Here is a 71,216-nt window from a genome sequence, read left to right as displayed (position 1 = left end):
TTAAGGCAGCTGGAAGAAGTTCAGTCTGCAAGGGAGCGTTGTACAAGGTCTTCAGAAGGATGAGAGGGCCAGTGTAGGATGTGCTTAGAGAGTTCAGGATGTCCTCAGGCACGGGAGCTGAGGACAAGACAGACTTTGGTCAGACTTGCTTCAGCACTCTTACTGGGGCTACTGTGTGCAGATACAGGGGGATGTGAAGGAAGACACTTGCCAACTTGTTGGAGGAGTTAGACAGTATTGTGGGAAGCAGGGTCACACAGTGAGGAATAATAAACAGGGTGGCTTCTAGTGCCTTCTTCAGACTCCCCAAAGCACAGTAGAGCTTTCCACTGTATTTTGTTCACTGATGTGTCCTAAATCTCTGAGTATTGCCTGGCACATATACAAGACCAATAGACACGAATTAGATAGATACCCACTTGTTTTTAGGTATCCATCTTAGGGAATGGATAGATGAGAGAGCAAGAGAGAGAGAGAGAGATGTCAGGAGCCATTTCCTCCTAGAATTATTGCAGGAACCATCGCCCTGGGGAGTCTGCAGAGAACTCCACACCCCTAATTGTGTTAGGAATTGTTCTATTGACAGAGTCTACCCCACACCCAAATTGGCTGTTAATGGAGAGCTATCTGTTAGCGGAACCTGCCCCACATTCCAAACTATCTAGAGAACTAGGTGTGTCAACTCCTAGTTGTGACTTCCTGGCCTACGTGAACTGACCGAACATAACCTCCTGGACCACGTGACCAACGTGAACCAGGCCCCTGTGCCCACCCCCCAACTCCTTACCCTATATAAGCTGTACCCCATCTCTAATAAACGGAGGCTCTGACAAACTTAGCATGGCCTCCTTCCTCTCTCTTAGCTCATATCTTACAGATAGTGCCTCTCTGGGACCCTGGAATAACTGACTGCAGGGTGGGATACAACCCCTAGACTGAGTAGACCCCCCAAAGGCGATCAACAGACAGAGACAGAGAGACAGAGAGAAACAGAGAGGGGGGGCTTATTGTGGTAGAGTATTATATAGTCCAGGCTGCTCTCCATCTCACTTTATAGCTGAAGATGGCCTTGAACTCTTGGCCTTCCTGCCTCCACCACCACTCCTGATTTAGAAACACATTTCCCCCAAATGTTTTTAACTCATGACTTATTGAATCTGCAGATGTGGGACTCAGGGTATGTGCTGTACACACTAGCCAGATTTAAGCTCAGGAAACTCAGATGCTTATGCTGCTGTTTCCTGAGATAGGGAACAAGAGGGAGCAAGGCCCTAACTGCTATATTTCACGTACTTCATTGCTCAAGGGAAATGTAAAGTCATTGGCCAGGACGCCTCATCAGCAATTTCTGGTTTAGGGTTCTGTGCAGATTTAGCATAATTTTCACATGACCCATATAATGTTCAGTGTGATCATGATCATGGTCGGGACTACATAAGGCCAGCAGCATGTCAATGGAAGGGGCTGGGATATAGCTGCAGAACCTAAAGTGTCCCCCATCCCGTGTGTGTGTGTGTGTGTGTGTGTGTGACTCAAAAATGACTATATGTCACTTAGTCTGACCTCATATTCATAACCCTTGGACCTCCACCTCCGAAGGGCTACACATGTATGCCATCACGTCTGGCATTGTCAATATTTTTTAGAATTAACTTGATTTAACTGAAACAACATTATATTCTATGTTTAAAATATGGCTATTCTGTTACTCTTGACCTTAAGACAGATTTTAAGCAGGATTTTGTGTGACCCCACAAGTGTGTTTTAGTAGGATTTCTAGTACTGTGCTGAGGCATCGTGACAAAAAAAGCAAGCGGGGATGGGGGAAAAGGTTTATTTGGCTTCTACATTGTTGTTCATCTCTGAAGGAAGCAGGACAGGAACTCAAGCAGGACAGGATACTGGAGGTAGAAACTGAAGCAGAGGCCATGGAGGGGTGCTGCTTACTGACTTGCTCCCCATGACTTGCTCAGCCTTCCTTCTTATAGAACCCAGGACCATCAGCTCAGGGATGGGACCACCCACAATGATCTGGGCCTTCCCCATCAGTCACTGATTAAGAAAATGCCTTACAGTCGGATTTTACAGAGGCATTTTACTAACTGGAGTTCCCTCCTTTCAGGTAACTCCAGTTTGTATGTCAAGTTGACCTAAGACTAGCCAGCACAGTGTGTTTAATTGTATAGAAATAGACATATACCTGTATTTGGGGCCATAGGATGATTGTGGGTGTCATTCTTCAGGCATGGTCTACCTTGTTTTACAGACAAGGTCTCTCGTTGAACTGGTTTTCCAAGTACACTATGCTGGCTGCCCAGCAAGCCACAGGGATCTGTCTCCACACTCCCAGTGCCAGGATTACAAGCATATGCCAGCACACCCAAGTATTTAGTGTGAGTTCTTAGGATTTGATCAGGTCCTCACGCTTGCCAACAGAACTTTACCAACTGAGTCATCTCCCTCCCCTAAGTCTCATTTTCATGGGAAATTTAAAAAATAGAACAATGAGAAAATAATAATGAAGTGACCAACGAGCCAGATGATTCTCTATCTCTCTCTCTCTCTCTCTCTCTCTCTCTCCCTCTCTGTAGTAAGTTTGAATTGTGGGGATGGAGATATCACCATGATTGGGGGTGGTGGTGTGTACTTATTTAAATGTTATTTAGCACTGCAGTTAACAAGTTTCCCTCCTCTCTCATGCTAACCGAGTAGAGCTGACAGAAAGTGTGGCGATGCTTTGTCTTGCTCTCTTTACTGCCTCTCACAAAACTAAGAGAGAAGAAATAATCTTGATTTTCCAGAACAATTAGACTTAATAAAAGCATAAACTCTTAGAATTAAAAAAAAATTTAACTTTGGTCTTCAGAGCCGAGTACTCCTGACACCTCAGAGCCTGGTAATTGAGCCTTCTTTCCTCACCTTTGCTCACGTGTCCCTATGATAGAACTACTGCCTCTAATTTACATACCCACTCCCATGTTGATCATGTGATTTCAAGCAAAGGAAATTCACTCCTTTCTTAGACACCTCTCATAAGGTTAGGAGATTCAGCATTCTGGAACATTTTCCCTAAGTCTCCGTTTACATCGGTGTGCTCTTCCGATATGGACAAGATACAACCAAGTGTCTTCCAAGTATTTTAAGACATCCAGTCCGTAGGCTTCAAGTATCAAGGTTCTTGACTTGTGTTCCCAGATGGAAGGAAATTAAGACTCAAACCTCCTTCGTAGCGTTTGGTTTCTCCACCACTCTGCTCCCTGTCTTGAAGTGAAGCGCTGAGTTAAACAGATCCCCTGACAGAAGTTGAATAAACATTGTAGCACAGCGTGCTGCTTAGGAAAGTTGGGTTAATGTTCCGGAGGACAGTTGTTCAAGCCTGGGTGCCGTCAGACCGACAGTGCTGTTGAATGAGCACTGCTCAAGCAGCGATGCAGTCAGACTTGTGATGATGTCGAACAGTACTCAAGCAGCGATGCAATTAGAGCCTACTGAAAAGAGCCAGAAGCTTTAAACCATGGGGGGGGGGGGGGGAACTTCTGTCTCTTTTGCATTAAGTATGTCAATTTAAAAAATAAGATCATAATTTTTCATTTTGTTTTCGATAGGAAGTCTCTTTTTTAATCTGCATAAAGATAGAAAATGAAGCATTTATTGTAAGAAGAAAGTCGTGTTGTTCAACTTGATCTTAAAATCCTTATTAGACTGGAACAGACGAGCACACCCTGGCACTCATGGCCTTGGGCCTCCCTGGGCAGAAGACCCATGGAGGCCGAGGTCAGCACACTGGCAAGAGGAGTCCAAGAAGCCAGTTAGGTCAGGAGCCACTGGAGCACAGTAGGATGAAGCTGCCCAAGCTTCCCTCCGGGCCAAATGGACATGAGAATTGCCCCAGCGTTGTCCTTGGCTAATAGAGCACTGGCTTCTATGATGGGCTCCTTTTTATGCTACCGTGGTGCTGAAAAGAGAGGAAATGCTATGCTCCCCAGAAAGGGGGGAAGGAGAACCCTAAGCCACAAAGTTACAGGAGGGCGCAAGCTCCCCTCACAACCCGGGAGGAGCACAAGCAGAGGGAGTCTTGGATATACCTAAGACGCCACAGAGACTGGAGTCAAGAGTTCTGCCAAGTCACCCTGTGGTAACTTGAGGGTCTGTGTGGTTGGCCATTCTGGGAGGGTGACAACAGATTGGAAATTAACTCCACTGTAAGACACCCCCCCACACACACACACACAAGCTTTTGTTTGCAAGCTCCATTCTGAGCTGGGCCTGCCTTCTCTATCTCCCCTGGAGTTAACCTGTGCCGTGAGCCTGCTCAGAATGAAGTCAGCAATGGCCTTGGTGGTCACGTGGCCAAGGTACTTGAAGCAGGTATTACAAAAGTACCCCAAATGGCAGAGCCTGGATAGCAGGAGGACATGTTTCTGCTGTCCTAACAATTTTATTGACCCCAAACCTGCAACATTCACTCAACAAAATACCTATTAACTTGAGAAGACTCTTCTACCTTAGAAGGCAAGTGAGCAACTATATCTTGTTTCTTAACCATTCTGTTTTGGATTCTTACCCACAAATATGGTCCTTTGCAATCTCTCTCTCTCTCTCTCTCTCTCTCTCTCTCTCTCTCTCTCTCGATAGGATTGTTTCTCTGTATTGCTTTGGAGCCTGTCCTGGAACTAGCTCTTGTAGACCAGGCTGGCCTCAAACTCACAGAGATCCACCTGCCTCTGCCTCCCAAGTACTGGGATTAAATTCATGTGCCACCACCACTCAGCTGATCTTTTTTAATTTTAAAACATACTTTATTTTATATATAGCAATACAATTTACATAACCAATAATACCATGATAGAGTGATTTGATTTAGTATTAGATGGAAGGAAAGTGGGTGTTTTTCAGATACAAACTCCTTTCACCAAGAAGAAAGTGTAAGAACATTTTTTTCTAAGTGGGTCGCTATGATACATATATTCAGTGACTAGCCACATCTGATTTCTATTATGCTAATGATCAGCAGAATTAAAAGGCAAGCCTCAGGAATAGCACGGGTTAGATTCTTTGGAAATGCAAAGATTTTTGCTACTGCAATACACAGAAAGTTTAATTCATATGTCAACCATAGGGGGAAAAATACTGAAAAACTGAAACTAGAAAAAAGTTAACCTTATTAAATATCTCTTTGAACACTTAGCAATTCTTCCCTAGAAAGGCAGTTTACTGGTATGTTTGATGTTTCGTGCCCCTGGAGAAGGTTTCCTGACCAAGGAAATTTGTTTTCCTTATGCATGTAGGCCCCACATCCCTTCCTTGACCGAGATAACATGGTGTCTGGATGAACAGAGACCAAGGGAACATGATGAGATGGAATTTTACCTCCCACGAAGCTTCTCTCCTGCAGCCAGGAACCTTGATTTCTCTAACTCCCGTGGGTGTGGGTTGAAGGACCCTTGACAAGCCTTTTCTGAGCTGGGGGAGAAGTCCTCCCTGCTAACAGAGATTGTCCTCCTGCAGACTGTATTGTGCCCGCCGCCCTGTTGCTAGAAGTTCTAGACATGCAGAATGCAACTTTTACTGTTTCCTAGACTGGTAAAAGAGAGGGGACTCCAGAAGGCCTCCCCACGAGGAAGCCTCTCATCTCTAAATGGCCCAACAATAACTGAAAAGCAAAAAGGAATCCTGCAGAGTTCAAACCATTCTCTGTTGGGATGCCCAGCACAGACATCACTACGGGGGAAAATGATACACTCGTTCAGGGTTTCCTCCCTCCACCCTCATTTCCGGCCATGTCATTTTGAGAAAGAAGAATTGTGGAAGCTATTTTCCCAGCAAAATTGCTGCTCACCATATCCTCAGCTGTGTTTATATGTGGCTGAAACAACAGTCTGCTAGCACGGTTAAATAAAGTGTTGGAGTGTGCCCCGCTGCCTTGTCCCTTGGCAGTTCTCTGTCTCTCCTGTGCCTTACTGAGATTTTAGGAGACAGGGTTGTGGAAGACCCACCCCATGTCTACATCCACAAGAAGATGCTGGCGCATAGCCCCACCTTAGGAATTCTAAGAAAACAAACGAAGGCCTCCACCCTTACATCCTACCTGATGTATTCGGTTATCTTCATCCCAGATCTGGGTTGCCCCTCTGTCAGCCAAGGAAAACACATCTGTGTGGGGGCAGTCTTCTTCAGCCAGAGTTATTCAAGTCCAACCATCCCTGCCTCCCACTTCCCCTCTCTTCCTGGTTCCTCCAGAGCTGCTCAGGGGGCCCTGTCCCAGGTTTCAAAGTTGTTATCTCCCTTAGCCTCAACAATGGAACAAAAGAATGATTAGCTTTGTCTCACAGAAACAGGGACTTACATTAGGTCAGTTTCCACAAGAGCACCCAGCTGGGAGAGGGGTCTGGGTGCACAGCAGGACACTGTGACTTCCAAGTCCTTGTTCTCTGCAACCGTAACCTCCAGGGTATCTCCATGACCTAATGGAGCCAAGTTCTTTTGGAGTGTCACTGGGCCAAGATGGCCACACTTCCCACCACAAGGGGCTGCTCGCCCTACCTCATATTAGGGCTCTGTGTCTTTTCTAAGAGTTCTTTATTATCTTTCTCCAGACTCTGCAAACCATGAATGAAGTCAGCAAAAATCTGACAGATCCACCACTCTCCCCACCCCGCATCCCGCACCCCCTGGCAGTCCCAATCTGTTCTCATCATTCGGCTTTGGCAAATCAGAATTGTTCTGAATTCTTGAGCCCTAAAGTAGAGCGATTATTTCATTTCCTTAGAAAATGAGAAACAGTGGGCACTGTCTGAGGAGGAGCTCACAGCTGGGAAAGGGACCCGTGTTCCACAGGAGCAGAGGCCTAGGTTTGGATAAAACTGCTGACAAAAACAGGAGATTGAAGAAGCTAAGCTTTCACCTTCCCTCTGCTGTGCTTACAGGAGATGAGATTCTAGAGTGTGCTGCTATTTAAAATGCTGATTTAACCGCGAGGCTCTGACTAGAAACTAAGCTGGTTGTCAGGCAGCAGGTTGTCATAAAGTTCACCCTGTCTCTTACAGTGTCAGAGCAGTGAGGTGGATGGAGGGCCAACTTTAAGCCTGCAGGCACAGGAGCTGGCACCCACAGGAGGAGCTGTCCCAGCTCAGCCATGTTCTGGAGAAAGCAGGAGACTGGGCAATTCTTTGTGGTGCCTAGCTCCTGCAGAGGGCATGTAAAGTGGCTGGTTACATTGGACTGAAGGTCAGTAAGCAGAGGGCTTGGGCTAAGGCCTGAATCTATGCTGTCTGTCTGTCAGAATGGCCTCCTCACACAGGAGCCCGTGCGGACACCACACTGACACCGTCACAGCCGCCGAGCGCCTTTGGCTACAAACTCCCTTCGCGTCGTTGCTGAAAGAGAAGATTAAAGCGGTGTTGCCTTCCGTCTGACTCCCAGCAGAGCAAGGCTCGGGGAACAGAGCCGGCTCTTCGGCTTCCTGGACAAGCAGGTCTAGACTTCCGGCTCACTCAGAGGGCTGCTTTCACTTCCGCTTGTGTTTACTTGAGGGATCTGGTGTTTAGAGACTGTATCCCTGGCTGGCTAAGAATTCTCTGAACTCTCTTTGTAGCCAAGGATGAGCTTGAACTCCTGATCCTCCTGCCTCCACCTTCCACCACTTGTGGTGGTACTTATTTCAATGAGTTCTGAAAATTAAATGGGTTCTTTTAACCTTGGATTTGAAAACAAATCACAGCCCAGAAAGATACTCTGTATAAATGTGATCTTTAATTTCCCGTTACAAACTGTCTTCTGAGAGCATATCTTATTTTTTGAGGAATGAAGAGACTTAGTTTCAAAGAGGAAAAGCCTTGCAGCCAGAAATGAGCAAGGCTAAACTTGACACCAAACTTTGTTCTTCCAAATGCTAGTTGTTTTTCTAGGCTCCAGCCCTTGCAAATATCATCAAATGCCTGAGGTCTCTTCAAGTCACTGCTTTGTGTGCAGCCAAACAGCAAGCCCAAGGCAGACAGGGTAACTTGCTCTGGGCTTTCTAGAAGGACCCCAACTTGAAAATTTACTTCCTGTTCTCTCCCAACAATTCCCAACTCTGTCATAATGTATTTTCAAAAATCTGCTTACTGCTATGATTTTGGAAAAAAATCATCTACGTGATGCTAACATTTGCCCAGTTTTGAATTGTTTGGATGGAGTCAAGGACTCCTGTGTCTCCCAGGCTGGCCATCAACCAGCGATCCTTATTTCTGTCTCCCAGGGAGTCTCTGCTAGGATTGCAGGTGTGTGTCATCACACTTAATCTAATGTGGTCTGGTTTGGTTTGGCTTTTTTGAGACAGAATCTCAAGTAGTAATGTTGTGTAGCTTTGATTTGCATCCATGTGTGTTCTAGACCATTAACCACGTTAGTATTCACACACTTCTCTGAGAAGTTGTAGAGGATAAGGCTGATAGGTCCACCGAGGTGGAGCTGGAAGTAGGAGTGGTCGCCACATTTTGGTTTTAGTTTTTGGTCCCTTTAAAGTTACTTTTTAAATGATGTCAAATCAGAATCACAGTCCTGGATGTTGCAACTGAGGGCTGATATCAGAGATGCTCATGTGTGAGGAGACCATTCTGACAGACATACAGCCACAGATTCAGGGACCCAAGCCCTCTGCTTACTGACTGTCAGTCCAATGTAACCAACCCTCTGCACATGCCCTCTGCAGGAGCTACGCACCACAAACCACGCACACAAGAGTGCCTTTTCCTCCAGGACAGGATGTAGCCTCTAAGCCATGGGGCAGAATAAATCTCTCTTTCCTTAAGTCATTTCTGTCAGCTATTCTGTCTCAGTGATAAAAATAGCCATAGGTGCTGTGTTGGGCAGTTTTCTGGCAATTTCACACAAACTTAAGTCTTCTGAGAGGCGGGAACCTCAATAAAGAAACCACCTCCACAATCCCTGGGGCTCCTGCCTTACAGGGCTGCAGAACACACTTCAGTCTCACTTGCCTCTCTGTCCTTGTCTGGGGGGCAGGGGAATCATAAACCATTCCCTCCTGGCCTCCTCCCACTACTCATGGCTCTGCCTAGCAACCAACTCAGGCAGACACCTGCACAACCATAGCCCTCACCAGGTCACCTGCTCGCCGACCTTCTCCACTTTTTGCCCCCCTAGAACCAATTCTTCCATCTCCTCCCTGTGCCATAGCAGATCACCACCTTTGGCTTTCACCCCTACTCCTGCCCCACGCCTTGGTCTCTGTGGATCCCACTGACCATCTGCTCCGGACCTTCTCCTACTCTATCTGCCCCCCAGTCTCGCACGTCAGCAGGCATCCTCTGGGAACACACCAGTGCAACAGGCAACACACAGTCATCACACTCTGAAGTCCCCAAAGGAAACAAAACATCCATCCAACAAAATCAACTCAGAAACCAGCACCTAGACACTTAACCGTCCCCAACAACAGCCTAAGAACACAATCAACAACAACCAGGACAATGTGTCTCTGCTAGAGCCCAGCTAGCCTCCCACACCAGACCCCGAGCATTCCAACAGAGCTGAAGCACAGGAAAAAGACCTTCAAACCAACCATGTGAAGATGATAAAGGTCCTTAAAGAGGAAAGGAATAAACCCCTTAAAGAAATCCGGGAAAACACAGACAATTGGAGGAAATGGATCAATCCCTTAAAGAAAGCCAATAAAAACAGACAATTGACGAGCAAAGAGGTCAAGATCATGATGGGGATACTCACAGAACCAGCTGACCTGAGCTAGTGGGAGCTCACTGACTCTGGACTGACAGTAGGGGAACCTGCATAGGCCCAAACTAGGCCCTTTCTATGTGGGTGACAGTTGTATGACTGGGGAAGTCTGGGGGGTCAATGGCAGAGGGACCAGGATTTATCCCTAGTGCACGAACTGACTGTTTGGAGCTTATTCTTTTTGGAGGAATACCTTGCTCAGCTTAGATATAGAGAGGGCCTTGGTCCTGCCTCAAAGTGATGTGCTAGACTTCTTTGACTCCCCATGGGAAGCCTTATCCTCTGTGAGGAGTGGGTGGGTGGGTGGAAGGTAGGGAGAGCAGGAGGAAGAGAGGGAGATTTGTATGTAAAATGAGTGAAGATTGTTTTAAAAAATGAATTAGAAAACCAACCAAACAACAACAAAAACCCAGACATTTGAAGGAAACAAATAAAACTGTTCAGAACCTGAAAATAGAAACAATAAAGAAAACACAAATGAAATAATTCTGGAAATGAAAAATTTAGGAATTTGAACAGGAACTACAGAGGCAACATTCACCAACATAATACAAGAGATGAAGAAAGAATTTCAGGCATTGAAGATACAGTTGAAGAAATGGATATATCAAAGAAAATGTCAAATCTCAAAAATTCCTAACACAAAACATCCAGAAAATCTGGAACACTATAAAAAAAAACTTAAGAATTATAAGAAGATGAGAAAATATTTTCAACAAAAATCACAAAAGAAAATTTCCCTAGCCTAAAAAAGGTGATGCTATAAAGGTACAAGAAGCAAAGAGACTATCAAATATATTGGATCAGAAAAGAAAGTTCCCTAGGCACATAAATAACCAAAATACTAAACATACAGAACAAAGAAGGAATATTAAAAGCTTCAAGGGAAAAAGACCAAGTAACACATAAAGGCAGAGCTACCAGAATTATACCTGATTTCTCAGTGGAGACTCTAAAAGCCAGAAGGTCTTGGACAGATGTGCTGGAGACTCTCAGAGACCACAAATGCCAGTCCAGATTATGATACCCAACAAAATTTCCAATGACCATAGATGGGGAAAATAAAATGTTTCATGACAAAGTCAAATTTAAACAATGTCATCTGAGAAACTAGCCATACAGAAAGTCTGAGAAAGAAACCTCCAACCCAAGGAATTAGCTACACCCATGAAAACAAAGGAAATAAGAATGTTACACCAGCAAAAACAAGAAAAGGGAGACACAGATGCATGTATGTGCACACACACACATACACACCACTACCAACATTACTACCAACAACAACAATAACAAAAAAAGAAAACCAGAAATTAACAATCATTGGTCATTGTCATGTCTCATGATCAATTGTCTCAATTCCACCCCGCCCCCAAAAAAAGAACACAGCCTAACAGAATGGATGCGAAAACAGGATCCATCTTGCTGCTGCATCTAAGAAATACACCTCAACATCAGGGATTGGCATTACTTCAAGGTAAAGGTTGAATAAAAAGGTGTTCTAAGCAAACGAACCTACAAAGCAAGCTGGTTTAGCCATTTTAATATCTAGTGAACTAGACTTCAAATCAAAACTAATCAAAAGAAATGGTGACTTCATACTCTTTGCACTGATGCACCAAACACAAGGGAATTCACTTTTATAAAAGAAAGACTATTGCAGCTTAGTCACACATTGAGGCTCACACACTGATAGTAGGAGACTTCAACACCCCTGGCACCAATGGACAGTCATCCAGAAAAAACTAAACAAGAAATACTGAAGCTAACAGACATAAATTAAATGAACCTACAATGAATGCTACAATCTATAGACCTAGAGAGGCTAAGAAACAAGGAGGCCCCAAGAGGGGAGTCATGGATCACCCTGGGAAGCGGAAAGAGAAAAGATTCTGTAGGTGGGCCGGGGTCACATGGGGATGTGAGAGAGAAATTGTTGGGGAGGGGAGTCTCGAATTGGGGGGCACTTGGAGGATTGTGTGGAAGTGTAGTGAAATGATAATTCTTGGAATCTGTGAGGGTGACCCTACTGAGAACTTCTAGTAGCGGGGTGTATAAAGTATCAACTGGCAACTTCTTGTAACCATGCAAGGCTTCCAGTATCAGGACAGGGTTACATTCACTTTGTCAACCAAGGGTGATCCAACCAATATCTTGTTTAATTTGAGGATCACTTCACAAGAGGGAACCCATTCATGACACTGCTTGAATGGCCAAGAAGGAGAGACTGGGCAGCTGAGAAACCTAGGGGAGAACCAAATACAACCAAATAGAAAACTGAATAAAATGATTCCTGATGATATTCTTTTTTTATTTTTTTTAAATATGTATTTATTTATTTATTATGTATACAATGTTCTGTCTGTGTACATGCCTGCAGGCCAGAAGAGGGCACCAGACCTCATTCCAGATGGTTGTGAGCCACCATGTAGTTGCTGGGAATTGAACTCAGGACCTTTGGAAGAGCAGGCAATGCTCTTAACCGCTGAGCCATCTCTCCAGCCCCCCTGATGATATTCTGATACACTCATTGATTAATGACATTGTCATCAAAGAGGCTTCCTCTGGCAGCAGATGGGAACGCAGCCAGAGATCCATAGTCAAACACTATGCAAAGAGAGAGTCTGAATAGGAGGTTTCCATTGGGTCCCTCCCCTTGGAGATTGTGAAATTCTGCAGATGAGAGGGAAGAAATGATTCTAGGAGGAAGCAGGGATGAAGGACACCAGGAGAACAAGGCCCATTGAATCAGCTAAGCGGGGCTCATATGGCCTCACAGAGACTGAAGAAGCAAGCATGGAGCCTGCGTGTGCCTGTGCCACATCCTCTGCATATATTTTGTAGCTGTTGACTTGGTGCTTTTATGGAAGTCCTAAACCTGGGAGCAGGTTTGTTTTTAACTCTTTTGCCTGTTCTTGGTACTCTTCCTCCTGGAAGTTGTCTTGTCCAGCTTTGGTATGACAGCTCTTGCTTTGATTTAAAAATTGTATTTTGTTTTGTTGTATTTGGAGTTGTCTCTTGGAAGCCTGCTCTTTTCTGATGGGAGATGAAGGGGGAGTGGATCCTGGAAAGAGGGAAAGCAGGGAAATGCTGGGAGGCGTGGAGGGAGGGGAAATTGTGGTCAGGACGTATTATATGAGAGAAGAATCTATTTTCAATATATTCAATATGTATAAAATGCCTCCATAATATCAGATTGTACATAAATATGTAGGGCATTGTCTTAATTAATAATTGTGGGTGATGTCACCTCTGAGTCCTGGCAAGCCCTGAGGAGCAAGCCAGTAAGCAGCACTCCTCCACGGATTCCCGACTCCCTGTTTGTGTTCTTGTCTTGACTTCCTCCACTGATAAACAGTGATGTGGAAGGGTTAGCCAAATAAACCCTTCCCCAGTTTGCTTTTGGCCATGGGGTCTCATCACAGCAGTAATAATCCTGACAAATCCTGACAAAGACAAATGCAAAAATAATTCAGTGAGATGTGCATGGCTGTGATGAACCTGGAAAAGTCTGCAGGCGTTTGGAATCAGCTTGCAGGAGGAATACGGAAGAGTTTAGAGCAATAGGCAAAACAAACAACAACAACAAAACCCCTGGAATGATATAGGTGGGACTTCTGCCTAGGTGTTACTTTCATTGGTTAATAAAGAAACTGCCTTGGCCTTTGATAGGATAGCAGCTTAGAAAGGCAGAGTAGACAGAATAGAATGCTGGGAAGAAGGAAAGTGAGGCAGTCTCCATGCCTCTCCTCTCTGAGATGGATGTAGACTAGAATCTTTCCTGGTAAGCCACCACTTTGTAGTGCTATACAGATTATTAGAAATGAGTTAATCAAGATGTGAGAATTAGCCAATAAGAGGCTGTAACTAATGGGCCTGGCAGTGTTTAAATGAATACAGTTTCCATGTAATTATTTTGGGTAAAGCTAGCTGGGAGCTGGGCCGCAGCCTTCGTCCTCATCACTACACTGGAACTCTATGAGTAGGGTTTAATGGTGCTTTGATTGGCATGAAGAAGACCAGAGTACTGATAGATGTGTGGACATGCACAGTCTAGGCTGTGGTCACAATTCAAAGGAGAACAAGGATTCTTTTGGGACTCAAGCTAAGGGACGATCATGTTACATCCTAGCCAAGCTGTGTCCTTGTGTGTGGTAAAGTCTACATCCCAGTAATTGGGAGGAAAGACAGAAGGATGTATCCTGGCTACTGGGAGATACCGTGCCTCAAAATTTCTGATTTCTTAATTAAATGGAAAGAGCATAACTCATGACACAGGGAAAGAGTGTCATGGACTGAAAGAAAGGGTTGCTGAGACTTACCGAGAGCGTTCTGGACTCAGACAGTTCTGCACTATAACTGTAGAGAAGCTTTATTGTTATTTGACACACTGTATACAAAGGAATCGAAGTTCAGAAGAGTTTGAAACCACAGCTTCCCAGCTGCTGGAAGTCAGTCACTCAGGCGGGCATGGAAGTGGTGATTTTCCGGCCTCTACCTCCTCGGCTAGGCCTATAGGTCAAAGGCCTCTTTATCTTTTTACTTAAAAGAAAAAAAAAATAGAGAAACTGTCCGTTTCAAAAGCAAACTCATTTTCCTCTTTTGTTTTCCAAGTAGAAACAGATGGTTGCATTTAGGAAGAAATCTTTACAAAAATGAAAAATATATGTTCTTTTAATTATTAGATGTAGGTTTTCTCTCAGGAGCATTTCCCTTTGCTTACACTAAGTCTGTACTGCTATTCTCACGGTCTTATTTAGACAAATACACAGTCATTTTTAGATAACTTTTGTGCATGTGACTGGTAAGTTACCTGAGCAGAACAGTAGTAACGCCTTGAGTAACTATTGCTATCAGCCCTGTACCTGACCTAACTTCCCTTTAACTTTCCCGCAGTATTCCCGGCAGCTCTCCCAAATCTGACTCACCGAGCTGTCACCAGCCCTGCAGGTGATGGAGAGGATTTCGAATCCCAGAGATTTTTCTGCCTTCACACGCACACTTATGGTGACCCACCTATGTGTTTCTTCATAAGCACAACAGTTTATCACTTCCGATCTGTGCCTATAGAGTCTGTGTTGCCTCTTCCACAAGGGAACGTGCCAGACGAGGTAATTTAAATTTATGTTTGGGGGCTGTGTCGCTCATGCTTGGCTCAGAATGAACATTAATTTCCATAAAGCAGAGTATTTTATGCTATGTTTTAGCCATAATTTTTATGTCTTTTTCAAAAGGTTCTCATCATTAATTTACTTTAACACCTATAGGGATCTCTGAGTTCAAGGTCAAGCAGGTTTACAGGATAAATCGTCAGACTACACAGAGAAACCTTGTCTTGGAAAAAAATATAAAAACAAAACAAATGAACAAAAATTGTGAACTTTTTGGAACCAGGAAGGAGCCAAAATTACTCTCCAGAGAAGACTGGAATAAAACCTGTGACTATACCTCTGGCTTCCCGCTGAAGCTACCACACCACACAAACAGCAAGGCTAGCCAGGCTGGGTGTGACGCAGTGGAGTGAACTAAAACTGTGCCAGCCTCCCGAGGATCAGCAAGACACTCCTTAAAATTACTACTGAAGCCTTTACTCCTACCACTCAGGAGGCAGAGTCAGGTGGATCTCTGTGAGTTCAAGGCCAGCCTGGTCCACAAGAACTAGTTCCAAGACAGGCTCCAAATCTATACAGAAAAACCCTGTCTCAATAAAATAAAATACTACTTACAAGTCACTCACTGTGTGAAGAGGTTATTCCTTGGTGCCCCTTCACCTTCTCTCTCCAGTCCCTTAGGAGCTTAGTACTTATACTATACTATACTATACTATACTATACTCTATAGTGTATCTTACTTGAATTTATTCCGCTGGGGTTCAGAAGAGGGTGTGTGTGGGCTCACCACAAAAAGGTGCGCTCAGCCCACTTATACCCCGACCTTTAGGCTGAGCATGTGTTTGTTTTGGCACTCATTCCACAACTGTCTGGTGCAGGCCGAGTCTCCTATCCTCACAACACACCCAAAGCCACATTGCAGAGTTCTCAGCTACTGGTTGCTTTTACAGAGGTCTGAAGCCAGGTCTCACTCCATGGCCCACCCTGGACTGCAATTCATGAGTCTCCTGCCTCAGCTTCCAAGTGCTGGGATTGCAGACATGCTCCACTGTGCTGGGATTTCTGCAATCTTAACATTTTACCTGGTCTGCCAGATCTGAGTGAGGTTAGTGCTTGATAGGCAGCCAACCTGTGAACTAAGAAATGGTATTTCCTAAAGGTGGAGGCTCAGCCCCTGAGTGTGTGCCCCTGGTGTCCTGCCAGCATAGACGATCTGAACTAGATAGCCTCACAGGCCAGTGGGTTCAGCACCAAGAAAGGTTCACTCCAGTCAGGTGACACTACGGGGCAGTTGAAGCAGGCTTTCTCTGCACTTTGAAATTTTCACAACCAATAGTTTTTTGTTTGTTTTCTGACCTGAGAACAAGCAGTAGTTACAAGTTTGACCAGAAACATACTCCACAGGTTCGTGTTTTAACCTCTGTTAGCTGGTGTCAGTAGGTTTAGAAGCAATAGAACCTTCAGAGGCAGACCTAGCTCGAGAATCAGGTCACTATGGATGGGACATTGAGGGTTACAGCCTGAACCCCTTTTCCTCCTTGTCTGTTTTTAAGTCCACCATCATGTGAGGAGATTCCACCACATACTCCCACCACCACAAAACCCACCATGTTCCTCACCATGATGGATGAAAACTGGGGTTCAAGAATCAATCTTTCCTCTTATATCGTTTCTATCAAGTATTTTGGGCAAGTAATTAATAAACCACCGAAACACATGGTGAACTCGGCCACAAAAGAGGTAGCAGCAGCTCTGGAGATGAGATGTGAAGGGCATGTCCACAGGCCTGTGGTGCAGAGATGAGAGGGACATGTCCATAGTTCTGTGGTGCAGAGATGTGAGGGACATGTCCATAGGCCTGTGGTGCAGAGATGTGAGGGACATGTCCATAGTTCTGTGATGCACAGATGAGAGGGACATGTCCATAGGCCTGTGGTGCAGAGATGAGAGGGACATGTCCATAGGCCTGTGATGATGCAGCAGAGATGAGAGGGACATGTCCACAGGCCTGTGGTGGTGCAGTGTGCACACAAAAGGTCAACAGCCACTACACTGTATAAACAAACTCAAGCCTTTAGTCAACAGGGCACTCACTAAAGGTGAATGGTGTTTCTCTAGATACAGACACACAGCACACACAGGGTTCAGGAGAACCTATAGATTTTATTAAATTTAGAATCTTGGAAAAGGTCACTCCTGGAACTTCTGAGGTGCTCTAAAGAGACAGGGAGAGCATCATGGGACAGAGAAGAGCATGTGAACACAGAAGCAGAGGCAGGGCTGTTGAGCTCAATCCAAGGAGCACAGCCAGAGGCCTCCAAAGTGAGAGGAAGCAAGGGATCAGCTTCCCAGGGAGCCCTCTCTGAGGACACACCCACCCACAATGGAATTTTAACTTAGGGTCAAGTGATAATGGAGTTCAAGTTTCTGATCTCCAGAACTACGTGAGAGAAAATTTATGTTAATTCAGCAGTTTAATAGAGTTTGCTACAGGCGTCACACATGACTAAGATTATCTAATGTGAACACATAAAAGCCTCCCCCCTCACACACATGCCACACATACTTCATTTCGGATCTGGGAAAAAGACAGCATAAAAAGGAGCTTAGTGGAAAGGGAAGCGGTGTATACATTCGGAGAGCTAAGGAGCCAAATGAAGCCGAAAGATTTGGAGAACACAGCCAAGCCCTGGTTTGAGGAAATCTCTGAGTGGGCTGTTCAAGAGCAGAGCGTCTCCCAAACCATGCAGAGCTGGAAACACGTTTGTTGGTTGTGTTAACTCAGGATTATGAGCCATTCTATTAGAGGACATCTGGCAACCAGAGAGAAAAATCCAGGAGGAGGTCAAAGGTCAGGGATAAGAGCAAGTCTCAGAAAACTTGATCCATATGTTCAACCAAAAGGAAAACAGATGGGCTAAGTTGGCCAGACATAGATTTCCTCCCATTTGACAAAATTCATAGCAATTGTAAATACACCATACACGATAAGAATGAATTATGAAAAACGGATACTCACGTACAAACTGAAATGTTATACTAGGAAAAAAGGCCCATTTATTTCAAAGTTGTTGTCTAGGTTTGGTGTAATCCCAGCACTAGGGAAGTGGATGCCTTAAATTGGAGCCAAAGCATGACTTCGATAAAACTTGAGTGTCTAGAATTTCAAACAATCTGAAAAATTGGACTCAACACAACTTTCTTACTTTCTCTCTCCCCCATTTCCTCCTCCTTCTATCCTTCCTTTTCTTTTCTTTTCTTTCTTTCTTTTCTTTTTCTTTTTTTTTTTGAGAAAGGATATTATTGTGTAGCCCGGGCTGGCCTCAAGCTATGTAACACAGGCTGACCTGAAACTCAAGATCCTCCTGCTTGAGTCCCCCAAATGTTGGCTACAGGCTTGTGCTACCACGCACACCGTTATTTCTATATAACCAACTTCACAGGTGTTTCTAAAATTGTTCTCACTAAGATAAAATAATAATCAGCATTTAGGCAAGTGTCTCAACCTGTGGGTCCCATGAAGGCACACAAATCAACCGAGGAGGGGCCTGGGGTTCTACTGTCTCATGATGCAGAGGCAGCCTTAGCCCAGACACCCTACAGTGGAAGGATTTCCGTGCTCTGTGAGAGGATTAGCATTCTGCTTGTGCCTCCTACCCCATCATCTCAACATGTATTCTATCCAGCTTTCAGTATGACCAAACATGCTTTACAAACTATACCCAAGAGTATAAGAGAGAGACGTAAGTTTGGATGAAACCCTTATGCAGGATCACAAGCACAAGTGAACCCTGGCTCCAGCTTTCTAAGACAGGAAGTGCAAACATTTCCATGTGATTTTAAAGACCTCATAATCTGAGCGCAAAGGGATTAAAATCCACAGATGCCACCTTGCTTGTGACTTTAGTAAAACTGATGCAAATCTATTCCTCGGATTTTGACTCTTATGTTCCAAAGTTAAAAGACTATAGGAATCATCACGTTTGAATCATTTCCCCTGCCTGCTCCCCCGTGAGCGGACACCCTCCAATCTTTTAAACCTCTAAGTGAAGTAATAAGAGCGGCGGGGCTGCATTCCCAGCACCCCAGCCGCCTGCTCGGCTAGCTTATACCCCGACATAACAACACACAAACTGTATTCATTTAAACACTGCTTGGCCCTTTAGCTCTAGCACTTACAGGCTAATTCTCACATCCCGATCAACCCATCTCTAATCATCTGTGAGAACCGGTCTTACCGGGAAGATTCTAGCCTAGTCCATCCTGGGTCGGAGCTTCATCCCAGGAGCGGGGCATGGCATCTCTCTCAGGCGTCTGCTCCCGAGAGGAAAGCGGTCGAGTCTCTGAGCTCACTTCCTCTTCCTCCCAGTATCCTGTTCTGTTTACTCCACCCACAGGGCCAAGCAGTTTCTTTATTGGCCAATGACTTTCCTCCATCATCTAAGGAAAAATATTCAGGATTCAGGGTAGGTAATTTACTCTAGTTATTTTACTGTTCTGTTTTATTTTCAAAGCCTCACTCTGTAGCCCAGATTGGCCTGGACTGAGTGACGGTTCTGCTTCATTTTCCCAGTTGTGGAGATTTTTCAGAAGTCAGCTGCCACACCCAGGTCTCATAGGGAGAATCTGCTGTGTTAAATAATATGCTCCCTCTAGTGGAGGAAGAAGGTGAGCAACATGCTGGGTTCCTTCCTCAGAAGATGAAGTAGAAATATAACTTCTGAGCATTGACTATTCATGGTTTAGTTTCCCTTAAGAAGTTACTTCTTTGTATTTCATTTTATCTACATTATTGTCATTTTTCTAACTTGGTCCTTTGTTATCAAAGTCTTTCTGCCTCTACTGCAGCTCTACTAAATGTCTGGAAGCCCCAGAGTCAAGAAAACAATTCCAAATCCTGCTCTAGGGAACCTGAAACATCAGACGACTTTCATCCTGTGCCCCCTAAACAGCCAGACTGTGACACCGTTGTCTAAAGTCAAAATTGAAGTGAACCGCCCAACACTAGGCAGAAATCAGCCAAGAATCAGAATGTGCCGAAGATCACACAACAGTTGGAGAGACAAGAACACTATCAAGAGCTTTCCTCACACAGCCACTCCGTCAAGAAAACTGCCCAGGGACTCTGAGCTTTGGATCCAGTTCTGAGCATCACCTGACCTTTTCCACAACTGTCTCCACCAACTCGAATGAGGAGGGCCAGCTGGTTTGACATTTCCACAAACCCAACAGCCAAAGTCCCCACTTTGGTCTTTCCTGAAGCTCACCCCTCCCAGCTCCAACACACACACACACACACACACACACACACACACACAAGACCTTAGATAATAAAGTAAATTAAATGAACACAGAGCCAAATTCAGGTGTGTTTGACTCCAAAGTCCTTGGTCACTGGACACCACGGGGCGGGGGGGGGGGGGGGGGGGGGGAAGGAAGCAGATAGTCGCCTGGCCAAAGATACCGTTGTGGAGATGCAGGACTCTGCTATTTTCAACAATGAAGAATAGTGAGTGTAAAAGAAACAATTTGATTACCTAGGAAATTCAAAATCTTTCAACAGATACTCATTGGCTATTGCTTTTGAATTCCATGGGTTTCCATCAATGGCCGTTGGTGCTGTGGGGTAACAGTGAGGACGGTAGAGCTCAGCTGCCCCACCCTTGGCACCCAGGAACCTATTCCAGTAGATTCCACAGGACTGCTTCTGTTGGGTGTATGCTAGCTTCTCCCTTCTCCTGATATTCCTATACCATTAGCTTTCTGCCTGCCAGGTGACCTGAGAGGGTGGCAAGTGTCATTCACATCTGCTAACCTTTCTCTCCCGCTTGAAGTACTCTGGCCCCTTTGCCAGAGGTGGAAGAGTCGATACTGAAGGAATGATCTGACCATTTGAGTGCTTCTGGGTGGAACAAATGTTTGCCCAGGTTGCAGCTTTGTCCCTAGATGACTGAAAGGGTGTGACAGGCTCACCAGTCCAGGGCCTGAGAAAATGCCTCTGTTCAACAATGGGTTTTTATGTCAGATGTTTCTCAATTCACCGTGTATATGTGTGTAAAACTATGATATAGAAAGTGTATAATTTATTATCCATGTGTGTGCCCAAGGCAGGGTTTCACTGTGTAGCCCAGGTGCCTCAGCCTCAGCCTCAGCCTCTGGAGTGAACACCAGGCTCTTCCAGATCTTTACGGCACATGCTCATTGCCCTCCTACCTTGTTTTCCCTGTTTTCTTATTCCTAGTGGTTCAGTTTATTGATGTCTGCATCTGACCCCCACCCCCACACACACACCAGATAAAGCACACAGACCGTGTTTGGAAATCCTGGGCTTAATTGGCCCCATTTACTGGGACTCATGAAAGCTTCCACACCAGTGGAAGGCAGAATGAATTCCTGCATGGAACTTTATCAAACCCGAGGACCACACACCGAAGAACCCATAATCAATGCCTTTCATGGGATTAGTGACCTAGGCATGAACACTAACACGGGGATTATGGTGGAAGAGTTGAGGGTCAAAGGAGCACCAAAGAGGGGTGTGTCCTTCCCAGGCATTCAAATCATTGTTTCTAATGAGAGCATTTCAGGTTGTTCATATACAATTAGCACAGTGAGGAGAAATAGGAAAGTTCAAAGTCCCCCTGTTTTTTGTGGGGAGGGTAGTTTTTTGAGTCAGAGTTTTGCCCTATAACTCAGACTGGTCTAGAATTCCCTATGCATCCCAGGCTGCCTGTGAACTCAAGACAGCCCTACCCTGGACCCCTGAAAGCCAGAGTTACAGGTATAGGACCCCAAGCCCAGTTTGTGCAATTATTCTTTTATGAAAAATGTAAAAATGACTAATAAATAGGTAGTCTTTTAATTCACGTGTACAATTTTCTCCTTCCTGTTAAGCAGAAGAGTTGCAATCTCTCTCTCTCTCTTTGTATATATATCTTTCTCTCTCTCTCTCTCTCTCTCACACACACACACACACACACACACACACACACACACACACCGCCTTCTCCAGCACATTCAAAGGTTCAAACTGGGCATTTATTGCCAAGAATATAATTTTCTCTACAGAAGTTGGATATAATAATTACTAACGTGTTTGTCTAGTTATCTGTTCCCTGCCATGTTGTAAAACAGGCTTAAGGTGACTTATTTGGATATGCAATATAAATTACAAGTGAGGTCAAAGAAAGAATAAAGGCAAACCAAAGATAAAAGCACGGGTGATACAGGAAGACCAAGAACAAAAAAGCTTTCTAGTCTACCTAGCTAGTCACGAGTCACTGACGTTTTTAACACCCCAGTTATGACGTCTGACGAGGAAACCTGGTGCTGACACTAGCTCCGCTGGGAAAGGCGCCTGCACTTATGGATTTGAGTTATTCGAAGAACCCACAAAGCTAGATTCACTCAGGGTCAGCTACACACTTTCAAAATTTTATAGATATAAGGTGAGACCCTGAAGCTTGTCATGCGATATATTCCCATTGATCTTTCAGAAGAGAGAGAAAAAGCGAGAGATTGAAAATTCAGGATAACAGTGTCTACATTAAACCCAAAGGGGACAGTGTTCTAGGCAGTGACAAAGAGAAGCTTGGGAACACACTGGACACAGCACAAACATAGGGATCTGCAGGAGGTTGGTCATGTGACCTTCAGGCTAGGCTTTCCCACAGTTCTGTGCTTTGTCCAGACTGGTGAAACGGAAGGAAGAACCGTAATGATCGTCTCTGGTGCCTTGATGTTTGCTAGTTTGGTCTGAGCTAGGGCAGGGACTAAGAAGGACCTAGCTGTGTCTTTCTATCAAAACAGAAAAAAGCAGCTCTTGGTAAATAGGTCACGAAGCAGCCAGGCTTCAGAGTCCAGTCAGTACGGAGGATTAGCTGGGAACTCGCAGGAGGTTTAGGAGGGATGTACTCCGTTTAATCTTATCTTCACAGTGTGTTCTTTCTCCAGCCTTGAGTGGTGGAGGGGAGAAGGGAGAGACAGTGGGGTGGGGCTTATCGTAATCATGCAAATTGCTCCCCCGGAGAACCAAAGACTGACTGGCTTTTTAAGTCTGATGCTGACCACCCAAAGTTCTCACTACCTGTGAGCTACATGATCACACAGCTTTGTTCAATTTTGTAGCAGAAGAGAAAGTTTATCATATTTTTTATATCTCCTGTCTCTCCTGTCTGTCACTTTTGATTTTGAAGTGATCTGCAAGGTTCTGGGGTGTTCCATAGAATTTCGCTGTCTTTGGTTTCTCACATATCAAGTACTAAATGCATGGTCTTTAGTGTCTCTGGGAGAGAGGCAGTTTGGGATTTTAGACCAATTATGGTTTGCAGGCATGCTCACCGTTCCTGCTCTCAGATCTCAGTGTGAGTGGCATAAGATATGTCATTAAATGCTGATCAATTTGGCGTTTTCCAAGTCCTGTGCTTCGATAATGAGAAGGCAAAGGAGGAGTTATTGATAATGGCACAAAGGAGGCATTAGTTCCAATACTAATAGGAACAATTAGTATTGCAGTGCAGCAAGCACTGTGTTCAGGGTTCTCTGCTTTAGTTCAGGGTGGACATACGTATGGATATGGTAAAGGATGATGGCTTTGAATCCTTGATCCTTCAGCTTCTTCCTCCTCACAGCTGGGATTACACATGGGCCGCCATGTTTGACTGTTCTTCCTCTTCCAGGGATTGAGCTCTGAGCCTTGTGAAAGCTAAGTTCCACTCTAACACTGATCTCACGGCTGGCCAAGTACTAATTATGAACGAAGAAAGGCAGACCCTCAGAAGTTAGGGTTCCCGGAGGAAGTCACAGGTAACATAAGATCAAGAATGTGCGTCAATGTAAACAGAAGTTAGACAAACAAGAGTTCAGGTGGGCTCACAAAGAAAGGTGGGGGTAGGATTAGCAAAAATAAGAGCAACTCCAAACACAGCTTGCTGTGAATATTCGTGTGAGAAAAGATAGGTATATTGCTGAAGCTTAAAAGCATCCAGCTGGACCCTCTGTCTGGTGTTGCTACCATCTTGAATGGCTCTGCAGTCCAGGTTAAACAATTTAGACAGTATTTTGGTAGAATGTGGCCATTTGTACATTGGTGCTTGAGCCTCTGCAAGCCCAGACTTTCCCAGTCCTTATGAGAAAGTTGATGTGTGATGGGTGAGCTCCACACTTGAAAAGAGAAGACAGTAAAGAAACACGGAACGGAACACTGCCTTCCTGGAGAAGCCAGTGCCACCTGCTAGGGCGCTGGGCAGCTGCAGCCATCTGGAGGAGTGGAAGCTGAGGGTATCGGGGAGTTGAGACTACGGCAGTGAAGATGTTGCTATTCTTTAATGCAACGCAGTCCGTGCAGTTCTTGGTTTTTCTCACAGATTTCGCCTGAGTCTGAATCTTCCACAGGAAGTTTCTAGAGCCGTTGAAGTGGCGGAGAGTGGTGCGTGTGCGCCCTCTGCTGTATACTGCTGAGGCTGCCACAAGCGACCCGGGAAAGGAAATCAGATGGGTAAATGTTTTGCCTAAGTGGGTCAATTACTTAAGAAGGCTATGAAAATACACGAATAGGGAAAGAATTCTCAACTACGACAACAAACGACAGGTGTTGCACTTCGTATGTTTATGATAAATTAGCTACCTTAAAAAAATGAATGCGCAAGGCAGCTAAAATCCAGGGCATCACATACATGGGTCCCCCAGCTCTGGGTGAAGGAATGTGAGCCAGCCCACAGCACAACTCAGAAAGAATCCCGTGTTGTTTGTTTACTTGGCTATTTATCTGCTTGTTTGTTTTGCAGTGATGAAGGATCAGCACCACTGGCTTGAATACTACATTACTGACGTCAAAATCTGCTGAGGTCGTTATTTGAATGAGAAAGAAAATGTTTCAGAAATAAACACTTGGAACAGCACAGTGATCTCTTATGTGTTTGTTTGCCATCTAGCGTTCATTTTTGGAACTCAGAAAAGCTAATTAGATTTTTTTTTTTTTAAGCAAAGAGCTGACTCAACAACGTTTCTACATGAAGGTACCAAACTGAACCATGAAAGTCTGCGTTTGTGGGATGGGAGAGTGTAGTGCACGAGTAACCTGGCTACGTGTAAGCATCAGTTCTTTCTGGGAACCAGAACGCTTCTCCATCCTGGCTGCTTGATGACATCACCTGGGAAATGGAAATATGGATGGTACAAGCACTCCGGCCTGGAAAATTAGGGTCCCTGGCTAGCATCTCATCAGCGGCATGTCTCCAAAGCTCCCAGATGATTTTGATGTGCAGCCAGGGGGCTCTACAGGAGCTCCTGGCTTAGCTGAGTTATCTGTGCAGGGAGAAAGTTGGCTGATTGAATAGCATCTTTGTTTTTACAGAAATTATAGCTTCCCCTAGGATTACTGTTTGTTGTCATTTATCGAGATGGATCTTGTTCTGGTAGCCTTGTCAGGCTGGGTATTCACTATGTAGCCTGGGCTGGCCTCAAGTTCATGGCAATTCTCCTACCTCAGTCTCTCAAATGCTGGGATTACAAGTGTGCACCACCATCCCTGGCATTTTATGAGTAATAAATACATTACCTATCCAGTGTTTTGCATAATGCATGGTATGCTGTGCTCAATAAATGCAAACCTTTAGTTTCGGGACAAGGTCTCTCTATGAACCCTAGCTAAAACAGAACTCTAGCCTAGAATACAAGCCCAGATTGGCCTTGAACATAAGAACCTCTTGCTTTAATAAAAGGTATTAATAACATTATTATCAAAGAAAATACTTTGAGTTAATTTTAAAGATCTCTGGCCTGGAAACCCTGTGGCCCTCAGATTGTTTTTCCTTCCAAATCGACCACCTGCAGTGACACCACAGCCAAGATACAGATTTCATTCAGAAAGACCCTCAGAGAAGGTCACACAAAATGTTAAACCTGCAGACACTAAAGAAAATGTTAAAAGAAGATCCAGACTAGAGAAGAGATTCCTCCTTGTCATCAAGGCCTGACATGCTGCTGAGAGATGCTATGCTTTGTGTGACCACAGCATCCAAAAGTAAACTCTGTCCTGTGCTGAAACTTGATGAAGGTCCTGCGAAGAAGAGGGAAGAATGCACCACGCCCAAAGAGAACCAGCGACAGAGGTTACATTGAGAGTTCTGAACCACTCTGACACGCATGAAAACGGCCAAATTAGCTGTCTTCAAGGAGCGTGCCCTTCTAATGAATGTGTGCTGAGGTTTCATGGCCAGTCACTTTCAGACATTACTGTAGCCAATACATTGTCTGACTTACTCCTTCAACAGCCCAGAGGACGGTGTTGCGCATGGTAGATTTGAAAGAATAAAATACGTAAGACAAATGAACATAGTATATGTAACTCTAGGGGTAGAGCATGTTAAAGCCACAGTTACATGGTACATTTCTGTTCCTCCTAAACAGATTGACGTGTGAGATTGAAAGCTCAGACCCAACTCAAGATGAGGGCTGTCGCTCTCAAGAAGCAGTTTCTTCGCTTTTGTTGATAGTGTGAGCTGTCTTTCTGTGTTGACCCTACTGGCCCAGAACTTGAAATCCCTCTGCCTGGTTGTCCAAGTGCTAGGATCACACCTAAGTGTTACTTCTTACCCAGTGCTGACATTAAACACTTTGTGACTTAGTTGTATCCACTATTCCTAACCCTCCAATTTCCTTACAAATTATATTTACCCTATGTGAGTAGGTCTGGTGGCCTCATGGCTTTCTGCAGGCAAAGATACATACACTATCTACAAGTGCAAAATATGGGCACAGCCTATGTGCTAAGGGTAGAGCCCAGGAAAAAAGAACCACTGTGACATACAGGCATCTTTATGAGCGTAAAATGGAAGATCTAGTTACAGATTTGGACAGGTGCAGTGGCAGCTGGCAATGAGTCCCCAGTGTGGCTGCAGTGTTCAATGAGAATGTCCAAGGGTACAGCTAAAGCGCCTGGCTATGCCAGACTGGAATGTAGGAGACTTGGGGAAAGGAGAGAGCAAGTAAACGAGTTTCAGTACAAAAGGGGAGAGCACAGAACATATCATCACACCCTGAGAAAAGCCCAGGGCAGCTACAACAGAGGACCTTCTGGAGGGGGAACTCGGGAGGGAGCCAGAAATACATTCAGGTGAACTTTCAGGAGGGAAACGTGGCTGAAGGTCAAGACCAGAGAGTCCATAGTGCAGATGAGATGGTGAAATCCATGGACATGTGTGACTCCCTTGGTTGTGAACAAGAGGACCAAGGGTGTAGCCTAGGGATGGTGACATATCAGAGCAAAAAAGGGGACAGGAAACAGAGAAGTGGACAGAGTAAACTTTCAAGGTGATTCTAAAAACAGAACAAGGGGGAATAAATGCAGACCAACTTAAAGGAACGATTTGGGCACGGCACAATTTGGCTTCTTTAAATTAGGTCACTGATGGTGGCTTCAGAGTGTATGTCTTTGAGAAACAGTGGCTGAGACAGACTAGAAGTTGTCATATTTTTCTGAGTAATTATCACCTCCCTCCACCTTTTTTCTGTGTTGTCTAGTATTTTAGGGGACTCCTCCCCACTCTTTAAAGCCAGTCTATTGTTGATAGAGTCAGTTTTAGGTGTAGGGCAGCTCTGGCCATGCAGGGTGGGTATTTGAGGTATGCATCTGTGAGGTATATACCAAGGAGCGGAGACTGAGTTCTGAGACAAACACCACTCTCCTGATTGGATACTGGCTGAGTCTCATGAAATACTTACATCAAAGCGCACTGCAGTGGTACACGGTAGTTGTGGTGTTACACATGGTTACCAATCCATGCCATCTTCCTAGGTAAGTATCTGGTATTTGGTTTTGCCAGGCTTTTTTGTTTTAACCATTCTGGTGTTGGGGTGTTAGTGAGTTCATTTCTTGGGTGAATAACTATATTGAGTAGTTTTATGTTTGCTTGTTTTGTGAAGTGCACATTTGCTTACATTTGCAAAGGCATTGTCCTTCATTTGTGAAGTTTTTATATAGACCATTTCTACCATATAGGTATTCGTAGAGCAAACTTCCTGAGCTGTAGTTCTTTTGAGACTGCTGATCCTCCTGCCTGCACCTTCTGAGCGCCAGCATTGCAGGACACCTTGGTGGTGTTTCAGTAATGGTTACTAACTTCCATTGATTCATCTTTCTCTAGGTTGAGTGGATTGGATGTGCGCAGTTGACCACGTGAGAGAAAACATGCTCTCTCAGCACCTGTTTCATTATTTAAAAACTTACTCTAGGGTGGAGTTTGCACAAGCCATGGCAGGAGCTTAGATCAGAAGACAGCTTCCAGGACTCAGCTCTCCCCTTCCACCACGTGAGTGCCAGGATCAAACATAGGTAAGCACCTTTACCCACACTGACTCATCTCGGCAGCCTTAGTTTACTTTCCTGTATTATTTTAGTTCTAAAAATGGATCCTTGTGTTGATGGGAAGGAGTCAGTATTTCTCCTCTCTCCGGGGACATCAACGGCGTGTCACCTGAAGGAAAGACAGACCTTTCCCTTACCCAACTGCAATGCTATCTTTCATAAACTAAACCACGTCTAACTGGGACTCGGACCTCACAGGCCTGCTTGTGTGACCTTGGGCAAACACCACTGCATTAATTTCGGCACTTTGCTTGTGATCAGGCTCTAACTTTGCCTTCCACTTCACAGTGGTTTCGCCATTTAGGGCTCTCTGCATTTCTGTAATAGTTGTTGACTTTCTCGCTTTACCTCTTGTTAGCATTTGGAAATTGGCTATCCTCCAAAAGCACGTGTAGTAAATGGCTGGTCCCAGCAAGTGTGGCAGTACACGCCTGTAATGGTAGCATAAGGGAGGCAGATATAGGAAGACTGTGAATTCTAGGCCAGCCTGGACTACATGGCAATACCTGCCTCAAAACAACCCTAAATGCAGGGAGAGGAGGCTCAGTGGTTGAGAGCCAGTAGTAAACATACCTCTGCCATACTGAAAGGCTGAAAGGGCTGGAACCAGCACCCAGGGCTGCAGTGACCACACCATTTACCACTGAAAATAAAAAAAGCTCCTTGTCAGAAAAGGATTTCAGATGCACAGTAGGGCAGATTCAGACATAGAACACCTCCAAACAAAACACAGTTTTAAAAATGTACATAGGCTTGGGAGAAAGAGGAAAACGATTATAGACAGTTATAAAAAGAAAGTTTTAAAAAATAAAACAAAGTCTTTAAGAGACAGTAAAAATAAAACAAATAAGCCACATAAAAATGGAAAATACACAGAGAATCTGGATTATGTGTATTATTGTGTTTTCTTTGGACTGAATGAGTCAACTGCTAAAACACACTTGATTCTGGGAGCTGCTAAGATAAGCCAGCATATATATTTTAAAGGTATCTTGACTTCAAAACTTGAGTCTAAAGATGTCACTTTGCAAAGAGGTTCTCTATGGATTCCTTCCAGGTTAATATGGTTTGATGGATCAAGACACCACAAAAGGTCTCCATGAACTTTACAAATACTTTGCCCAACTAACAGCAAGAAGCAGTTTGTAAAAAACAATAGCCAAATCCCCGAAATGATTGTTTATAAATGCTTGTTTTCACTTAAAGGGGGTTGACTTTAAGTAGTTAATGGTCACAGTAAATCTCTAAAAAAAAATGGGGGGGGGGTAATTGAAGAGACAAGACTAAAGCCATTTTAAACCCAAGGCCCATCTTTGTGGGATTTAGCAGGCACCCCATTCCAAGTACCTGTAAATTCAGAGAAAAGTCACAACCGACCCAAAAACTGCCTGGCTGCCCAGAGACTGGAGGATAGCCAATGGAAAGATAGACAAACTTTTTTTTTAAAACAGTTTTTGGGAGGTTTTGTGGAAAGCTACAAAAATCCTTTCTTGATTCAGAGCCAACTATCCCCTACCCAATCCTACCCAATCAGGTAACAGGAAGGCATACAACTCCCTGCTTGGGGTTTTTCCCTTTAAAGACCCCCTGCACTGTGAGCTCAGGGCCATTCTCCCTCACCCACTGCATCAGTGTGTGGGACAAAGCAGCCCCTGCTTGCAAGCCTGTAAAACAATAAAGAAACCTTGTGTAATTGTATCAGAAAGTCGGCTCTGTGGTGATCTCATTGGGGGGTCTTACAACTCCAGCATAACAATATGGTATAGAAATGAATACTTTACAATGGTATGGACTTTGGTTTATGGATACAAATTTAAGGTCAGTTTTGTTATACGTATATTTCTACTCTTATTTAAAGTATTATGTTTATATAGCTCATTTAAAAATGTAATGCATAATTTAAAATTACAAATTAAATAGTCATTTATAATAGTCAGACTTGTAATTGTGTTAGTTAGGTTTTCAATATATACAGAGATATATTTCAGTTAGATAATTTTCAATACTTCAAAGACTACAGAATATGGCATTTAAAATATTTTAAGAACTTAGACTTTTTTCAACAGTGAGACATGTCTGCTTCTGGCAGCACCAATCTACTTCAAGAGGATGATGGGCATCAAAGAGGCTCCTTATAGAGCTTGCCTGAACTGCTTGACAGTATATTATATAAACTTTACATGCAGAACCCACAGAAAAATGACTGCTGAACTTGCCAAAAGGTGAGACGGTCCTTCAGGGTTCCTGCTTCATGAGTATGTCAGACATTCTGCAGGACACAGAAGAAAGTGACTGACAAGCTGCCAATATAAGCTAAACAGTCTTTCAAATTCCTTGCTTTATGGAAAAGTCTTCCAGATACTATGGGCCTGTAGGCTGAAGATGGGTGCCCCAACATAACAGAACTCTGGGTGACTGTTCAGGCAGCAAGACATCTCTGTCAATTCCAGAGTTTTACAAGTCACTTACAATTCACTTCCTGTTTACTTAGGTAATATTATATATCCTTCTGGGGTCTCTGATGGAATTGAAGATATAGTTTTCCTTAGTTAAAATAAAAGATAAATTAGATATAAAACATTATACTCATAAAGATAAAGTATTTTCTTTAATTTTGATTAATACAAAGACTAAATATTATAATTGTAATTCTTTCTTGATAACTGTTTTGTTTTATGTAATTTTACTGTTATAGTTAAAAGCCTTTTTATTTTTTATTTAGACGGAAAAGAGGAGATGATTTGGGATTACCCTCTGTATACTGTGAATATGTTTTATTACCATTGGTTAATAAAGAAGCTGTTTTGGCCTATAACAGGGCAGGATACAGGTAGGTGGGAAAACTAAACCGAATGCAGGAAGAAAGAAGGTGGAGTCAGGCAGATACCATCTAGCTACCGAGTGAGAAGATGCCAGACCCTTACCAGTAAACCATAGCCTTGTGGCGATACACAGATTAATAAAAATGGGCTAATTTAAGATAGGAGAGCTAGCTGGGAATATGCCTGAGCCGTTGACCAAACAGTACTGTAATATAGTTTTCAATATATTAATACAGTTTTTTGTGATTATTTGGGTCTGAGTGTCCAGGAAACAAAAAAGCTGTTTGATTACACAAAACTGTCCATAACCCCAGTTCCAGATCTTCTGAAACTGTCACACAGACATACAAGCAGGCAAAATACCAATGAACACAAAATAACAATAAATTATTTTGGGGGAAAACCCTAAATAATCAAAGGCTTGTTTCCCAGAGTGACAGCCTGCAGAGACAGTGAAAAGGTGGGACCTAGGCAAGACCCTAATACCACTTGGGCCACGCTCTCGTGGGATCCTAGTGCCACTTGGGCCAAGCCCTCACGGCCAACTGTGGAATGCCAGTCTTTCCCTCCGTTTCTTCCAGGCCACGAGTGAGCACGGTCACTGTAAAACACAAGCCAGACATGATGCGCTTGCTGTCTTGCCACAGCAATAAAGGCACAAGCTAACTAATCACGGACTAAAACCCCGAGGTGAGCCACAGCAAACCACCTGGATTCTGAATGGGAAGGCACTGAAACTATACATCCACCTGGGAGAATTCACATCAGAGCAATACTAAGGGCTCCAAAGTATACATTACGTTTATCAAAACTTCAGGCTGGCAATATGGGCTGGTGGAAAGGGGGATTGTCCAAGCCTGACGACCTAAGTTGGATCCCCAGAACACAATGAAAAGAGCTCCTGCAGGTGCCGTCTGACAGCCACAAGCACACTGAAGCTTGTGCATACAGCCCCACCCCCCATATAATATTTTAAAAGATCTTCAGCATTTTCCCCAGTAATGCTTTAGAGTTGCTGTGTGCATAGTTCTTACAGTTCCCGTTAGAGCAGTCTGGGAGCACCTGACCACTCCTTACGCTGAGTATTCATTCAGTGCTTTTGCACACACTCGTGCTTAGACAGCAGTGGCACCAGCCTCATCTCCAGTGACATCATTAATTTTAATAATCCCTTTGCAGACTCTTCTGTATTTTCTAATCACATGAACATCGAAGTAAAACTCAGTCCGACCAATCACTGTTTCTTTGCCTTGCATTTATACACAGCTTCAAGCTGCAGCAAACCAGCTTTAAAACACTCCCAAACAGAGGATCACTTATCAGAGTTAATGGTTCTCAAAAGCAGAGAGACCAGGGAAGGAACGCCCTGAGAATGAGAACTGGAGAAGTAAATACTGGGACACAGCAACAGGTTAAACAGAGGACGTTCTGTCACATAAAACAAGATTTCCCAATTATTTTGGGGTAATTTACTTTCTAATCATCCTTTTTTAAACATCTAAGTAATGTTCAGGCAGATAATACTTAATTGCACATAGAATAAAAAGATACAAACAGTCATGGGGGAAATATCAAGTGTTTACCTATACTGGGTAAACTATATGCAAAAGGTAAAAATACATAACCAATCATATACATTAGTTTCAAGTATTTATAACTTAACTCAAAACCCCTAAAAAGAGTTCAGACCATAGACTTTGATAATATATCATTAATTACACTTTTAATTTCTTTTAAAGATTTATTTATTCACTATGTATACACTTTAAATTTAAACGTTAATCATGGGCTGGGATGTTGATGTAGCACGCATGAGGCCCTGGGTTCAGCACTAGTTACATGATGCTGCCCTGCTGTTCTCTCTGTATCGCAGAACTTAGAGAGAGTAAGGGCAGAGACATCAGGAGTTCAAGTTCATCATCAGCTACATAACAATTCTGAGGCCAGCCTGGGATACATAAACACATACAGAAAAATAAAATGTTATTCGTAATAGTCTTAAAATAAATCTAATCTCCAAAATAACCTGTCTTATAATAGGATTTAATGGTATGTGATGTTTAAGTCATATGGCTAACAGCAGAAATATATCAATTACAGAGTCCAAATCAGAGTGTCACAGAGATCTAATAAATTAAATCGCCCAATAATAAAATAATTTCTGCCTTCAAACTTATAAGAACACTTTATTTTATCAAAGGCCAGGCTCAAACATACAAGAACAAAGTATCTGTTCATAGCCTGGCAGTGGTAGCACACACCCTTAAACCTAGCACTGGGGAGGCAGAGGTAGGCAGATCTCTGTGAGTTCGAGGCCAACCTGGTCTACAAGAGCAAGTTCCAGGACAGTTAGGACTGTTGCACAAAGAAACCCTGTCTTGAAAAACAAACAAACAAAACAAAACAAAACAAAAAGAAAGATCTGTTCATATGCCAAGGGCCAAGGCTAAAACAATAAACTAAACAATAAATTAATCCTTTCAAAAGGAATAGGAACCATTAAATTTTCTTCTTGGGTTTGAGAGGCCCAAGATCCTTAAAGAGTATACAGACAGCAGTGTTGGAATTAAGCAAGGAGTTTGGAAAGAAATCAAATAGTTCACCATTAATGCCACAATACATCGTCAGCACAGCCAAAATCAGTTGAAGTATCTGACTGTGAATACTGCATTTAGTAAAACGTTACACTGTAACTAAGTACAGTAGATACCTGAAAATCTCTCCAGCAACTAAGTACAGCAGATACCTGAAAATCTCTCCAGCATGGGGGCTTAGACAGAGCCTGCAGCGCACAATACTGTATTAACTGCAGAAACGTCCACAATAAGCAACCGTCTCTGGAAGTCCTGTGAATGGCAATATGGAATATAAAAAGAACAGAGAGGTAAGCCAGCTTCAGAACAGGTGCCATCAGTACAGGAACTGCAGCTCCAGGCACTCACGTAAGCTGCTGACTTAGACGGCCCGCTGTCTTCTTTTTGTTAATATGTGCCAGTGCCGAATTACAGAGAATAACACAACAAAAGGTCTCTGTGAGGACAGAGCCTGCTGTAGTCACACACATAACTAAATATGGCTTTTGGAAGAAAGACTTTTACAAAACAAAAACTTTACACTTGAGAATTGTGCATATAAATAGCATATTAAAATTTAAGGGGATCGTGTGGACTGGTGATTATTCCACGGCAAGTTCATTAATTAGATTTCCTGGATCCTTTCCCCAAGAGATTCTCACATGCAGATTTTCTTTCAACAATCAAATATTCCATCTAATTTTGCGTATGCCATCTGAAATGTTCCCATTTTAAAATCAGGACCTCAAAGACAAATTTAAACCAATGACATCATACATCACAAACATCCCAGGGTCAGCCAGTGTGATGGAGCTGGACACTGTCCTGTGCCAACTAGCTTTCGTCATCTCTTTGTAAAGGTATTATCTCAATTTCTTTGGCTATTCTTTCGGCTAATGCTTTATTATTTGCAGCAATTATTCTCCGAGACATCAAATCAAATGGTCCACCTGAAATCAAATCAAACATGGAAAACCAATTAGGAGAAAAGCAAGTGCACAGCTGTATCTCATGGCCATTTTAATAGGCTTAGTTTTCAAAGAGAAAAAAGAATCTATCACTCGATGACAGCATTTCAGTCTTGAGATGATGGAAGTTTCTAGGCATCTTTTCTAGTAAGTACCAACATGAGGGATTTCAAGTTGGAATGCCATCCTCCCTTTTGGTTTCTTGTGGGCACTCTTACACTTCTGCACTGTCTGAGCATCTGCACATACACACACTGACTCCGATTCTCTTGCACATCACTCTCTTCCCATTTCCTGCTTCACCTTGCGACATCTCCTTAGTAAACTCTTGGAACCCAGGCTTATTCTCTCCACTTTCTCCTACTGCTCAAAGTTAATATTTAACTGACCTAGACCAGAGCAAGAGACACGGTGGACAAAGCCCGCTGTCCACTCTCACTATGGCCTCTTCAAAGTTCATGGAACAAGCTTTGGAAAAGAGTAGACCTCCCAAAGCCTCTCAGGATCTCCTGGTATTCATCCTTGAAGAGTCACAATCATTTCTCAGTGTGTATTATAACTAGCTACTGTCTTTGCTTCTATTTCTACTGTCTGATTTTATAGAAAATTGTACAGCCCATTTTTCTATCAGGACATGTATCAGCCATCTTTTTAGAGCCCACACAGAAAGGAAGCCTACAGATGTGAAGAACACGCTTCGGGGTGCCATGACTTCACCTGTCACATCCATCAGCACTCCGCCTGCCTCGGTGACGATGACGCCAGCTCCTGCCATGTCCCAGCAGTGGATCCCCATCTCATAGTAAGCATCCGCTCCTCCAGTTGCCACAAGGCACATATTAACAGCAGCTGTTCCAACACTCCGGATTCTAGCGCGAGAAGTAAAGATAGGTGGGAAAAACCCCTTAGAAAACGTATTCCTGTTTAAGGTCACTTTCAACGCCAACTGTGGTTGCTCCCTTCAATCTAGAGAATAACTGTGGATAGAAGTATTCTCCATATACTTTAAACTTTCTCTATAAAAATGTTCTCTATATACTTAAAAATGAAGTATATAAAATTTAAATATCCTTGCTGTTCTTGCATGGACCTGAGTTCAGTTCCCAGCACTCACATGGTGGCTCAGTTCCAGAGGGATCTAATGTCCTCTTCTTCTAGCTTCTGCAGTCACTGCACGTATGTGGTGCACACACATATATGCAAGCAAACATTCATACACATAAATAAAATCTCTTAAAATGTAATCACGATGTACTGTGTAAATTAGGAATTTATCACAAAGCTACCATCTAATAAGACAAACAAACATGATAACAAAGTCTTTAAGGGGAGACAAAACAAAATACCAGAGAGAGCCAGGCATGACAGTACATACCTGTAATCACACTACCTGAGAGAGGCTGAAGTGGAAGGACCAGGAGTTCAAGGCCAGCCTGAAGTACATTGTATGATTTTGTCTCAAAAAACAAAACCAGACAAACACTGAAGAACAGTGACCCTTGTGTGCATTCCGCATTCCTGTCTGGACCCCAGCACCATTTATTCTACATGGACAATACAGCACAACCATCTCCAGGCCGTGTGAGACCCCAGCACCATTTATTCTACATAGACAATACAGCACAACCATTTCCAGGCTGTGTGAGACCCCAGCACCATTTATTCTACATAGACAATACAGCACAACCATCTCCAGGCTGTGTGAGACCCCAGCACCATTTATTCTACATAGACACAGTGCAACCATGTCCAGGCCGTGTGAGACACTATGCTACTGTTCACTGCCAACTAGAAAGGCCTCATGGTTGTGCCTGAACCCACAACAGGCCAGCTGGGCTCTGCATGAACATTTGCTTTCTACAATTAATAGGAGCTTTAAAATGCTCAATAATGTCAAGGTCAAAACAAAATGGAAGACTATGAAACAACTTCCAAAAAATGGATGGGCAACGAGAATTAGGCTGTGTATACTGACACACACTTAATCTCTGCACTCGGGAGGACAAAGGAAATCATGGACTCATGCTAAAATTGGTGGTCAAGTCTTTGCACATTAAGTTCAAAGCCAGCTGGGGCTGCAGTGTGTAAGAACGACCCTCAAAAACAGAGGGCTCTCAGGATGGCTCAGTGAGTCAAGGTGTTGTCACCAAGTCTGACGACCTGAGTCCAATTCCTACAGCCCACAGCGGAGGGGGAACTGACTCCTAAACACCGTCCTGTGATCTTCATGGTTGAACTGAAGCACAGGCAGAAACAGAAGCACTCGGGTTTGATGTGGTTATGTTACTGAATCGTTTACTAAGAAATAAACATGGTAGAGCAGCAGTTCTCAACCTGTGGGCCACAACTCCTGTGGCAAATCTCTACCTCCAAAAATATTCACACTACAATTCTTAACAGTAGCAAAATTATGGTTATAAGGTAGCCATGAAATAAAGCCTGTTATAGACGTACAGAGTGCATATGGAACAAAGAAAGCCCAGCGTGAGGACCTGCAGTGAGGGTGGCAGCACTGGAAGTTAAGAGCCGCTGCTCTCGAGTGGGGAGGAGGAGGCCGCTGCTCTCGAGTGGGGAGGAGGAGGCTGAGGCCAGCCTAGGCAGAAGAGGACACTGTCTCAAAAACAAACACAGCAACAACCACGACAGAAAGGAGCCAAGGAGAAGGAAACATAATGTCCGTAAGTTACTTCTTACTCAAATGTTCTTTTTCCTTTTTTATTTGTTTTGATTTTTTGGGGGGCGGGAGCTGTTGTTGTTGTTGCTGTTGTTTTGAGACAGGATTCCACTAATGCTTCAGCCTCCTGAATGCTGAGGTTACAGGTGGGGATCACCGTATCTGCTTCAAATTCCTATTGTAACTAATATTTCAACCTCTGGAAATAGGCAGAGAATCATTCTCTCAAAGTTTATACTTTTTCAAAAGTACTGGAGAATTGATGAATTGTGTGGGTATTTTTTTTTTCTGTATCTAAAAACAAACAACAACAAAAAACCAAAACCTAGTATCTTTCACAAAGCCAAATTTCAAAAAGGACAGGAATGACATGACACCTGTCAGGTCCAAAGTGTGCTCCACTCCCTGCTTCCCCACACCCCAAAAAAGAACAAACCCACTGACTCATCCAACATGGAGCCTAGGCCCAGCTCTACCTGGACTATAGGATGTCTGGCAGTTAGACATAAGCCAACAACCCTCAGGAACTTGTAAAACCAGTCTCCATCTGCCAAAAGGAGTCATTTCCCTTATCTGGCAGAAGGGACACAGGCTTCACTGGTGTGTATCCACCTGTGGCTATGTGCCAAAGGCCATGCCAGGTTCCAGGCTCCCTCAGTCCCTACTCACAAGTACACATTTCAAAGCCCCACGCCAATCCCTTGACCCTTCCGTCCCTGACTCCGTGCCCTCCTCAACACGATTCTCACTGCACTCTGTATCCCTGGGTGCCCTTCTGTTCTCTCATGATCTCCAGTATTGGCTCCTACTCCCAGCCATGTTCAGTCTACTCTCTGCTGTGGACACCTCCAGGTGCCCCTGGCTCTTCCTTCTCTCAAATGCACAATCAAACCTTAACCATACAATGGGCAGTCATGTAGGCAGCTTCTTTGTCACCTCCTCCTTGAACAGAATACCTTTGACTTGGAGTGTGTTTTATAATTTAGCAAGATGGGTCAATCCAATTCCAAATGACAAGGTGAGCTAAGCACAAGGTGATGGCCAGAATCTAGGAACTGAGGAGGCCCAGGCAGAAGCACTGGGAGGCTGATACTATCTGATAAGAATGCCCTAGAGGAAACAATCTGAAACAAAGCCCAGATAAGGGAAATGACTCCTTTTGGCAGATGATAACTGGTTTTACACAAGACAAGGACAGACAAGGACGTGGGGCAGTGAGAGCTCACGTTGTAGGAGGAATGACCAGGACTGCTCACAAAGGGCCTGTGCTGTTTACTGTCCACAGTTAAAGAGCCACTCTAAAATAGGCAGTGGCAGAAGCAACTTCCAGCAGCGCCTGTCATTGCTTCAAGGACAACAGACTCTCAGTTACCTTACTCCCTTCTACACAGACCACAGATTTAAAGTCCCAAATCACAGTCGGCAGCATGGTCAACACATACTTGGAACATCTTACTCCTAAAAGACATGGTAAATACCGAAGAAGAGAATGATCTGGAAGTCATGGCTATGGTCATATCTCCACCTCGCTGTGTGATCTGCACGTGTCTGAGCCTCTGAACTCAGCTATACACAAGGCTCGGTTACTAGACGATCCTTGGTGAATTCTTAGAGACATCCCTGAGGATGTTTCAGGAGAAAAAGTAGCAGAGTTGGCAATAAGAGAGAATCCTAAAATTCTCTTGTTATTCAAATGCCTGTCTTTATTGTTTGAATGAGTTCTCACTATGTAACCCAGTCTGCTAGCCTCCGTTCATTTGGCAGTCTCTTATGTAGTTCAGCTGCCTTTGAACGATTCTCTACAGTCCTCCTGTCTCAGCTTCCTAGAGGCCAAGGTTACAGGTATGCTCGACCACATCTTATAACAGTGGCTTTTTAAATGATAATTTTTACTGAGACAACTATAATAAAGGTCAGAAAAAACAACAGCTATCACAGCACAAAGCAGGATGAAAGTAGAAGAGCAGTATCAACTCATTAATAACTTTGCCTATTAAAAACATTTATACATTAACTTATAAATTCAACTCCATTCTATGTTTTGCACAAGGGATAGGTTTAAAATGGAGAGACAAAAATAGAGAGACAAGGCTTGGCATTGTGGCACACACCTCTAAGCCGAGCATCAGGAAGACTGAGGCACTGGGAAGGCCGAGGCAGCAGGACCGTGTTGGGAAGGCCGAGGCAGCAGGACCGTGAACTCAAGGCCTGCCCGAGATACACAACAAAACTACGTGGGAAACATCAGAAACAAAACAAACAAAATTCATCTAAAACCAGGAGGAAGATATTCAAGGTCAATTCTAGCCTACACACAAACAAAATGGACTCAGACGTACACGAAGGGCACTCGTGCATGCGCACACGCCAGCACGCATGAGCGCGCATGCATTCACATGCAGAGAAAGAGAGGGAGAGAGAGAGAGAGAAATAATCAAAGTGAATCCTTAAAAAAAGTGCAGCTATCTGGCAGTGTGATGGGAATGAGAAGGCTTACCCATGGATGGGAAGGGAGCAAAGCTTTTCCATGTTGGAAAGAACAATCCGCAAAGTCTCTGGCTTTCTGGATGAGCCCAACTCAGTCACCAAGAGTGCTTTGGTAATATCTGAAAAGAGAAGTTATTTCAAATAAACCATTGGATGTCAATAACCAAAACTCTAGAATAAATCTAACACAATTCAGAATAAAATGGGATATTTAAATCCTTTTTCCTAGTTTTATCAAACATTTTCCCATTTTCCAAGCTTTAAAGTGTTAAAACACATAAAATTAGGTATGGTGCTCAATACAACCCTGTAATTAAAAAATAAAAATAAACAACAAAAAAGGAAATGAACAGAAATCATGCCCTCAACCTAAGTGTTTAAGAGAAGGTTATGGCTGGGCAGAATGGCGTGCATCTTTTAACCCAAGTGCTCAGGAGACAGAGACTGGTGGCTCTCTCAGTTCAAGGTCAAACTAGCTTACACAGCCAGTACCCAGTTCCAGGCAGGAGCTACAGTGTGACCTTGCTTCAAAATAAAACAAAACCGGAAGGGAGAGAGGGAGGGAGGGAGGGAGGGAGGGAAGCAGGAAGGATAGAAAGGAAGAAAGGTTGGTTGGTTGGTTGGTTGGTTAGTTTACGAGAGTCCACAAAGATTCCAACCTCCAGACTGTTCACAAGCTTAAAGCACTTGCTAAAGTGCAAGGCTGCTGAAGGTGCAGGCTGGAGATGCAGGACTGACGTGATGGAAGAAAGGTGACATACAATACCAGCCACCTGTCACACCGAAACAGTTCTACTCAGTGAGTGCGTATGTATACACACACACACACACACACACACACACACACACACACACTTATCAGGGTCCACACTCACACACGTAATCCCTCTCAGATGGCAACCCCCGATCCCACTCCCCAAAAGAAACCCTGTACTACTGAATATGGAAACTTCTCCCACATTCCCTCCAGAGGCCACAGACTATAACAACCATTTATATGGCATCAATAGTGTACTAGCCATAACTAACCTAGAGACAGAGAAAACAAGTGTGTATGGACAGGGTATATGTAAATACATTATTTTATATGAGGAACTTGACCCTCACATAGACTGAGAAACTACTGTGTATCATTCTTAAAGATTCTCAGGTGATTTTTGTTGTTGTTGTTGTTGCTGGGAAAAGGTACATAATTTTTTTCTCTGATAAAGTTTTGCTACAAAGCATAGGTTGCTCTAGAACTTACTTTGCCCAGGCTGGCCTCAAACTCCTGATCCTTCTGCCTCTACCTCCTGAGTGTTGGGATTCCAGGAATATTCCCCCATGCCCAACTGATCTCAGCTTTAACATGCATTATTTATGATTTATTGACCAATAATGGACTGAGTGGCATCCAGTAAAATCCAGAAATTCTAGGAAGGATAAGACACTGTGGCTGAAGCACTATGTCCTGAACCCTTAGAAGAGAAACCCTGACGTAGATAACACATTTCTGTCAACGTCACCTAACACCGAGTGCACTTGCTCCATGCCATCTGCTTCTCCTGCTCCAACTATCACACTAAAAATGAGGTCAGAAGGGGAAAGGAAAAATAGTACAGTCCTGAGTCAGCTAATGTAGCTAAGTGCAGAGGTTACCATACAAACATGTAAACTGCAAGCACACTTGGCTCAGGGCACCAGGCACCGGAGAACACACCTACCTTCCTGTTGTGAGACCCGAAGCTTCTGACCGTTACAAAAGGCTCCTTTTCCCTTCCTGCCAGTATACATCTTATCTTCCACACAGCTATACACAACTCCAAACTCCATCTGCAGAGGGAAACAAGCCTTTTAGCAAACCTCAGTACTTATCAATTAATTGGTATCTGCTTCTGAATAAAGTGACAAGAAAATCTAGAAATACTAACAAACCCTATTCAAACAGCCAAACACAGTAGGTCATCAGACCTCAGTCCCACTCCTCCCTCTCTCCAAGCCTTAGACGCAGGCAGCTTTCTGTATGAACACTGTGTCATCCATTCTCTGACAAACTATCCACAGATCCTCCTTCTCTTCTGGTACCTTCTCACTAAACATCTCCCGTCCATATTGCTCACTTGAATTCTTGCCCCCAATACCTCCATGCTGAATTTAATTGCTAACACAATGGTACCGGGAGGTTTGGCCTTGAAGAGGCAACTGCCTTCTGCCAGGCAAGGATTCAGCCTTCTTCCTCCCCAGCAGCACGAGAGACACAGCCTCAGGAGAACAGCTTCACCAGACACTTCCCTACACCCCGCCCCCACTGTGTGCTGAGTTCCGTCAAAGCAGCCCCTCTCTCCACGCCCTGCAGTCTGCAATCTGCACTGACCAGCCAGTCTCCGGCATGTGTAACAACCTTTGCTGACCCCAAAGGCTTTGCTATAAAGAACTGGAGACGGACGGTCATCCTCAAAGCTCTTCAAGATTTAACTCGAAAGCTCCACGTTCCCTGAGGTGTCCCTTAGAAGTTGACCCCTCAGGCTTTCTACCCATCTTGCACTGCTTCCATTTCCCTTCCAGCACTTCAATTCTCAGGTACTTCCAAGTCCACAGACTCAACTACTAACAATAATGTTGGCTCCAACAAATCCCATTACAGGAGTCTATGTGTTGTAACTGTCTTGCAGAAACCTCTTTTAAAGAGTCCAAAAAACTGTTCTTTGTGGTAAGACTTGTCTTTCTTTCTGGAAAACTTTAAATTTTCTAAGTGGCAACTAACATAGCCAACTTGTAAGACAACTTCTGCTAGGAAGCCGCCCACTGCACAACAGACAGCGCTGGTATATTCTCTTCTGCATTCCTCTACACGCTACCTTCTGCTGAGGACACACCTGACTGCAACAAAGGACGGATTCAAAAGCAGAGACCACATTCTGCTCAGGCTGAGTCTATTGTAAAGGCTGATTTAGGACCACTGGGCATGCTACAGGAACAATGCGGTCTATAAGCAAGGGCTCATTTGTACTAAGTGTGTGTGTGTGTGTGTGTTGTGTTGTGTGTGTCGTGCGTGCATGCTGCTAAGGATTCAATTGAGAGGTTTATATACGCTAGGCCCTAGCACTTAGCCTGAGGCTTTTATTTCAGAAATTTCTGAAATACACTTTTGTTCATGCTGATCAAATGCAGTGCACAAGTTGCTTGAAGATAGCAGTCAAACAGCAGGGAACAAAGAGACCACAGTAGCTAACAGATTTTACTCTACTGGGTTTGGTATGAAAGTATTCAATTATGTCTAAGTTCCTAACATACCCTGCTATGTCCAGCCATTCTCTGGCCCCTGACATATCATCATCTTTCAATGTCTCCCTGCATTAACATCATGAAGACATGCTTAGAAATGTCCCACTCATCTCTGAGACATTTTAAAGTCACACTAACCCCTGTCATAGCTCCATGTGTCAGAAGTATGGTGGTGGCTTGTGCTTCCTTCACTTGTGTTCAAGTTCTCTTTCCAACTACGTCTTCTCAGGAAACAACCTCGTCCCCTGGAAATGCATGTGAAGATGCCCAGTCTTGTGGTTTATACTTATAGTGATGCGGGAAACAATGTCATCCTCTGGAGGAGATGCATGTGAAGGTGCCCAGTCTTGTGGTTTACATTTATAGTGATGCGGGAAACAACCTCATCCTCTGGAGGAGAAGCATGTGAAGATGCCCAGTCTTGTGGTTTATATTACAGTGATGCAGGAAACAACCTCATCCCCTGGGGATGCATGTGAAGATGCCCAGTCTTGTGGTTTACATTTATAGTGATGCGGGAAACAACCTCATCCCCTGGGGATGCATGTGAAGATGCCCAGTCTTGTGGTTTACATTTATAGTGATGCGGGAAACAACCTCATCCCCTGGGGATGCATGTGAAGATGCCCAGTCTTGTGGTTTACATTTATAGTGATGCGGTGGCACAGAGCACAAGAAAGATTTTTTTTTTATCAAAAAAGGAAAGCAAGATATTTGATGGAACATACATTTAAGACATACCTGTTTATTTACAACGAAGCCAATTGAAACAGCTACAAAAGGAAACCTTAAAAAAAAAATTCACAAACTAACCAAGACAGAATTTAATTTCAACAAGTACTTATAAGATTGTTTTCAAATTAATTCTCATAACCCTTAAGATTGAATATGTCGCAAGTTATGCATATAAATTGGAGAAAGATGCACGATCTATACACACACACACACACACACACACACACGATGCTTCTACAGACATTCACATATTCACATGACTGAAAGGGTCATAAGGACCTGGCAACAATGTCACTTCCCTCAGTAGCAGGGAGACAGAAGTGGGGCGGAAACTGTCCTACACACCACGCTACAGCTCTTGAATGTCAAATACTGTAAATAAAGTAGCTATGTACAGGCTTTATTTTCAAAATGCAAATTTAATGCTGGTCACAGGTAAAAAGAAAACATTCCTCCCATTTTCCCCACCAGCAATAAACACAGGGAGAAATAAATTGTTTGTTCCTATTCTCACATGAAATTTGGAGCTGAATGTTAGAAAAATAAACCGTTAGCCACAGTGATTTTTACGGCTTCTAGTTTGTACACAGATATTATATTCTCACTGGAATTCTAAAAAAAAAAAATTAGGCAAAATAGGTTCAAACATAACTGAGATAAACCTTGGTCCTCTGGAAAAGCAGTCAGTGCTCTTAACCACTGAGCCATCTCTCCTCCCTGGGTTTAAGTAGTTTTAAAACTGAGGCTGAGAAAGACTAACTTGTGCGAAGTCACAAGCCAGTGAATAAGCTGGAGGATTCAAATCTCAGCCTGCAGATCCTAACGCCCACACCCCTTGTTGCACCCTCTTTTCTCTCTGAGTAAACTCTGTACACTGTGATCAGTGCAGTTACCAGCTCCTTTACTGATCTCAAGCGCCCGTGGCACTCCTCACTCGTTTAGATCATCACAGTAACAAGGAGTGGAGGCCAGGTACACCACACAAGGCCAGCCGGCACCACTGCTTCACTCATCCACATCTCAGAAAACACTGCACAGTGCACTTAGCTCCTTCACTACATTTTCTGGACGGTTTCTAAAACAATTTATACAATTTCCTAAAGTGCGTGTTGCCTTGACAAGAGAATTGTCCCCTACTCTCCCTCCCCAAAACACAGCAGTAATGACATTAAAGGTGTACCTATGCACAAAGTTGGTCGTGCCGTCAATAGGGTCAATGATCCACGTGGGCTTGTCGGTGAAGACTGTCTTTTCCCCAGCTGCCACAGATTCTTCCCCAATGAAACTGAAAGCAAGAAACACAAACTTCTAACCTCTACATTGGATTCAAGACTTTAACCTTCATCTCCTAAGCTCCAAGGTCTACCACTAAGCACAAGCCAAGCCTAGACTATTATTCTAACGTAGCTTTTTTTTTTGGGGGGGGGGGAGGTTTGAGACAGGGTTTCTCCATAGTTTTGGAGGCTGTCATGGAATTAGCTTTGTTGACCAGGCTGGCCTTGAACTTACAGAAATCCACCTGCCTCTGCCTCCTAAAGGCTGAGATTAAACATGTGCACCACTACCACCTGGCCTAGTTTCTTTCTAAAAATAAAAAACACACACACAAACGTAACAAAGCTCTACTTTCCCCAGAACAAAGGCATGTGAAACAGTACAAAATCCTAAACACAATACTGGCATAAACGCAGGGAAACACACGCACATCTGCAAATGTCATCCATAAAATGAGAAATTAAGGAAATACAGTGATTTCAAAAGTAAGAGCACAGGGCTGCAGATGCCTGGATCCTAGCACTCTAGGTACAGGAGAGAGAATAATCAACTCCTGGCCAGCCTGGGCAAGAGTGAGACTTTGTCTTAAAATCACACTGAAACAAATAAGAAGAGCACAACTTCTCTAGTTCCTATCAAGATGGAGAGTCCATAGAGCACTTTGAGTGTGAGGCTGCCTCCTAACTTAGATGACAGCAGGAGTGACAGCTGCATGGCCTCAGCACTGGCCTGGCAGCTGTCATCTTGTTCATACTGTCTCTCCTTCCCTGTCTCCGAAGACACAGCAGACAGCCCACAGGGCGCCGGAGCTGCCAGCAGACACAGCAGACAGCCCACACGGTGATGGAGCTGCCAGCAGACACAGCAGACAGCCCACAGGGCGCCGGAGCTGCCAGCAGACACAGCAGACAGCCCACACGGTGATGGAGCTGCCAGTAGACACAGCAGACAGCCCACAGGGCGCCGGAGCTGCCAGCAGACACAGCAGACAGCCCACAGGGCGCCGGAGCTGCCAGCAGACACAGCAGACAGCCCACACGGTGATGGAGCTGCCAGTAGACACAGCAGACAGCCCACAGGGCGCCGGAGCTGCCAGCAGACACAGCAGACAGCCCACACGGTGATGGAGCTGCCAGCAACCACAGATGCCAAGGGATTCTCCCGACCTACTGGCGTTGTGGTGGCGGCACCTCTGGACCACTGACTAAAAGGAGCAGAGACCTCAGTCAAGGTCATGCAGCCCAGCTACTCCCATCTTCCCAACTCTGGCAAAATTGTGAAGCAGTATGTCTGTCACTTAGAATTATTTTAATAAGAGTGACAGGTGACAGAGAAGAGCCACTAAGTTAATGAGAATATAAATTTACTGACAAAAATGACTGTCCATGCTACCATAAGTTGAGTTTATAAATGGCGTCTGACTTCACTGGCTTGCTTCTCTCCTGTTTTATTTTTTGACTTGTTTATTGTTTCAACTGTCCTAATAAATATTTGTCCTCCTTCCCTTTCCTCTTACTTCTAAGCTGTTTTATTTAAGGAAGTATGTTCAGTCACAACTCTAAAACATTTCTCCTTCTCGGTGGCTAAAAGACTGGCAATGGCTGATGCCACAAGAAGGTAACTTTTAATTCTTAAAAGTTCTGGGGATCAGACTCGCGGACTGGCACACACACAGAGTGCTCGACAGCTGACTGTTTCCAGGCTGGAGTTCCCTGAGACCACACACACTATCCAAAACAATGGCCCAGACATCACCCCAGGTGTCTTCTCCCTGCCCAGCACCCTCAGTTAAGCTCCTATTCAAGCCTAAGTCAACCCACAGTTTGACATAGCACTAGCCTTGCACACAGATTACAACCTAGGCTTAATTTTATCACTTTAAATTGGTGCCAGAAATACCTGTGAGATGGGTACTTTTCCTTTATTGAAGAGAGAAGCATTTTTTCAACGTTCTGGTCAGTAACTGTAACCAAGTCAGCTGGAGAACTTTTAATCATGACATTCATCTCGTTTTGTAGAGCTTCACGAATCATCTAAAAAGAAGTTTTTGGTAAGCAAGTAAAAAAAGATGTAAGTAATTTTAGACCAAACAAAAGGTAAATTACAAAAATAATTTCAAGCATTCAATCAGTCTTACATGATGTTCTTAAGTTTTTCTTTCAGAAATGTCAATGAAATAAGGTAATTTTAGAGTTATGACCTTCTAGGTAAAATATTACATAATTACATATCCTATTTTAGATTCAGGAATGTCTGAATCTAAAGCTTAACAATACAAACTGAAAATCCCAGCTGTAGTGCCAGTGCTTGCCCAGCACGCACACAGTCCTAAGTTCCATCCCTAGTGCCACACATGCACACACATGCATTCACGCACGCACACACATGTACATGCACACACACACGAGCACGCACACATATGCACGCACGCACACACACACGAGCACGCACACACATGCACACACATGCACACATATGTACATGCACACACACACACGAGCACGCACACATATGCACACACACACACACTGTATTTAAAGTGTAAAACAGCTAATATGAATCTGAATATGCTTTGGCAAACAAGGCTGTACTGCAATCTACACACATCCCATTCTTGGCACGAAACTAGTCCATACCTCTCCAGCTCGTCTTGCAAGGGTGACCGCATAGTCCATGCATTCCTGCCAGGGGTCTGCCATCTTCTGAACAAGTTCAACACAGGCAAGCACAGACAGTTACAAACTCTGCAAGCATCTCAACTAGAAACTCACCTCTGATTCACCTTCCCTGGTTTACAGTTCAATGCTTTCCCCAAGATATAGGCCTAGTAAAAATCATTTTGAATTATCACATATTTCACCTGCATAGCAGAAACCTTTTTTACTGTTATTGTTTTGAGACAGTGTCTCATAGTCTAGGCTAGTCTCAAACTCCTGATCCCCCTGCCTCTACTTCCCAAGTTCTAGGATTACAGGCATATGCCACTATACCCAATTAATATAAGAATTACCAAAGAGGGGAAAAAAAAGTTCTAGGAAGCTGTCTTCCAAAGTGTCCATACAATATCAAATTTTGGGGAGTGGCCATACCATGTCACATTGTTGGGGTGGTGGGGATCCAATTGAAGCTTAGGTAATAGATACGGTCAAGAAATAGTCTAAAGGTTAGGTGTATGACTAGGTGGGGAACACGATAAAGAGCCCCAGGAAGGCTGAAATAAAAGTAGTTTTGAAGACAAAGGAGCAAAAGATGTCTGTGTTAACTACATTCAGGAAGTGCTTTGCACATGGAATTTTTTTTTTTCAAAAAATAAGGTTGTAAAAGTGAAGAACTTAAGGTGCACAGATCAGAAACACTTTGCCAATGTTATATGGGCAGACTTTACAGAATACATACTCAATTCTGATTGGAAAGTTCCTTGCTTTCTGTTACAGCACTCTTGGTGAGGGGAGGGGGATTCCTAGGTCTAAAAATATAATTATAGAAGTAAAGGCACCATTTACTTCCTGGGTGGGCTTCAGGGAGGGGGAAGCATAACCATGTGACACCACAACTTGACCACACGCTAACTATTCCTAGCACAGAGATTCATAGAAACAGTCACACTCAGAAAAGGTGGTCTTTTTTTATAAAGCCACACTAACTCTGCTTCACAACTGAGAGCAAAGGACACCGTGTTCCTCTTTAGAAGCGTGTGAAATCTCTGCCTCATTGCACAGGCAGAGAAACGCGGGGACACGGAGTATCTACTGGGTGTTGCTTTGTTTTCCTTTCTACTTGAGACAAGTGGGCTTCAAGTTTCCAGACTGATGGCAGGCATATGCCATCATGACTAAATGCCTTTTCCCCATGATACAAGCATTCGTGTAACTGTGTAACAGACCCTTTGTGAGTTGTAAGCTGCTTAGAGCTCTTCAAAAATGCTTTGCAAACTTTATCATTCTTGTTCTTATCATTCTTCTTGTCTCCTCGCAGCCTGACACTTGGCTGGTCAGCTCAAGCCTCTTACAAGCCATCTTGTCTCAACACTAACAGAACACTGTTTCAAAAGACATCCATCCTATCTTCAAAGGACCATCCAGGGAACAGATGTCAGCCAAGAGATATCTGTACAAAAACTGCTGTTGCTCCTCAGCATTTAGTCAGTTCTAGGCATGCGCTATCTTTTCAACCAGTCTGAAGAGATTTCTTGAGGAAAAGGGGACTGATAAATGAATTTTTCTGAGATGCCCTGAAATGGACGGAGGTCCAGAAGAGGGAAGAAATAAAGGAAGTCAATTAGCTAACAGTTGTTGGGGTTTGTTCTTTTCTCGGGGACGGGACTGGGGCAATAATGGAGAACTAAGAAGCCTGTGAGCTGAAATCCAAAAATATCGCCAGCTATAGATCACAGACGCACTTTTTAGCCTTGTTGCTGGTAGTTTACAAAATGTGCCCCAAGTCTTGGCCCTTTTCCTAGCTAGTATATTTAATAAGCCCTTTTATTTCAAAGACCTCTTTGCCCCAGGACCTGTTTTTCGGGGGTCATAGTCTTCACTTTGGGAACAAAGCCATACAGACTTAAAACTGTTTCTGTCCTGTAAAGCCGCTCCACTCCCCTATCACCGCTCCAGACGCAAGAAATCACCGGATCTGGGCCTGTCCACCCCTGACCCAGGGAACTTGCCAGATAGGTCCGCAGAGTCGGGCTTGTTCTGCGACCCAGAACCTCAGCGATCAAGGAAGGTGGCCTGGCGAACCCGCTCGGCTGTTTCCGGAGTACTACGGAAAGCATACCAGGCAGGAGCGCCCGCCCGCCGCCCCGGCCCAGCATGGGGGCAGCTCGCCTGCAGCTCGCCACAGCCCGCGCCCCGGCTGTCGAATAACGGGGTGCGGGATGTAGGGACAGAAGGGACTTACCTCGCGTGAGCGCACAGCGATGCGCAACTGCCGGGGACGAGGGCTCGGCTCTTCCGGAGGTAACGGGTCTTGCTCGCACAGGAAGTCCCGCCCCTGAGAGCCTTCGGGCAGAGCCGGAACCTCTAGGAACCCCGCCTTCACGTCTGGACTCCGCCTGGAGTTGCCAGCTTGAATGTCCTTGGCACTGCAAAGCTTGGTCAGGTTGAAGTTGGTGTATTCTCGCATTCTCCTGCATTCCCTTTCTTTAAGAACCCCCTTTTTATTATGCAAATCTCCACTTTTGTCTTTTCAAGTTTTCCCATTTCCCTTTCTCCCGTCTGGTCCATCCTGCTCTTTGACACAATACATTGGTATTGTGATTGTCATTGTGCAGCTCTTATTATTTGATAAACCACACCTAAAGGAGATTTTAATTTTTGATAATTGGTTGTCAGCACTAACACTCTTCTTCTCAGCAATCCACTTAGATACCTATTGTTGTTTGCTGAGGTCTTGACATGCTACAGGCAGTTGTACTTCCCACCCACCCCAATGCTCAGTTCTAAGGATAAAGCCTAGGGCTTTGTAAATAGTATACAAGCACCCTGTCACCGAGCTACCTTCCCAGATATGAATTTTCAACAGTGTCCCATTAGGTAGCGTAGGTTGGCTCCTGAAGTCCTTGATCCTCATCTCACGCCTTTACTTCCAAAGTTCTCAGATTACAAGCGTGTGCCACCACATCAGGCAGCAGCAGTGTTCTTACATGCTTAAACATAAGTGTTCCAACAATTTCATGAAGAGTCTCTTTATTATACAGATAATGAAACTGAGGCTTGGAGAAATTAAGGGATGTGTCCCAAACTTACACAGCATGAACACAGCACCCTGACTCCAAAATCCACATACAAAGACCAATTTTCTCCATATGGGCAACAGAGGCTCACGTATGGCTCTTCAAATGTTTCTTCACAGCAAATGGTAGGTCATGATGACAGGTATGTTACTCTTAACTGGAAAATTCTACACATATGACCCTCCACACGAGGACTACAATGTCCCTGCATAACTCCTTGTGAATTCATTGCCTCTCTTGATTTAATCAAAAGACAAGAAATTATTAATGATGTGCAACATGTCTCAGCGATGAGTGGCAGGAATGGTGAACCCAACTTGTAAACAATTATCACAAAGAGCCAAAACTTGTCCTTGCTCTTCTGAGGAATGAAACCTTAAGAGACTGATTTGGAAGCTGGGCAGTGGAGGCTCATGCCTTTAATCCCAGCATTTGGGAGGCAGAGGCAGGCAGATCTCAGTGAATCTGAGGCCAGCCTGGTCTACAAAGCGAGTTCCAGGACATCCAGGAATATTACACAGTGTAGTAATAAGAGCGGCGGGGCTGCGTCCCCAGCACCCCGGCCGCCTGGCTAGCTTATGCCCTGAAATAACAACACACAAACTGTATTCATTTAAACACTGCTTGGCCCTTTAGCTCTAGCCCTTACTGGCTAATTCTGATATCCCAATCAAGCCATCTCTAATAATCTGTGAGCACTGGTCTTAGGGGGAAGATTCTAGCCTACGTCCATCCTGGGTCGGAGCTTCATCGCGTGTGTCTGCCCGGGAGCAGGGCATGGTGTCTCTCTCTGAGGCGTCTGCTCCCGAGAGGAGAGCTGTCGAGTCTGAGCTCACTTCCTCTTCCTCCCAACATTCTGTTCTGTTTACTCCTCCCACCTATGTTTTAACCTATGAGGGCCAGCCAAGCAGTTTCTTTATTTTTTTAACCAATGATCTTCCTCCATCAGCACAGAGAAACCATGTCTCAAAAAACAAAAACAACAACACTCTCCTCTGCCCCTCCCTCCCCTGCCTCAAAAAATCAAAAAAAAAAAAAAAACCATGAAAGAAAGAAACTAATTTGGATACCTCTATCAAATACTCTTGGTTTTTTTTTTAAGGTCTTCAACCATTTTAAAATAGAATAAAATCTTATCAAATGTCTGCTGACAGGCATAGATATGTGAGCAAATGAATTCTCTAGGCACGTGAAGAAGTGGCATCTTTAAATCTCTCATGACTTGGTAAAGCTGATAAAATCAATCTTGAAGGAAGATAAATGAGGGACTACATACAGGATTCGTCTACATCAAAGCTGTTGCTAGCTTCCTCCAGCAGATGAGCAGGAACTCCAGTTTTGTTCTGTTTGTCTGTCTATAGCAGCCTCAGCTGCTTCTTCAGAACCACTGTCAGGTAACTCAGGGATTTCAGCACAAGTGGTCCGTTCTGTTGCCAAGTGATTTCTGAACGGGAAGTGCACAGCAGTGTCTGATGTTCTGATTCGGATACGGCAGTGCTGCAAGCTGGCATCACAAAGCACAAAACCCTGCTATTGAGTGTATGAAAGTTGTTTCTGATGGTTGTAGAGACCTCCATACATGATGAGAGAAAAACTCTGAGATGATAAACTTTAAACAGAGAGAAAGAGACAGACAGACAGAGACAGAGAGAACGTGAAGTCTCTGTTGATCTTGGGTTTTACAGATCTGAAAACTGACACATTCTAGGTGTCATAAGGTTGATCATAAGCCACAATTAGAAAGACAGGTTTCCTGGCTTGCAATTGGCAGATTATATTCACTAAGAGATGCCTAGTTAAGTTTGTATTTTATAGATAACGTTTATACTGTGAGCCTCTGAATGGACATTGCTGTTTAAAGGAGTCAAATACTCCAGGGAGGCAATCATTATTTTTAAGATCAGGATAGCCATCCATCATCACACCACCAGGTCTTTTATGAATCCTGTTTTTTATACATGGGACTTAGTGGCATAAGAAAGAACAGATTTGTCTATCTTGTATCAGCAGAAAACAGAAGTTCCCTACTACTACAATACTATAGGCAAGAACATTGACAGGAAAATATTAAAGGCTTAGGCTCCAAACACAGCTATCTAATTGATATTTCAAACTACCAGTATGTATCTGTCAGTGTCAACAGTTTAAAATCAAACAAAACAGTAATAATAACTAAGGAAGCACAGTAAATGTGTGGTTAAATATAATTCCCACGACAACAATGGAGTTGGCATCATTATTTCCACCTTCTTAAAATAAGAGAATTGGACTGTGGGATAATTATTTTGTCTTCAACAACAAGAAAACAGGCAAATAGGGAAAGGCATATCCTTAAGACTGGTATTTCTTTTTAGGGTTAATGGCCACATTGTCTGTGGACAAGAATACAGACTGGTCATAAGTACTAAAAAATGCATCGAAAATTTCAGTCATAAATTTTTTATGATGCAAAAATGTATCCCATGAAGTTTATATAGAGGTGTGTGTGTGTGTGTGTGTGTGTGTGTGTGTGTGTGTGTGCGTGCGTTTGCAGTGTGATAAATTATAATCCAAAGCCTCAAATATGCCAGGTAAGCACTCTTACTAAACTGCACACCCCTGACCAAAGACCAATCGATTACTTTTTGAAGCATAGTCTTCATTTGAGTACTAGCTTGTGCTTTAACAATTTGTTTGAATAAGCATATGAAAGACATAGTGTATGTAGCAAATACAATAGGGTTTCTTTGCAGGAAAATGTAACGTAATCCAAATAAAACATTAAGATTAATATGGCAGAGAGAAGTCAAAGTCCATTTGGAAGGTTTGGGAAGCAGCGCTGGGAACGGGGAGGAGGCTGCTGCAGACACTGATGAAACATTTCACAGTAACGAGGTGGACTGTTTAAAAAGACAGCGAGGGAGAGACAAGCTTTCCAGATAAGTTCCCGTGCCTTTGGTGTGTAGTATAGAAGTCAGAAGCACACGCGGCTGTGAAAACAGCCTTGCTGTGTTTATTCAAGACAGGCTGCTTCCCAATGAGCTAGTGGGGAGGCCAGACAGAAATCTGCATGCTCATTCCCCGAGTAAGCATTTGCTACCCATTGTAAGGACAGCCTTTCCTTAAAACTCAGGATATACAAGATTCACTTGTTATTTCCATTGCTGTTCCTCATTAAGAGATTGTAAAATCATTACCAAACTAACAACTGCAAGGGTATCTTAATGCCCCTTCTCAATATGTACTGTAGCAGTCAGTGGGTGTTTACTATGGGTAGCATATGTGTGTGTTCTATATAACATATTTATATAATATAGATGTGTAACATATTACACACACAAATATGTAAAACATACAAGTATTAGAAGAAATACTCTCACCTCCACGTCAAGCCTTCGAGCAGATGAAAGGAGACTTTAGAGCAGGCATTGTTGATGCACGGTTTGAACCAGGGCAAGGATTAGGAGTGCTAGAGTTCTAGACTAGGGGAGCTTTCTCAGCTTCTGTGCTAAGGGTTCCTAGTCTCCTACCCTTGTAGGTCAGAAAAAGCAGGAACATTTCACATCCAGAACACATGGCTACTGTAAAAGGAGCCACAGAGGCTTCATATGCCTTGAGCTGTGGGAGAGAGAGCTGAATAATAGCCAGGGCTAAGAAACTATTCAACATCCCACTTTCAATAGCAATCGTTTTGCAAGCAGGAAGAGGCAGCATACAGACCTTAGCAAAGAAATACCCAAACATAAAGCCCAGTGCAGGAACCAAAAGCCCCAAAAGAAGCACGTTTAGGTTAGTCATTCTCAGAAACACCAGTCCCATCCTGAAAGCCAAATAGATCCCTACAAACATTAACGTCAGACTCAGAGGCCGAACTACTCTCTCTAAACAGACTGCTTTTTCGGGTGATCTGTGCTTGATGACCACACCAATTGATACTGGTGTAAGAATGAACAGGAGTGTAGACACAATCTTTAAAACAGGAACATGAAAGACACCTGCTAACCCTAATAGCTTACTGTATATGTAAGAATTGACAGGCATCATTATCAGGGCCAGGGATGTCGATGTGCAAGTCATCAAAATGGCCAAAGTGACATCTCCTTCCAGAAGGAGAGCAAAAAGATAGCCCCCACCTCCTCCTGGGCATGTGCAGGTCATTACAAATCCAAAAGCTTGTGCTTCATGCAGTCCCAAAATCTGAGACAAAAAGAAACCACAGAATGGCATCAGAAAAAACTGTGTCACTGCCCCGAGAACTACTGGCAGAGGTCGTTTCCATACGGTTTGAAGTACCTGGAACTCGATCTTGCAGCCAAAGGCACATTTATTTAAAAGGATCATCGATAAAACAAGCAGCAAGATATACTGATTGACATGCACTGGTGCCTGGAAGAGGCTGTCTTCCGTCTGTCCGAGCACTCTGACTTTAACATCTGTTATCTCTTCAATGAGTCTTTTGTGCCTACCTTCAGAAGTCCAGAGCTGAATGGTCATGTTCGTCTCTCCCGGGAAAGTCTTTAGGCTGAGGGTAAAGTCTGTAACGTCCCACGAGGTCTTGGTCACGTTGACCACCTGCAGCACCTTTGGATCTTCTACCTTCACAAAAAGGTAGCTGGAGTCTGGCCGTTTGTCCTTGTAACTGGACCTTACGATGACAGCTTCCTTTGTCTTTGTAAATGACAGTATTTCTGAATTTTGTACATTCAGGAAACTGAGAAATGACTTCCTTGCTTCTCCTGGGGTCACCAACAAAAGTAGGATTACAAAAGATTTTCCAAACATTGTGAAAAGTTTGATAAACAGTACGTGGAAACTCAAGATTTTTTTTTTTTCAGAAATAGACGGGCATTCTTGCAGGTCTCCAGTGGCAGAATGCATAAATGTGGGTTAGGCAACAGCTGGGGTTTGGTGGGTCAAGGTCCAAGAGGAGGGACCGTTGTGCTTGTAACGAATATAAAGCTCCCTAGTGAGTGACACAGCCAGTTTCTCTGTAGTTAAGGAAACTGAGAAGCCAACCCTTGCATTTAGCAGGTGTCACCACCACAAGCACCCACTGGATCTCTTTTCCTGAGTGCCTTATTACTTGGGGATAAAGTCTTAGAGCCATTTCTTTTTTCATTTTCTTTTGTCCTAAGGAAAACAATAAAAATAAAAGCAGCCAGAGGTATCTACGATAGATACTAATGCTTGGAGATCATTATCACTATCCCATCAAGTCTATCTACTTACATGCTGGTGTGACCAGAGAGTGAGTATTGGGGAGAGAGAAGGAGGGAGGTGGGTTGAGGGAGAGGAAGAGGGAAGGCTGTAGGGGAGAAGGGGGCAGACAAAGAGGGAATTAGTGAAGGGTGACATATGAAGCCAGTTATGAAAGACTAGAAGTCCCTTCCTGCCAAGGCTGTCATCCAACGGAGTTGCACAGAAGGAAAACAAACAACATGAGGTACAAATGTGCCAGTCTGCTCTGAACAGGAGCGGCTGAACTCCTAGCCCTTCCCTATCCCTGGCCCACTTCCACCCGTGGAAATGCTTTTTAAATAAACTGTCTCTTTTCTGACCACCATCCATGTGTCCATCTCTAGTCCAATTCCTTGTTCAGGGACACAAATAACTGGAAGTTGAAACAGCTGCACTATGCACCCTGACTCATGCCTATAACACTCGGGCCCTACACTGAAAGCCATAGTGACCAAGGGAAGTACAACTTTGCTCTCTTGACGTTAGTCATGTGGCTGCCATCAGTGACTACAAGGGCTAACCTCAAGAGCTTCCTTGATGCTAAGAGTTTTCTGCAATTCTAGAGCAATTCTATCCAGCAAAATAAATCCTTAGACTACCCTTGCTATATGTTGCTCAAAAACGTCTGGTGTGGTCACCAGGTAACTTGAGGACATAAGAAGGTAGCCTGGCTAGGGAACTGTTGCTACTGGGCATTTGGAATTCCAGAGTGGAAAGGCACTAACCTTAATTCTAATGCTCTAGTCTTTTACTGTGGGCAGCTAGGGCCACGGGCAGCTATCAACTAACCCAGACATGCCTCCGCTTCTATGGATAAGGAAAAGCAATTCACAAACTCAACTGTGCACTTCCCAAATGAGAGGATGCCAAGCAGTGAGAATTCAAATAAACTCATTACTACAAATGCATATTTTACTTTTGTGTTAGAATAGAAAGTAATGAGTGTCATTGTGGCATTTTCAGTTTGACAGATTGTTTTAGAAAAGTATGTAGGTGTCACTCGGCATTATTAATTTATTTCCATGTAAGACATTAAGAAAAACCAAAGACATATTTACCAGTGGCAAGAACAGGGACTAGGACTAAGCTCTGCTCAATGACAGCAGTAATTTTCCAAAGGAACTTTAAGAATAGAGTATCACTATGAATCTCTCGCTGGCTGTCCTGGAATTCACTATGTAGATCAGGCTGGTCCTAAACTCACAGATCCATCTTCTTCTGCCGTCTGAGTACTGGGATTTAAGGCATGGGCAGCCACCCGGTTTCTCAAGGAACGTTAAAGTGACAGAAACACCTGCCACTGAGAAGACGGAAGCAAGGGAGTCACAAGCTTAAGGCCAACCTGGGCTACACAGTAAAAACTTGTCAAAATGAGTAAAGAGCCCGATGGGATAGCTCAGTGAATAGAGCACTTACTGCCCGGGTGAACACCTGAGATTGATCCCCAAAACCCACATAGTAGTAAAGAACCAGATCCCCAAGTCATGCTGTGGCATGTGACTTAGAAGAGAAAATGACACGTACCCTTCAATATATGACCTAGTACCTTAAGTCACAACTTTGATGACCAGATCCAAGCAATATGAAGTATTTCTTCTCATGTACTTTAGATAGAGTTGTTATTTTGTTTCTCTTTCAGGTTCCCCCAACCTTTCTTCATACTGAAAAGTTTGGGACTGACACCTAAACACTGCAGTTGGAAGAATCCCATGGTCCTTTAGGCTGATGCCCATTGGTATCAGGGATTTAGTTCAACCGTTCATCTGCACTCCTCTGCTATGTTTTCTGCGTCTCCCAGGACAATTTTAATTGTCTGCCGGCAACAGAAACACCAGGGAGGATGGGGACAGTGTAACCTTACCGTTTCATTAGGCAAACTTACTCGAAGCCTTGGGTTTTCTGCTTTCAGAGTGATTTGGACACAGGGAGTTAGGGGGACTGAGACTCTCATCCACACCTTGTCCTCTTTAGACTACGCATGCTTTAGCTGCCAGTTTTTAGTACCCAGGATGTTTATTCCTGGCATCCTTCAGAGCTGCAGGCTCCACCACCTAGGACCTGGCCTTGCTTACAGGCAGTGTACTAACTTTGTCGGGCCCTCTGGATATCGCCTTGTTCCTTTTGTCTGATTAAGGAGAGAAGACATTTTTTCATCCTTTCTAGGTTTCAATTCCTGCCAGCCTCATTTGCCCTCTTCTCAAAAGGTATTATTTTTTTGGCATTTAGTTTTCATTCAGTTATATGGGCTGACCACCTATTGTGTGCAAGTAATTACAATTAATATAGGCACTGGTTGGAAAACTTTTTGGCATCTCAAAAAAACAAAACAAAACAAAACAAAACAAAATGAACCCAAACCAACTTGTGGTATATGGATTTTTAAACATTATTTCTCTCACTAGTGTGATAGTTTCCCATTAAACAGCTATTGGGACGTGGCTATACTGTCTGTGCACTTATTTGCAACTTGCCTTACAATTTTGTGTGACAGTTCTAAGTGTATGTCTACTTATCTTCACTGTACCTAAAATGGCAATTAATGTATCAAGTAGGTATGCAAGTAACTCTGTAAAGGAATGGATTCAGAACCTGATAAAAGCCATAAGTTATCACTGTTTATCACATGGACATGAAAAAGATAGACCTGAAGAAGACCAAAGGAGCATGTGAGTTTATTCTTTTAATTAAACCTAAAGTCATGAAAATTGGCACAAAAGGGGCGGCAATTAAAAATACTTTATTTCCTCCTTTAGTGCAGTCCTTCATACACTACAGACAGAAACATTCATTCTCAAGTATAGACAAAAAGCATTCCCCAAAAGGACTTATTTCAATTTATAGATAAAATGCAATAATTGCTGGTGTATATTTTGCTTTGGTGCAATGAAAGAGATTGTAACAAAGCAGTCTATTCATTGCTCTTCTCATTTCTCTATTCTCATACATCATACCAACAAAAACATGAGTCCTATTGGAGAAAATTCATTACCTGAAATATATTCAGTGCAATTACATGATACCAAGAAAATAACTTTCCCTTCTCAGATATGAGGTTTCTTATCCAAACCCTTGGAAGACTGAGTGAGAGGAAGGCTGAGATCCCACAATTCATGTGCATATTCCAATCACACATCATCATTTAGGTATACAGAAGGTTGTGTATTCTGGCCCCTTAGTCAATTAGGCTTAATCGTAGGGCCTGGTTAAAACAAAGATGACAAGTACCAAAGAATCTGCCACCTGCGTCCTCCTCTGCCATAAGAATGGAAAAACAGCAATAAAAATAATACTTTGCCATAACTACTAATACATAGTTCAAATTTAAAACACAAAACCTGGAACTTAGTAGAAAACAACTGATGTAAATTATGATCTAATAGAAATAAATTATAAAAAAGCAACTTCCAGAGTTTTTACAAAAGTATCTGTCATAAAAGAATGAATTCTGCTTGTAAATTCTGGCTCTAATCCTTGAATGACTATTACAAGTAAGAGTCAACATTTTTTAAATACCGCTCTTCATCGTTAAGATACTCCAAAATAACATTTCCTCCATTATGTAAAGGGCAATCCTCCTTGGTGATCCAGGTTTCCAAAGTATGATCCAAGGGCAAGGCTTCTCCTGAAGGGACGTGACACAGCCGCAGCTTCTGTCGAGAGAGAAACAAACCACACAGTGGTAGGGACACGCACTTGTGGCCAGAGCTGGAAGGAAGGGTGGTGGCTGCACGTTACCTTTGCCATCAGCTTGTTGTTCTCATTTCTGAGACCGGCTAGAGAGGCTGCGAAGTCCACCACCTTCCCAATGCTCCAGCGGAGGCAGAAGAACATGGCTTTGCTCTTCTCTTTGCTCCCCTTCGGTAAGTAAACCTGAAAGTAAATTCTCTCTGTCTGTGTAAGCAAAAGTTAACATATAGATTAGACACACGAGATAAGACATTTCTTTCAGCTAGTGGTCCCTTTCCTTTCTTCTTTTCGTCAAAGTAGGAAAACGCCATAATGATACAAGTTTCAGTGAGCAAACCAACGGTGTAGCCCATCTAACTAACTGTATGTCCCAAGGACCCAATCCCAAACTCTAGCTAGGTGATCCTGTGTTATGACAGTTGTGTGACCTGTTTTATGTTCAGGGCCTGGGGCAGAAGGAGCTCTGTCTCTTCTGTGTTGAGTTCCAGTGGTTCAGACCTGGACTGAGGCTTCCCCTCAGAGCCCCCAGCCACTCCTGAGTTAAGAATGAGTTCCACACAGACAGAGAGAAATTGGGGAAGCTGATGGGTCATTCAAGATCATAGAATCTTAAACATGGGCCACTGATCTGTTCTGTTTAGAAACAAACTGGTTTCTACTGTACTCCTTGGAACCCTGTTCCTGTCATCCGAGAAACAAGGCTTCTGATATAAAACACTGTTTTTATGTGAATGACTTCTGATATAAAACACCGTTTTTACATGAATGACTTTACTGCTTATTGGAGGCACCAAGACTTTTGAGAACAAAGAAAAATATTTATTGATAAAACAGTGTTTCAGAGATGGGATCTCTACTATAGTCTGTGCCTTACTGTGTTCTTTGATTGTATTTTGTTACTTAATTAACTTTATTTATTTTTTTAAAAAAAATAATAGGGGGAATAGAATCTTCCCTGATTGCTAAAATTTGCTTTAGGGAGATTGTCCTCACAGGTCACCTCCTGGACAATAACAGTGTTGCTCTCAGGGAAGCATGCCTAGCAGGAAATGCTGGGAACAGCTAGAACAACCTTAGGCACTAACAGTGAGATCGATGCCTAGCTCAGCAGAAAGGAACTCAGATGCGCTGAAGGTCAGTGGGTGTATTACAGATGAAAACCTTCAAAGAGATCTGCTGGAAGCCTCAGCTCTGGCCCACTTCATCACCACCAGCGCTGCTCCCACAGGAAAGCAGCAAGATGCAAATAGGAGACGGGAAAAGGAAAACTTAGAGCCTCTAACAATATGTCTGAGATCAAACACAAGCCAACAGGAAGCTGAAGCAGGAGGTTTGCAAGTCTGTGAATTTAAGAAGAGTGTGAGAGACCCAGTGTCTAAATAAGTAAGTAACAACAGAACACATAAGAAAGAAAACTACAAAAGCAAACAACAGGCTGTCAGGGCTTCAGAACTGGTAGTGCAGAGCTTACGGTGGCTAAGTGGGAAGTAAAGAACAGATACAAATATGGCTCTGGGCAGTCTGAGGGACTGCCTGCCGAGCACTGGCCTGGAAACTGCTCACACATCAGCACAGAGACAGGCACAAAGCACAGCTGTGCCTCCTTCACAATACAGCTGAGCTCTCCCAGCTCAGGGGCTGCAACTGCAACAACCCCAGAATCTCTCTAGAGCAGAAGCATCATTTAGCTCAAGCTGAGATCTTGAAACCGATGCTCTGGGTGGGTGGGTTAGAGGAAAAGCAGAAAACTACCAGGGAGGGGCTGGGAAGTAAGGGGAGAGAAAAATGAAGCCCTTCAAAGTCAAAATGAACTTGTGAAATCAATAAATTTAAATCTTAAAATGAAGTAAGGAACCTAAAAGATCTAAAAAGACATTAAAGAAAACTTATTTGAGATGCAGTGAGAGACATTATGTAACATTTCCCATAAAAAGGATCATGTTATAAAATGAAAACAACTGGAAATAAAACAAGGTGTAGATACCCAAGAAGAAATACAAAAGCTAAAAAAATGGCTTCTAAAATAAGCAACTCGAAGCAGGTAAATTTCTACCATCCTCAGTTAAAGGCATACAACAGAATAAAGTGTAGTTACTGAATGAACTAGGCCATAACTGGGGCACAGAGAAATACTATAAACAGAGGAAAAGTGGGCCAGGAAGGAAGGTCATGTTCACTGCCACCTCCAGGGTAAACAGGCAGCAGTGGTCTTCAGAAGTGACCCATGTCAAGTTCACGTTTGTATTCGATGGGAGGGAGGAAGAGAGAGGAGACCTCGGCACATGTGACATGCTTGGCTTGCTTGTTTCACCTGCGGCAGTGACTTGTCCCCGTCAGCATGCATCTTCAGCTTCATCAGGGCCACCTTCGCGGCTGTGCCGCTGGTCTTCGCGCCTTTCCGGCCTTTATTTACTGCCCCTCCTGACTTGGAGTCTAAGGAAGAAGTCAAAGCATGCAAGTACTTTCTTTTTTAAAAAAAAAAATATTTATTTATTTATTATGTATACAGTATACGATATTCTGTCTGTGTATGTCTGCAGACCAGAAGAGGGCAGCAGACCTCATTACAGATGAGCCACCATGTGCTCATGACCTTTGGAAGAGCAGGCAATGCTCTTAACCACTGAGCCATCTCTCCAGCTCCCTGCAAGTACTTTCTTATTGCAATTTCCAGATTTTCTTTTCTTTTTTCTTCTTTTTCTTTTTCTTTTCTCTTGTTCTGAGACAAGGTCTCCCCATGTAACCTTAGCTGGCCTGAAACTCACTGAGCTCCACCTGCTCTGATAGGATTACAGAAGTACACCGCATGCCCAGCTTTACCGTTCTGGCCATCAGCCTACATAAACTGCACAGGGCAGCTCTAGTAAGTATATTTACATGACTAATGGTCAATCTAAGCAATTTCTACCTCAGAAAACTTCACAGGCTCATGCTTCTTCTGACATAAGCGATTTAATCTACAGTGGCCACTGGTGAGAGATTTCATAGAACACTTCCGGTCTTAACAAAGGCCCCACTCTGTCTGTGGGATAAAAGTTCTACTGATCTAATATATTGCCAGAGAAACTAGGCTAAGTCAGGGCCATGCTCTTTCCTGGTGCCTCGTTATCTGTGGCATTCACAGCACAGCCAAATAACCTTAGTAGAATGTGTTCTGTAGACAAAGCCATCCGTCATGCCAGCTCATCAACACACCTAGCTAGGGTCAGCACCAGATTTGAGCTGTCCGACAAGTGAGACCATCCAATGGGAAACTTACAATGCTCTAATTTTCACTGGTTAAGAAGGCTTTGTACAAAATACTCTTAGGTCATTAAAAAGCAAGTTCTTGAAATTGTAGATGGGTTAGCTGTTAAGAGTACTGGCTACTTTTCCAGAACACCTGGGTTCAATTCCCAGCACCCACATGGCTCATGGCTATATATAACTCCAGTTCCAGGGGATCTGACACCCTCTCTGGTCTCTAAGGAGATCAGGCATGCAAGCAGTAAACAGATATACAAGGAGGCAAAATACCCATAGAAATAATTTAAAAATAAATAAAATGGTAGAAAAGAAGGCAAGTCCTACAGTGGAGCTGCTAACAAGCCTCCATAAGCGGCGATCTGAAGCAAGAGGCAGGAACAGTGGAGTATGGGATGGACACCAGGAGCCCAGCAGCCACATGCTTCCTAGGATGCTAGGACTCACCAATAATGTCCTTGACAAGTTTCTGTGTGGCAGTCATTCGAGGCTGTGGGGTCTCCAGTTTTTCACACCCATGGTCCGACTGATGACGGTGTCTACAAGAAACAGAGGAATTGGCACTCACTAACGTACAGCTAAGCAGGTACACAAAGCTTGAAAGCCTTAGGTGATTACCTTAGGCAGAAGTTCTTCTCACAGTAGGGACACACAACTGCCACGAGCTCTACTTCAGTACAGTCCTTGAATGAGCATGGGTAAGGTTTGTGTTCATCTGTCTTTGGTCTCTCCTTGATGATATTCACCTAAAGCAGTAAGAGGGGGAAACGGCACTATAGTTCCCATTTCCGATAACACAAGAGCCAGTGTTAGAGGACATCGTCCATATCATTTTGATTTAAACTTATTAGATTAAGTTATATATTCTCATATACTATTATGCCATTATGAGAAAGGATTACTAGACTTATTGTTCCACTTTGGCATAACTTTTTCTAATGTGTTGTAATTATATTTAAAGTAAAATTAAAATGACTATTCAGTTTCCCTGCCTTTTTATTGAGGCTCGGTCTTACTATGCAATAGCCCAGCTGGCTCTGAGGCTGCATGATTTCTATTTTGGCCTCCTGATTGCTGGGATCCTAGGGTGTACCACTGTGCCTAGTCTACTGCCTACAATTTTCCTCTCCGCTCTGTAACACTGCTACACAAAGATGCCCAGCTGGTCAACTCATCAACCCTCAAATGGGGAGTCACAATGACTTCCTATGACAGTTTTAGAAACTGGACAATTCAGGACACAGTACCCTTAAAAATTACACCTGTGACATGAGGCAGTTCTCAAAATCATAAGCTAGTTCCCATGCTATGTGAAAGATTTTATTATTGGAAAACATTACATCAGAACACATTTTTTTTTTTGCAAGGAAACAAAAAGAAACAGATTAGCCACGTTATTGAGCATAGAGTAATTCCATTCCTAGAGTTAAGTAAACCTTAGAAAAGGATTACTTGAAATTGGTAACCGTAGGAAAATTCATTATATTAACAGTAGGAACATCTATTATAATTAAAAAACCTAAATTTTCTTCCAAAATTTGCTGCAATGACCTAAAGATAGAAATATTTTTTACTTGAATATGTATCTGAAAATGTAAGAGCTATTCATAAAAATCAAATGATAGTATAAGAAAAAAATCATAGAGGGCCAGATTTACGTTTTAAAAGAAATATAAATAATTTTACTATGATGTTAAATACAATACATCCCTTCCATTCAGTCTTATATAATATTAACAAGATATGTAATTTTTGTTTTTCCTCAAATAGACCACACAAAAGATTTGGGCTAACACCCAGGCAACCTTAGTTTTTTTATAATTGAGAGAACACAAGTGAAAATTCTCCAATAGGGCTTGGCGAATGGTGGCAGGATAAACCAACTGAAAGTTACCTCAAGATATAAGCTGCTGCTTCCATTTAATGTGGGGAATTCTCAGTTAACTCCCTGTCTGTCTGCCTTGGGGAGAAGCAATGCCAGGTAGTATCTGGGCATGAGGCTTTGGACAGCTGTTTCAGATGTCTGGCTCCGCACTGAGTTTCGTTCATTAGTAGTGATAAGGCTGTTAGTCTGGTCTCTATCTTCAGCTTCCCTTCTCAATCTATTCATCTGTTTGGAATCCGGATCAGGGTTTGCTCTTGGTGCTCTAAGGCTGACTGGGCCCAAACACGTGACTGCCACAGAATCCTACCAGCAGACATCAGTGAAAATGAACACTACGGTGAAGGACAGAGTGACCTGGAAGGACAGTGTGACGTGGGCACTGAGGCCAATGTGGATCACAAACACACAGCTTAATGCTATGAGTGGGCTTCCCAAGCAGAAATGTAGGAATAAATATTCTGAGGATAAAAATGTGACAATACCAAACGGAGTAAATTTTCTTCACGGAGAGACCAATGTCAGAAATGCAGCAAGAGGCTCTTTACAGAACTAATTTAGGATGCTAAACCTAAATGTCTGGCGTACCGGCTAGCTTTAAATCTAAACAACTCTAAATGTACACAAGTACAGATATATAAATTATATCAGAGAAGAGAAAATAAACATACCTCAGGACAACCATGAGCATCCTTGCTTCTGTGTTCAAGGCTTAAATAATTTCAAAAAAGTTTATTTAAGAGCAATCAATTAATTCACTTAATGATAACTGAAACAATTTGAGCTATTCTAGTATCTCACTTCCTTAAGGTCCCTTAAGTCACTACACTAGTGACTTTCATGCAAGAACCTGAAATCCACAGACAGAAGGACTATCTACCGTCTCAAACGGAAATGTTCACCTGCAATCGAGTTCTCTTTACTTCGAGTGCTTTGAAGTGCACACAAACTTCAGTCTCTGCTGAAAGCAATCAGCTGAACGAAGTACTGCGATGCCAAGGCATGTATCTCAAACCCTTGAGTGGTGCACAGCGCACATCACAAGCGGTGCGGTCAATCACTATCCATTTTAAGATCGTTATAGGTCGGGCTCTTTTCATCCATTTATTAAAATACAGAGAATAATCAATCACGGCTGGATTTTTAAAAACTTAAGTTCTTTATATGTGAACATTATTTTCCCATTGTAAATTATGATACCTAATCTTCCAATCCACATTTATGACTGCATTTCTTGAAACTTGAAAGATTAATGATATATATGCATAACTAATTAGAACCTATGACTAGTCAGTTTGCCTTTCCCACAAGTGATTACAATTCTGAATATCAACTGTCCATGGCTAACGTTACAACTATTTTCATATCATTCTAATTCTCAGAAATTAACCCCATGTTGACAAACACCAAAATTCATTTCAAATCCTACATAAAAACTTAACTTACCAAAATATTCCTGAACAACCATCACATACAAATGGAAGAAAATCTAAAATTGGAGGAAAATAAGGTAGGTACTGGTGAGTATCTGATTTAGTTTTCTTAAGCAAAAAGAATCTCCTGGCCAATTCTATAACAAAATTTTCTTTCGCTGGGCAGTGGTGGCACATGCCCTTAATCCCAGCACTCAAGAGGCGGATCTCTGTGAGTTCGAGACCAGCCTGGTCTGCAGAGGGAGTTCTCGGGCAGTCAGAACTGAGGTCTGATGAACTATCACTACTGTTACTAAACAAAGCATGATACCTTGAGCTTCAAGTCCAAACCCAGCAGTTAGAGATACATGTGTCAATATGAGAAACTGAAACGGAAGAATCTGCAGAATTTCAGTATCTTTCTTTGGATTTATTTCATGTATGTGTTCTTGTGCTTCGACACACATGTGGAGGTCGGAGGATAACTTTTTGGGAACCAGCTCTGTATTCCGTCATGTTTTTGAGGCAGGATCTCTCGTACTCCTGCCAGTGCCCTCGGCATATGAGCCTCCTGTTCCACTGCCGAGCTCTGTCTCCCAGGGAACTTTTATTCACGGAGCCACCTTGCTAGCCCATTATGTCACTCCTCAGTGTGAAGAACTAGGCATGTTTGCTATTTTGAGACAGAGTGATCAAGTAAATATTATATGTCATTCAAGGAAGCCTGAGAGGAAAAGTTATGATCAAAAAATTTCCTACCATCCACACTTAACTTTAACCCTTTTCTGCTATTTCAAGAGACAAATCTCATCTTAATTAATAGGCACTAAAGATATGTGAAACTGGGAAGGATATCACAAATGATAGACATTTTAGACATAAGTCAGCCTGACCAAATGAACGTAATAGTCAAAGCCAAATGGCTAGGTTTCCATAGGAAAGGACTACACAGAAACAAGTTTTGATCTGCTGAGTGGTTCATAGCTACAGTTAATGGTAAACACATAAGTAACGATGACTATAAATACTGTTGTCTTCGCTTACCACAGGTCACACTGATCCAGGCCAAATCTAACATTCAGGAACTTGCTACTAATTGAAGCTGCAGCAGGATGAAGAACTATATACACATTTGGACTGCACTTCAGTAGGCAAAGGCCGCACAGTCTGTGAGTCTAAGGCTTGAAGAACTTGCTGGCTACAGGACTGTAACACCGATCACCACGGGTCTTATGTTTATGACCAGGGGTCTCTGTTTAATGGAGAGACCATCTCCATATTATTTATTAAACCTTTCTAAAATGCAGCGTACTAATCTGCCACTAACCACTTAAGTGAATCTGGCACCAAAATCAACGCTCTGTTTGTTCAAACAGTGACATTAAACAATGGTTGAATGGGAGAGCACCTAAGGATCTCCTGGAATAGTGGGGGGGGGGGGGTCAGAAACCCAGAGATTTTTAAAAACCTGCGAACACAGTTGAAAACTGATCTGTTCAACTCATTCGTCTGAGAAAAAAAATTACTTAAAAAAAAGTCTGAGAGTGGATGCGCCAAGGTCGTAGTGCTAAGGACCGAGGGGGACTGGAGCCCTGAACCACGCCATCGTTGGCCCAGCGCTCCTCGGGCAAAGCGACTTGGAAGCCCTGAGAAGTCTGCAAGGTCAGCTTTTGGATGGGTGGAAACTGAGGGGCAGCAACAAAGCACCACCACCACCACCCCGGAGAGCTGCTCGCGCCCCGCGTCCTCCCTCACCCGCCGCCACCGCCCCGGCCGTCAGAACCCGGCCCCGCTCTCCCGCGGGCGGGGATGGGGTTTCCAGCGTCACCTCGCTGCCGGCAGTGCTGCACCTGGCAGTGCTGCCCGACGTCCAACTCCGCCATCTTTCCACCGCCGCAAAGGCGGGGAAGGGGGAGGGGGCGGGGCAGCGCGGCGTTCACCAACCCGAGGCGTGCAGGACGGGGCTGGGCTTCGGGGCGGGGCCCACAGGAGGGGCGGGGCAGCGCGGCGTTCACCAACCCGAGGCGTGCAGGACCCGGGAACGGGGCGGGGCTTCAGGGCGGGGTCCATGGGGGGCAGGGCAGCGCGGCGTTCACCAACCCGAGGGGAGCAAGACCCGGGGGCGGGACTGGGGCTGAGGGGCGGGGTCCACGGTAGGGACGGGCGTGCAGAACTCGGCGGTGTGGCTGCGGGCGGGGCCTTGGGGCGGGGTCCATGGGAGAGGCGGGGCAGCGCTGAGTTCAAGAACCTCTGGCGTGCCGGACCAAAGGGCGAGGCAGGGCTACGGGGCGGGGCCCACGGTAGGGACGGGGCTGCGGGGCGGGGCTCAAGGGAGGAGCGGGGCAGAGCTGTGTTCACCACCCAGTAACGTGAAGGACCCGCGGGCGGGGCTGGGAGGCGGGGCCCACGGGGGGGCGGGGCATCGCTGCGTTTCCAAAACCATAGCACGCGGGACCAGGGGGCGGGGCGGAGCGCCGGAGCTTTGGGGCGGGGCATATAGGAGGGTCGGGGAAGCGCCGCGAGCAGGACCCAGGGGCTGTGGGCGGGAGGTTCCCACGGGGAGGGCGGGGCAGCGCTGCGTTCGCGAACGTGTGGCGTGCAGGACTCGGGGGCGTGGCGGGGCCTTGGGGCGGGGTCCACAGGAGGGGCGGAGCAGCTCTGCGTTCGCGAGCCCGTGGCGTGCAGGACCCGGGAGCGAGGCGGGGCTTCAGGGCAGGGCCCATGGGAGGGGCGGGGCAGTGCTACAAGCTTGCAAAATCCGGGGGCGGGGCTGAGGGCCGGGACTCACAGGAGGGACGGGGAAGCGCTGCGTTCACTACGCCGAGGCGTGCAGGACCCGGGGGCGGGGCTGAGGGGCTGAGCCCACGGGAGGGGCGGGGCCTGGGTGAGGACCGGAAGTGTCTCACGCTTTGAGGAGGTCTAGCCTTCTTAAGGTTGGGGCGAAACCTGGTAGCCCTCAGTTCCTGGAGCCCTGTTTCTGGCTCTCACGTTTTAGAAAAACCCAGCTCCGCTTTTGGAAACTGTACCCTCTATTCTCCGCGCTGAGCCTTCAACTCGACAACAGCCTCAGGATGATTTCTTGCTTTTCTTAGTGAAGTAATCCCAGAAGTCGGCACAGACCCGGCACAAAATGTAAGAATCAGGGGGACATCCCTGGACACTGGTTACCATTGTCTTGATGACTCAGTTTGAAGTAAATGCTCCCACAGTGGAAGCATTAGACTTTTGTTTTTTACTTTAAAGTCTTTTTTCTTGTCTGTTTTTTTTTTTCAATTCTGATAGGAAAAAGATACATATAGTGAAGTTCTTAGGGCTCCTCAGTGTAGAGAGCACACACTCACTCACTACCTAGGCAAGCTGCCATGACCCAGGAGGAAGGGAGCTCTTTGGTGCCCGATGAGCCACTTAACAACTATGAAGAAGAGGCGCTTCCTTGTAGGTAGGGATAGGCAGGGCTGTCATTCCACTGACAAGATACCAGACACCACTCAGTGGATGAGTGACCATCAGCTGCTCTCATGACAGGAATCTGAAAAGTATTTACTGTCTCCCATGTGACTTCAGAGATTCCCCAAACAATATTCTCCTGGAGAGTGGGGAGGATATGATTGCCACACACCACGCTTTTTCAGTGCGTTCTGGGTATGAGAGCGTCGGTACTTAAGCTTGCACACCAAGCAGTTTTCTCACCAAATCGCCTCCCCTGCCCTCAAGATTTCTTCAATCTAAGGCTCAACAGTTCACCTGAGTTTTTATTAGTGTTTTATTTTACTGGTGAAGTCAAGCAACAGCAAGCCTTCTAGAATATTACTGTACCTAAATTTTTAAATGGGTGACAAATATATAACTCATCAATCCAATTATAAAAGAAAATATTGTTCTCAGTTCTTGAGGATCTCACAGAGCATTAGACGGTTAGAATAGCTAAGACCGAAATTCAACTGCTCTTATCTCTGAGTCTCCTTTTCTGATTATTCTTTACACATTATTTACAGAAATCGATTTTCTCCATATATTTTCTCCAATTTGTGCTTGGCCCATTCATTAACTACATCCTCACAGTGATGAAATTCCAATGGTTTCTATATCAGAAACTCCTCTGCCTGTATACTTAATTGTGACAACATTCTTTGAAATATGCTCTCTCCATTTCTAGCAGCCTAAGTACCTGCTTTGTGTTCTTTCATAATAAAACTTAAGTGCAAGATGAAGGTTTTTGTTTGTTTGTTTTTCACTGCCATTCCCTCCCTAACTATAGTGGTCTACCAGACCAAGAAGCCACTTTCCACCTGCCCTTTCTTATCTGCATTCTGGAATAGCCACCAAACACAATGGAGTCTTCCTTAGAAACATTGTTTCATTCTTTCTATATCAATTTTTCTGGATTATTTTTCCTTGTAGAAAGTTACTTTCTTGCCTGATAGATGTTTCCTCAGTTCCTCATTAGGTACAGAATTCTTTTGTTTGTTCAGTAAAGATTTCCAGGTGTGTCCCCAGCTGTTCCTCACAATGTGCAGTTACCATCCCGCTGTCTCCCTCCTGGCCAGTAGACTTTTGGGCTCTTTAGTGTGCCTATCCATTGCACATGCCATTGTCTCTCCCCTGGAATGTTCTCTATGAGAGGGGTCCCCAAATTTCTCTGAAACTAAAATCATGTACATGTTTGTCCACAAATCCAGCTGCTCTCCTCCTTCTTGGTCTGATTATGGGGTGGGAGATGGCTGTAGGAAGCAGTATAATTGGCGACGCACGCTTCCTTATTGAAGAATTTACAAAGCCCTTTGTTCTCTACTCCACCTTCAGCATATAATCAGTCACTCGTCATCTTGCAAGGCTTTTGGAAGGTATTCAGTCCTCCAGGACATCGACATCTCTCCTCACACTCACACATGTGTTTCTTGGTGCCACTACCCAGGTTCTATTATAATTTGATTCACTCCACTCTCTATTCCTTTTCCCCATCTCTGCCTTGAATTCTATGGGCTACAAAATAAAATCTATCTTTGCTTCAATTCAGCAAGCAATTTGAACATC

General features: G+C 43.9%; 3 protein-coding genes across 8 annotated transcripts; all 3 read right to left on the bottom strand.

The window, feature by feature from the left end:
- Nucleotides 1-32,328: 32,328 nt before the first annotated feature.
- Nucleotides 32,329-51,139, bottom strand: LOC121432477 (inositol monophosphatase 1-like). 3 transcript variants are annotated; one of them, XR_005972197.1, is made up of 10 exons: nucleotides 49,907-51,139; nucleotides 47,644-47,709; nucleotides 46,907-47,040; nucleotides 44,913-45,017; nucleotides 43,739-43,784; nucleotides 41,437-41,545; nucleotides 39,744-39,852; nucleotides 35,290-35,441; nucleotides 34,382-34,554; nucleotides 32,329-32,979 (listed from the first exon to the last, which is right to left on the bottom strand). XR_005972197.1 is itself a non-coding variant. In XM_041630466.1 (9 exons), the coding sequence occupies exons 1-9, from the start codon at nucleotides 50,129-50,131 to the stop codon at nucleotides 34,439-34,441; spliced, it is 1,062 nt and encodes a 353-aa protein (XP_041486400.1). In that variant the 5' UTR covers nucleotides 50,132-51,135; the 3' UTR covers nucleotides 32,353-34,438. The 3 variants fall into 3 exon arrangements, 1 of the variants encoding a protein (XP_041486400.1); XR_005972196.1 differs by having other exon boundaries at nucleotides 32,335-32,979; nucleotides 33,778-34,554; nucleotides 49,907-51,135; XM_041630466.1 differs by having other exon boundaries at nucleotides 32,353-34,554; nucleotides 49,907-51,135.
- A 699-nt stretch (nucleotides 51,140-51,838) lies between these two features.
- On the bottom strand, nucleotides 51,839-55,502 carry LOC121432461 (sodium/bile acid cotransporter 5-like). Its single transcript, XM_041630451.1, has 2 exons — nucleotides 55,187-55,502; nucleotides 51,839-52,245 (listed from the first exon to the last, which is right to left on the bottom strand). Exons 1-2 carry the CDS (start codon nucleotides 55,500-55,502, stop codon nucleotides 52,097-52,099), a joined length of 465 nt encoding a protein of 154 aa, XP_041486385.1. The 3' UTR covers nucleotides 51,839-52,096.
- A 3,177-nt stretch (nucleotides 55,503-58,679) lies between these two features.
- On the bottom strand, nucleotides 58,680-68,080 carry LOC121432397 (AN1-type zinc finger protein 1-like). 4 transcript variants are annotated; one of them, XM_041630343.1, is made up of 8 exons: nucleotides 68,011-68,080; nucleotides 66,217-66,259; nucleotides 65,442-65,481; nucleotides 63,507-63,634; nucleotides 63,336-63,427; nucleotides 61,957-62,078; nucleotides 59,694-59,849; nucleotides 58,680-59,608 (listed from the first exon to the last, which is right to left on the bottom strand). In XM_041630343.1, the coding sequence occupies exons 1-8, from the start codon at nucleotides 68,063-68,065 to the stop codon at nucleotides 59,441-59,443; spliced, it is 804 nt and encodes a 267-aa protein (XP_041486277.1). In that variant the 5' UTR covers nucleotides 68,066-68,080; the 3' UTR covers nucleotides 58,680-59,440. The 4 variants fall into 4 exon arrangements, with proteins under 4 accessions (XP_041486277.1, XP_041486278.1, XP_041486279.1 ...); XM_041630344.1 differs by having other exon boundaries at nucleotides 59,694-59,828; XM_041630345.1 differs by lacking the exon at nucleotides 68,011-68,080 and adding an exon at nucleotides 67,227-67,404.
- Between the last annotated feature and the right edge of the window lie 3,136 nt (nucleotides 68,081-71,216).

This window comes from Microtus oregoni, unplaced genomic scaffold (genome assembly GCF_018167655.1).
Source record: "Microtus oregoni isolate MIOR12 unplaced genomic scaffold, Mior012 000034F_ref0000314, whole genome shotgun sequence".
Classification (NCBI taxonomy): Eukaryota; Metazoa; Chordata; class Mammalia; order Rodentia; family Cricetidae; genus Microtus; species Microtus oregoni.
This window is presented reverse-complemented; position numbering and strand designations above follow the sequence as displayed.

Bases quoted from the DNA above. Each gene is read 5' to 3' on its own strand.
- LOC121432461 (XM_041630451.1), bottom strand. From the start codon at position 55,502: ATGTTTGGAAAATCTTTTGTAATCCTACTTTTGTTGGTGACCCCAGGA. The intron at 52,246-55,186 runs GTAGGCACAAAA...TTGTGATGCCAG, and splicing joins TCAGCTCTGGACTTCTGAAG to CTTGCAGCACTGCCGTATCC.
- LOC121432397 (XM_041630343.1), bottom strand. From the start codon at position 68,065: ATGGCGGAGTTGGACGTCGGGCAGCACTGCCAGGTGCAGCACTGCCGG. The intron at 65,482-66,216 runs GTAAGTTAAGTT...AAATTATTTAAG, and splicing joins GGTTGTTCAGGAATATTTTG to CCTTGAACACAGAAGCAAGG. The intron at 59,850-61,956 runs GTGAAACAAGCA...TTGCTTACACAG, and splicing joins GGGACAAGTCACTGCCGCAG to ACAGAGAGAATTTACTTTCA.
- LOC121432477 (XM_041630466.1), bottom strand. From the start codon at position 50,131: ATGCGAGAATACACCAACTTCAACCTGACCAAGCTTTGCAGTGCCAAG. The intron at 39,853-41,436 runs GTAGGTGTGTTC...TTCTCTTTTCAG, and splicing joins TCGGGTCTCACAACAGGAAG to ATATTACCAAAGCACTCTTG. The intron at 35,442-39,743 runs GTAAGCCTTCTC...TTCTCGCGCTAG, and splicing joins TGCTCCCTTCCCATCCATGG to AATCCGGAGTGTTGGAACAG.